General features: G+C 34.8%; 4 protein-coding genes across 10 annotated transcripts; 3 read left to right on the forward strand and 1 right to left on the reverse strand.

Annotated features, from left to right (window-relative positions):
- Window positions 1-1,846: 1,846 nt before the first annotated feature.
- On the forward strand, window positions 1,847-17,877 carry LOC140749935 (prolyl 4-hydroxylase subunit alpha-1-like). Of its 2 annotated transcripts, none has more exons than XM_073083192.1 (12): window positions 1,847-2,035; window positions 7,828-8,028; window positions 8,617-8,762; window positions 10,759-10,915; window positions 12,717-12,898; window positions 13,218-13,357; window positions 13,667-13,794; window positions 14,378-14,531; window positions 15,070-15,294; window positions 15,695-15,754; window positions 16,026-16,191; window positions 17,327-17,877. In XM_073083192.1, exons 2-12 carry the CDS (start codon window positions 7,841-7,843, stop codon window positions 17,443-17,445), a joined length of 1,665 nt encoding a protein of 554 aa, XP_072939293.1. In that variant the 5' UTR covers window positions 1,847-2,035; window positions 7,828-7,840; the 3' UTR covers window positions 17,446-17,877. The 2 variants fall into 2 exon arrangements, with proteins under 2 accessions (XP_072939293.1, XP_072939294.1); XM_073083193.1 differs by lacking the exon at window positions 1,847-2,035 and adding an exon at window positions 5,578-5,864.
- Window positions 17,878-24,906: 7,029 nt separating this feature from the next.
- Window positions 24,907-27,761, reverse strand: jdp (DnaJ domain-containing protein). 3 transcript variants are annotated; one of them, XM_073082660.1, is made up of 4 exons: window positions 27,562-27,761; window positions 26,962-27,095; window positions 26,533-26,634; window positions 24,907-26,246 (listed from the first exon to the last, which is right to left on the reverse strand). In XM_073082660.1, exons 2-4 carry the CDS (start codon window positions 27,046-27,048, stop codon window positions 25,923-25,925), a joined length of 513 nt encoding a protein of 170 aa, XP_072938761.1. In that variant the 5' UTR covers window positions 27,049-27,095; window positions 27,562-27,761; the 3' UTR covers window positions 24,907-25,922. The 3 variants fall into 3 exon arrangements, with proteins under 3 accessions (XP_072938761.1, XP_072938760.1, XP_072938759.1); XM_073082659.1 differs by having other exon boundaries at window positions 26,962-27,173; XM_073082658.1 differs by lacking the exon at window positions 27,562-27,761 and having other exon boundaries at window positions 26,962-27,534.
- A 3,251-nt stretch (window positions 27,762-31,012) lies between these two features.
- Window positions 31,013-60,475, forward strand: stumps (DBB domain-containing protein stumps). 4 transcript variants are annotated; one of them, XM_073083214.1, is made up of 15 exons: window positions 31,013-31,273; window positions 46,703-47,006; window positions 47,228-47,475; window positions 54,242-54,359; window positions 54,854-55,080; window positions 55,319-55,485; window positions 55,727-55,871; window positions 56,052-56,203; window positions 56,366-56,498; window positions 57,084-57,274; window positions 57,536-58,379; window positions 58,463-58,540; window positions 58,621-58,718; window positions 58,910-59,049; window positions 59,586-60,475. In XM_073083214.1, the coding sequence occupies exons 1-15, from the start codon at window positions 31,270-31,272 to the stop codon at window positions 59,779-59,781; spliced, it is 3,045 nt and encodes a 1,014-aa protein (XP_072939315.1). In that variant the 5' UTR covers window positions 31,013-31,269; the 3' UTR covers window positions 59,782-60,475. The 4 variants fall into 4 exon arrangements, with proteins under 4 accessions (XP_072939315.1, XP_072939313.1, XP_072939314.1 ...); XM_073083212.1 differs by lacking the exon at window positions 31,013-31,273 and adding an exon at window positions 44,450-44,598; XM_073083213.1 differs by lacking the exon at window positions 31,013-31,273 and adding an exon at window positions 46,448-46,597.
- On the forward strand, window positions 35,517-36,641 carry LOC140749593 (uncharacterized). The gene is made up of 2 exons (XM_073082699.1): window positions 35,517-36,415; window positions 36,531-36,641. The coding sequence occupies exons 1-2, from the start codon at window positions 35,534-35,536 to the stop codon at window positions 36,639-36,641; spliced, it is 993 nt and encodes a 330-aa protein (XP_072938800.1). The 5' UTR covers window positions 35,517-35,533.
- Window positions 60,476-61,421: the final 946 nt, after the last annotated feature.

A 61,421-nucleotide genomic window follows, 5' to 3' on the forward strand; every position in this document is an offset into this window, starting at 1 on the left:
TTATACATTACCCAACACTCGATGATCGCCCGCACAATCGGTGTAGGTATAATTAATTTTACTACAGAAACCGTTTAGCCCATTAATAAATCTAGTCTTTAGATTACTGAATTTCGAAATAATTAATTACCAAAAAATAGTGATTTAAAGTCATAGACAACAGTATAATTCAGTCTAAAGTTTTTTTTTATATATGTGGTGAATTGTGATGCTTGCCAAAATACTCTGTGGAGTCTTGTTACCTTCAGTTAGGGCTCGAACACAAAACTGCGATGCGACGCGATGCGAATTCGCAACGCAGAAAATTGCGATGCGAATTGCTGCGATGCGATATCGTGCGGCGTAGCGTCTCTCAGAGTGACCAACAACAACAACCACTGTGCGATGCGAATCAATTCGCAAGTTCTTGCGATGCGTCGAGGGAGATCGCAGATTTTTGCGATGCGACGTCGCATCGCAGTTTTGTGTACGAACCCTTAGGAGTAAATAGGTATTCTGTCCCCAGCCTACCATAAGTATCACAGTCTAGGAATCGTCATTATTTCCGAAATAAACCGATTGTAAAATTGATTCGAATCGAAATCGATTCACAAAAAAGCACTATGCGAGAAGAATAAATTTTCTAAGAATCGATCGTTTTTTCGATTTGGATTTTGAGTTTGTATTACCAATACAACTACAAACCAAACGATAAAAACAAAAGAGCTGTTATACTAAACGATTAACTATAGTTCTTAACGAAAAGTTGTTTTAGTAATAAATTACTAAAATTAAGATATTTAATTAATTATTAAAGAAAAATAGAAATTAACAAAAGTTATTTTTTTTTTACCTACAATTGAGGAACGGCGAAAAAAATTGAGTCCATCTAGCGAAATTTTGAGTAATTAAGTGAAAACTTACATTTTTTTTAGTGCAAAGATTCTATAAAAATTGAAGATAATTTTAAGGTTGTTATCGGAACCCAAAAAAAACGAATTCGATTTTCTAGAATGAAATATCGATTCATTGAATCGCCATCCCTACCACAGATACAGGAATATAGGTGTTCTGTTACCACAAAACAGCTATACTCCTAACTCCTATTTACCATTACTACATTCTGGCAATAAATAATTTTCATTTCATTTTCATTTTTCATTTCCTAACGGAGTCTGTGAGTGTGACAGGCACCATAGATATTAGACAGGCACTCCAGGCACTCGTCTAGGGATGTTCATGTAAAAAAATATCGATATTTTTTTCGATATAATATATCGTAATGTTATATCGATACTTTGCATCATATCGAATAAATATATCGATATTTTAAAAATATAGTAATTATTTGTATTTAACTATAATATTAAATAGGGATCAGGTTAATTATGAGTAAAAACAGTTTAGAGAGATGAAACATATCAACTTTATTTATAAATCATACGAAAAAGAATCCAATTAAAGATTTATAAATCCCAGTACTTTTTCTCTTAACCTTGCAAAACAAAATTTTATTTACCCTTTTGGCTTGCAATCTGCTTGTCTGCTGTGTAAGAACCTGTTCGGCTTTTGAGAAAAGTCGTTCAGATGGAACTGAGCTAGCCACCATAGTTAAATATATTTAAATGTCACATTGACAATGTGGACAATGACAAAGTTCCAGATTTAAAGGAATAATTAAGTAGATATAAAGAATAAAAATGGAATGTACTACGATATTTGATATATCGGATGAAATATATCGATATTACATTCGATACTAGATGATTCGATTATATCGGATTGAAGCGATATATCGATTTTATCGCCCACTACTACTCCAGTCCAGTTCCACAGACTCATAGAGTATTATAATATACATGTTACACAGACTGCTGGATGTGTTTGTGTTTATATGCAGTTTTTTGGTTTACATTTAAATGTTCAAATTATTCATAGCGATCGTATAACTATGAATGGAAAAAAATAATGTACTTTTCAAAATATTGGTTATTGGTGTAACTTTTTAAATCTAATTCTCTTTGTATAGATAGAAGGAAACAAATTAGATCTAAAGGTAAGTTCATTTCCTATTGTGCATTCTGAAACTATAATACTAATAGAATCCTAACGTAAACAAAATGTTCATGCTCTTGATTCTTTTGATAAATTATATAAATATATTTACTATTGTATAGATAGCCTAAATTGTTTGAAAGAACTGGTAGTAGTCACCGACGCCGAATAAAAAATTAAAACGCAAGTAAATATTTTCCTCGATATTCCTGTGATATTTTTAAATTAAAAACATGAATGCTAAAATTCTTACTAATAAATTAGCAATGTTTTACTAATCAAATCGACATACCACCGCTACTTTATGACTATTACGATAATAATTAAATAATAATTACTTATAAATCGGAGTGCCCAGAGCATATCGGGATATGACACGAGTGTGAATATTTAATGTATTAAATATAACACAAGATACCTTCAGAGTGCATATTATACAGAGTTAAATGTGCGTGAATGACGAAATCCGATAGTCTAAGGCTTAGCGAAAAATGCTTAAAGGAGTTATAAAGTTGATTTTGATGAAAAGAAAAGAATGGGAGGTTATTAAGAATATCTATTTCTCAAGACAGGAATCGAATGAGATTATTTTGAAAATAACACCACACTCGCCATATTATTTTGTCAGAGCAGTCTCGCTTATAAGGACCGAATTGTGGGATAAATGACAAATTGAAGAAAAAAGTTCAAGAAAATATATTTTATTCAGAATCTCATACACCCATGACTAGTTTGCTTTTATAGTATATGAATTGATTTTTATATGTAGCTGAATCATTATAGTTTCAGCTTTTGCCATCCACATGCTGGAAAAAATTACTGTCTGTAATTAAATTGTACCTATAAGATCCACCTTTAAGATCCACATAGGACAAGCCCAAAATGCCTATCAGATTATTCCTAATGTTTTTTTTTATAATATGGGAGATTATGCCGCCCATGGACATCTGAAATCAACCCCAGATAGGCTTGGATATTCCTACCTGAAGTCAGCCACAGATGCGCTGCTACTGTACTGTACGCCTCGAAAAAGTATGTCTCCTTTACCGCACCCTTTAAACCAGAACACAACAGTGCTTAACACTGCTGTTATGAGGCAGAAACAATGCGGTGGTGGTGCGGCCGGAGTCGAACCACAAAGGGTTCTACCACCTTCAATATAGGTAATGTAGGGAAATGAAGGGCAGACTACTAGCCTATCTTAAACTACTTTATGGGGATTTGTGTGAAATTCAAGTTAGTCCCATCAGGGTTGCAATTATTATCTCTGACCATCCTCAAGTTGGACTCTAATCCTATCTGAGTTTATCAGATGACCCTGGATGGCAGTGGCCGCATTCCATATTCCAACATGTATTATGTAAGTTTATACTTGTTGTACATATAATGCTCTGTGCAATTATATTTCCATGATAAATATGCATAGAAGTCCCATATTATAATGGACTGTAAATTGATACTCTTAGCCTAACACACCATGCTGCTTTTTTTCAAAAATTAAAAGAATGAAATTAGCAATTTTTGCACGGCCAGATTTTTATCACACTAATATTGTTTTTTTTTTACATGAATTCTTTTTGCAACATAATGGAGGTATATTAAATAATGACTACAAGTAAAATATATAGAACATATTTTTGTCATTCTGAAATCATTGTTGTCAATCCTTTACTGCCCTAAGTATGATACTCCTCTCTTACGTATTATATTCATTATCATAAGAATGCTCATAAATTAATTTTCAATGCTCTCAATAGTACTACTGTACTGTAGTAGTTAATGTTGGTTACTAATAATTTAAAAATGTTTTTTACAGGGTAAAAATAAGTATTTTTTCTTAAAACACTGTTCGTGTTATGCACTACATTGTCTAATGGGAAAGATTTTTAAGGATTTCATAATCTCTAAAGTTGTATTTTTTTTAATGAATAATCATTTTTTTTACGAGGGGGAAGCCTTCAAAAGGTACCCCCGTTTGTCGCCTCTTACGACAGGCAGGTGATAGCCCTATTCTGGTCCCAAAACCTATTAACTAGACACCCCCTAACCTCATCTCACATTTGATTTCTCAAAATGCGTATTTTTAGTGTACATACTTTACTCTGGAGTGTGTTATGTGTCGAAATCTACCCTCTTCCTACTGAATGAGAATTGATGAGCTTCAATTCCTGACGTATTGTCGCCATCCTAGGGTTGTAAAAATTAACGCAGTCAGCACCCATTCCTAATGGGCGCTCAAGTCTCTTAAAAGTTTGGGAAGTTAACAGAGGGAAGAAGAGAGAGTGAAGGATCGAACTATTGCTAACCTTACTAAATATAATTGATATTTTTCTGTATATTATAGGCATATTAAATATAATACGCCCTTATTATTGTCCAAGAATATTCGAAGTGTGTTACGATATTGTAAAATCCTTATCGCCCATATTGTATCCAAAATAATATAATAATTATAGAGCAAACTCGCCTCTGACTTGAATTTTATCTATACCAGGGCTTACGTGCTTCATGTCTCCTGCTGATAGCGTATTCAAGCTGTTGACTTGAGAAATTCATACTCCGTTTTTAGGGTCCCGTACCCAAAAGGTACAAACGGAATCCTATTACTAAGGGTACGTAACCATACTACATGACCTGATGGGTAGAAAGTTCAAATTTCCACAATGCACTGCAAAAAAGTTTGTAGTATGGACCTCTCCATATGCGATTTCGACTTGCAGTTCACCAATTTTATTCACCGAAACCAATACCACTGTTAGTGCCCTGAATATTTTATAGCGATTCAAAAGATACAAGCTTTTAAATGCAAGACGCGCGGAAGAATGCCGAGCGACCTAGACTTACTAATGTAATCCTTTCTGTATGGAACCGTAAAAACTAAATGAGATCGCTGGTTTTCCTCTAGTTCTTCCGTTAATTCGCTCGTCTACAACAGTCTATGACGTGGCACGGGATGAGCAGGACACGTTGGCAGATTATGGATGATATGCCATTATTTTTCTAAGTTCTGCAAACAATAAGAGATACCTTATAATATATAAGTTTAACAATAACTTATTATACTTTAACATTTGTTAATAAACAATACACATTAGTAAAACAATGAAGTTATATTATTACATAATATACTATTGTACCGTAGATTGTATTCCGGTACTCAAACTCAACATAGTTTATGTTAAAGCATTTCGAACAAAGCCCTCAGTCTCGTCTATTCTTTATATTGTTTGATTTGTTTTGTGCCCATTCTTTGCATCTTTAATGTAAATGATATCATCCTTATTTTGTTACATCTGCCTAACGAACACTACGTTTATTGAAACGACATGAATAAATCTCGCACAACATATTAGTGGAACATCCTTTCATTATTGCTATCCGAACGAGTCACGTTCGGTTAAAGTTGACGACATTTCACGATCTTGTGGAGTAACCGCAGCGCGTAGAGTTAGCAAAGTGGGTCAACGAAGTATGTCTGGATGAATCTCGAAACAAGTAATCGAAAGCTTTGGTCAATGGATTGTTATTTATTAAAAAGGCCGACGTCACCGCGTACGGTTGATAAGGTCGCCGGTCTGTCGCTAGCTTCCGAGCGAGGTTTTTATTTGTTCGTTGACCCGATCGGATGCTGCGCTGGCGCACATACTCATTACGCTATGTGACCGCTGAACAGAGGCACTCAGATTTGATCTCATATAAATTCGCGTCAACTGAAACGTTACCACATTATAGTTGTCTCTTCCTAAGTTATAGTGACTGATTGAATGTGTCATAATTACTTGTTTGTGAAAAAGATTAGATGTACGATTAGTTAGTTTAGTTGTTTTTGGGTATGTATGGATAACGGTTTATTTTTTTCTTATACAGTTATTTCTAAATGAAGTAATAAGTTAAAATTAATGTACATTTAATAAGTTGTATAACAACAAAATTATTTTGAATTAATTTTCCTGATTTGAGTGTTTAACGTGATAAATGGTCCATACTATCGATTTTCTAGTACCTACTTAATTATTTTATATATCCATAACTCACATTTCTGAATGCCATTAACTTTAAAAAATACATTAAAATGTTAATATCACGTTCTATGTGAAATATTATGACATTATATCATTAGGGTTAGCATATACTACTGTATTAATTATTTTACGAACTTTTTTATCCGTTTTGCATGTAGATAAAGTGAATCGTGATGTTATTAATATCTGTGTCGTGAGTAATAATATGTGGAAGTTTTGCTTATCCAGTACTTATCTTTTTTTATAATACTAGTGCAGTAAGTCATAGGGTAACGCTTATCACATGTAAGTTAACATAATAAAAAATATATTCTGATTATACGTTATTGGACGCACTTATATTAATTTAATATATTAGAATTAGGACTAGGTAGGTAATTTAATAAGTCATGTTTGAAAGTATCGGATGTATGATTATTTGTTTTATTTTGTTTAAACTTACATTTCAATATACCTAGTAGAAAATATATGTAGTCATAGTCTTTTAAAGTGTCACATCCGGAGATAACATGAGTTAAAATTCATCACAGTGCACATTGATAGGTATATATGTACTTACTCACCTATAGTGTATTTGTTGCATTCCGTAAAATTCGTATGCATTGGAAGGTGGTAGGATCCTCTGTGGTTCGGCTGTAGCTTCATCCGCTAAATCCATTCACGCATTTTATATCGATTAAGCTTAAATGAAGTCCAACAAAGATTTATAATGGAGTTTGACGTTGATTACAAATTTTGAATTCACGTTAAAAAACACACAACAATGAATGAGTAATCTTAACGAATATAATACCCAAACAAAGAAATGTTACAGTTTTTCCATATTTTTTTAATACAATTTGACGGTTATGATGGATATACTTAACAAAATAAATATAGCTTTATATAGCTATTCTTCAGTCTTTTTCAGTCTAGCCACCTAGCTAAATCTAAGTTAATTAGGCTGCGTAAAAATTTACGTTCAACACCTGGACACCAGTGCATTTGTTCTTTTTCAAGTAGTCCAATTGTTTCGTCCATACACCAGTCACAAAAAAAACTTGGACACTACAAGACATGACCACAGATTTTCTGAGTCAAAATATCATATTCATCTTTGAAAAACTGAGGACATTGAGGATTGTTCAAAACTATTTTATGACGAGGATTGTTCAAAAATATTTCATTATTACCTTATTATTAAATTGTAGGGATCTCTAATAATTATATTTGGTTGTAGTTCTATAAAACATAGTTTTAAAGTTATTTAAAAAAGAAGACGGAAATTGACCAAATATTACAGCAAAACCAATAAGAAGTCTATGGTCTTAAATGAAAACGAACAAACTTGTATGGAACTCTTCATGCAAGTTGTGCGCTATTACAGCAGTTTTTATTATTCCCTTTTAAATTTTTAAACAATGTCAAAGGAAAAAAGATAGACAGAAACTGGCTTCAAAACTCATCTTATTTCTTAAATTTATAGTATTCAAAGATCGGTTCGATTATAGTGGCTCTATTTAAAGGTCCAGAGTTAGGTATAACTACTGCCGTTTAAATGAAATTGTAAAAGTCAACGAAGCTTCAAACTCAATAAAGAAGACTCCTGATTATTGTGGACTGTGATTTATTAATTTTCGATGGGTAGTTCTTAGCATTTAACAAAATATAATCTGCATACTACTTTATTACGCGAACAATTAAAATTATTGGTGTAAAATACTAAGTAGTCTATACGTTTTGTAGAAAGCGTTTATAAGAATATTTATTCAAAGCTCTATTTTTTTTTTAGGATACCTGTCAGAATGTGGTCTCATACAAACGCTCTATACATTAGCTGTCTAATAATCTCTGAACTATGGCTGTGTTCCCGGGCAGAGCTCTTTACGGCCATATCAGACGTGGAACCCCTCTTGGAAACACATAAGAGGATTATTGACGACTTACACTATTATATTGACAAGGAAGAAACCCGGTTGCAAGTGCTCAAGAAGTAAGTATTCTTCTTAAATTGTAAATTAATTTATAGATTTTAATATATAGTAAAAAAAAAGTATAATTATGGATTTATGGTGATTTAAAATATAATTAATCATTTCGTTAGTGGATGGGACTCAATCCAACCAATCTCAGTTTTAAAAAAGGCCTAGGTCTAGCTACTAGTGGAAAATATTATATTGTGTTTTAAACCCTATAGATGCGCAAAGGTACATAGACACTCGAATCTAAAACAGAGAGCTTCTATAAATATATGGACAGGTATAATAACTACAATACCATGTAACATCTACATGAATAATCTTTACACCACGGAAAACTGTAAAATAAATAGGAATAGAGACATCATTTTCAAGGTTTTAAAAAACCCTTCGTAGTTCGACTCTACACTCTAGAGCCGTCGTCTCCTTCCCTATTTCTAGATTTTAACAGCATTGTTAAGCTCTAGTTTAAACGGTTTGGAAAGGGACAGTTATATGAGACGTTTTAACATGTCCTACGGAGTAGCAGTGCAGTAAAGTGAACTGCATGCTCGTTTACAACATTTTTGTTATGAAAATTAAATACCTTCATATTATTTTAGGCATCTGGATATGTACAAAGGAGAACATGTTAAAGCCTTAGAAGATATCCCAAACTACTTGGGAAATCCAATAAATGCTTTCACCCTTATCAAGAGACTGACCACCGATTTAGATTACATAGAAGACAGTATCAAAAAAGGCACCGGTAAGTATCATGAACATATTATTACAAAGGAACTGTAAGGAATGCGAATTGAGTAGCACTCACAAAAAACTTGCGTCATTTTGGACAAAATCAAACATGGTATTTGTGTCAACAAGCAATGTTATACGTGTATTGGATTTTAAAGAGGTTTAGTCGTTAGCCTCAGAGTAATAGTTACAATGGAGTGCACCCATGTCGCTAACATATTTTAGGAAAATAACTAATTTTCATGTGAAAAGTAATATACTACTAGTAGTTTTCTTAGCACATTTTACCACATTAGGATATTTGACTAAGTAACTAATGAAATTATCAATCAAACTGTTGTTAGCTTAAAAGTATTTTATAAGCCAATTAGTCCTACAAATTATTTTAAAGTATTTATGATCTTTTTAATAAACCAATAATAAAATAATTAAATTTCCGTGTTGGTTCGTTCCAAGCTTTTAAAATTAGATCTTCTTAGACTGGGGGTCTCATTCAACATTTCTTTGAATTTGAGCTTTGACCACCATTGGTCTACTACGCTACCTATTTTAAACCGGAATGACATAAGAGAAGAGCAAGTCAAATAAATGCATGTAAAATCCAATGCGTCAAAACGTCGAGGACTGATCAGATCTTGCGGCTTTCGTAATTGAGTCTAAATAACTTGAATAAATATTTGTAATGCTTACCCGAATGATGATGTGCTAATTGACAGAAATCATTGTTATGTATTTTTGAGTTGGTGTTAATAACAATTTGGAGAGCCGACCTTGAAATACCACGGTACCGTGCTACGGAGTGATGAATGAAGGTAGCTTTTATGAACAAAAAACGATTAAAACAATCGGAGCGTGAACGCGCCGATGTTTATTTTGTTATCGATCACTGTATAAGTTGTGGTGATTACATTAACAAAGTGTAAAGACAAAACATATTAAGATATAAGATAAGACAATCTCAAAAACAGATTACTTTTTTATATTCAAAGACGAACTGTGCCCCGGGACATTTTTTTTATATGTACCTACCTACCGTATATTATAGTTTCATATACATTTACTAAAGCTATTATTTTGACATTAAAAAGGGACAGTTCAATTTAATTTATTAGTATAATACACAGTAAACAGATTAAAACCTGTTTTTTTTTAAAGTTAATAACCTGATCTACACTATATTATTCAATAAACCGTAACAACTATGTAGATTTGTTAAATTTTGTATCACGTAGGCCATTGGAATTCTACTACTACTAACAGTCTACAAATAAGTAGATAAATAGAAAGTATATTCCATAAAAAATAAATGTAGGAAAACCGAAAAGTACACCTATTCAATCAATTTGTAACACTTCGAACAGTTAGAAAATTATGGAAATTATTATGTTGATTAGCATTAAGATTTCCGAAATTGTGCAAATGTAATTTTAATTACTTCTCAGTCTTTCTAATATATACAAAATCTGTTACTGTCATGTGGCAGTAATTACACTACACAAACAGTGTATTAGAAGAAAAGCAGTGGACTAGTAGTAAACGACCTTGCACCAATGTTAATTGTCATTTCAACCATGCATAGCCATAAACAAAGCCGGTGGTTTTAGGCACTAATCCCCTCCCCCCTTCCTCCTTCCCACATCACGTGCCAGCTCATACGAATCATTGGAAAAAAAAAGGTTTTCTTATATCATATAAAGGTCGTGGAACCCTTTGCGGTCCGACTCCGGCGGCATCACCGCCACACCAATTTTTACGTCATAACAGCAGTGTTGAAGGCTGCTGCGTTCTCTAATGAAGGGTGTGGTAAGAGAGACATACTTTTCCGAGGCGTTCCAGATCAGTCCGCAGGGGTAGGCGACGCATCTGTGGCCGATACAGTAAAGTAGCCAAAATACAGTAGGCAGTTTCTATAAGATAGAAAAATGAACGACAAAAATCTTGATCAAATTGGTATGATGATACTTAATTGCGTAATTTAAAATATCTAAGAACGGATATACTCTTTGCAGAATATATAAAAAACATAACAATGACACACGAGGGCGTGAAGTATCCCACCCTTGAGGACCTGACCGGCGCTGCGCAAGCTCTGACCCGACTGCAAGATACCTACCATCTTGAGGTCAGCGAACTCGCTGAGGGAAAATTGAATGGCGTCGTATACAGGTAAATGTACAAAATTTTAAACAAAAACTTTGTTACTCATAACATATCTAAGGCTTAAATGTCCTATAATTGTAATTCCTACAGGGTAATATTGGAAATCGCTCAACGATATCAAGAGTATGTATGATTGGTTATAGACTCTAAGTTAGAACAATTTTTGTTTGTACCTGATAGATGGGCTCTTGATGAGATCCGATTTGCATTTGTGGCAGAAAAACGACTCGCCGGGCTCACTTATCTATACTTCTATACTTAATCTACACTAATATTATAAAGAGGAAAACTTTGTATGTTTGTTTGGTTGTAATGAGTAGGCTCAAAAACTACTGGACCGATTTTAAAAATTCTTTCACCATTCGAAAGCTACATTATCTACGAGTAACATAGGCTATATTTTATATGAAATATATTTGATAAATAGATTTTGCGGTGGTACAAAGTTTGCCTGGTCAGCTAGTTTATTTTAAATGAAACAAAAAATATCAGGAATATTCATAAGTAGAGAATATCTAGTAAAAATCTGATCCGAACCTAATCGTTTGCGCAATATCTTCGACTATTCTAATAGTAATTCATGGGGGAGGTACCTACATAATATATTGTCCGTGATATAAAGTGAAAAATTTTCAGCACATATCAACTAAAGGATAGATAACTTGATAAGTTGGAGACGTAATCTGTAAAGAATTGGTACTATACAAGCGCCATAATTTTTAATGTAGGTATATTGATTACCTTAATTTTGATTTTCTATCTGATCTGAAAGGAAACTGATACAAAACACATATTGTTATACATGTATATAGCGTTATATCAGTCTAATATTAAAAATGTAATTTAAAAGTTCTAATACTATGATAGAATGTGTATGTAATAATGTAATATGTAATAATTGCATCTTTACAGCGCTGATAAATCAAGTGTGCATCAGTAAGTTTTGCAGCGATTTACGCTTTCTTGAGTGACATTTTATGTTTACTATAAGCACCATCAACTTTAATAAATTATTTACTAGAACTGATAGTTTAGTTTGAATTTGTGCCTTTAATATTGGTGATCTGGAATCAAGTACCGGGCACGTACGTCTGATTTTTCAAAGTCATGTGCCATTAGATAATATATATCACTTGCTTTAACGGTGAAGGAAAATATTGTAAGAAATCCTACTAAAATCACAAATATTTATTTATTTTAATAAGTTTTTGTACACAAGGTATAAAGGATTGCTTATTCCACAATGGAATTTCTTCCAGCAACTCCAGCAACAGCAGCAACAAATGTGCGAGAAGCCTAGCAATCAACTCTTAGCCAGCGGTGTAGAATATAGATTAATATTTCATATGATTTAAAACCACATATTATTCCATATTTTATTGTATTTTCAGTACAACTGATGATGCCGTTTCAAGACTCATTTTCTTTTTTCAAAGGGTTGCACTTTCTTGCTGGCACAACACTTTCAAGCAACTCTTACGCATTAATCATTATAAAAGTATTTTCCTACAGAATTCAATATCTGTAGATATAAATGGGGCGTTAAGAAGTGTTATTTAAATAAAAAATATTGTTTATAAACAAGATTGATATTTGCATTAAATAAATTTCAAACCAAACAAATTGCCAATTTGCACGACAGATGGGTCATAATGAAATCAAAATATATCATAAATATATTCGGTATTTGGTAAAAACATTTTTCGCTTGTGGGGGTCAGAATTGTGTGTTTAGTGTGCAATGTTTGCCGCTTCGGGTATTTTCTTGCAAGTGTTTACCAAGTAATTTATATTGAAAATATTTACAGCACGCCAATGAGTGCGAGCGACTGCTACGAGCTCGGCCGCACCCTCTACAACGAGAAGGACTACACGAACGCCCTCTCGTGGATGATGGAAGCGCTCCGCAAGTACAAGGAGGAGAATGACCCCAACCCATTCAGTGAAGCCGATATCCTAGAGTATATTAGCTTCGCTCATTATTTGTTAGGTGAGGGTAAATTAATGTTTGAGGACATAGTAAGCAATGATTCTATTTTTCCTATCATAGACGTAATAACTAAATTAATTACATAACTTTTCTATTAAAAAAAAACAAATAGGATTTGTATTATCATCGCAAATGTACTCAAGTGAGTTTGGCTTTCTAATTAAAAATATATTTTATTGCTTTAATATTGTTTATTATATTATTCATTCTTAATTGGTATAACGGGTGATTCATAATCTTCTCTGTTAATAAATTTCTAAATACTTATTGTCATAATGTTAAAAAAATCTTTATTATATTTAAATTTATATCGCTACAGGTGACTCTAGGACTGCTATGGAATGGACCAAGAAGCTTCTAGAGGTAGACCCGAAACATCCACGTGCTGGGGGGAATATTCCCCACTATGAAAAAGCCATCGCCGAAGAAGATCACACATTGAAAAGGAGAAGACGTGGGGTAAGTGTATGTGCCTATGTAAATATAATCAGGATATTGTTGGAGCAATGATACGGTAAGTTCCGTATAGAAAACTACTGGACCGTAAATAACACTAGATGGCGGATCGTTGGTCAAGTAATTTGTAAAATGTAAAAAACGTATTTTTTTAAGTGAAATACTTTGAGGTTGGCAACCTTTGAGCGAGTCGCCTTGTATGGGCGGTTATGAAGCTTGACTTGAAGTGTTGCCAGGTTTAGGTTTTTATTTCTTCGTTCGTACTTTTTTTGGAACTTTTCATTCAAAAATGTAAAATTAATTATGCTGTAGGAGACTGGGGAAGAGGAAGAACCGAAGCGAACTAAGGTGGATACAAATACTCTACCTGAACAGGAGAGGATTGCCTACGAGACTCTGTGCCGTGGCGAGATGGACATTCCATCTGAAATCGCTATGAGGTACCACACATCACTGCACATCTTTAACTTCAAAACCATTTTGTAATTTTATTGATAACTGCACATAATCGTGGAGTTTTGGGGATAAAAATAATATTTTAAAATATTTTAGTTACTTTTAAGGTTAACTTGTACAAACAGTCAAACAAAAATTTAAAATCACATTTTGTTAATTAAAATAATAATAAAATAAAATAAAAATAAATAATAAATTAAAAAATATTTATAACTAGCTGACCCGACAAACGCTGTGTTGCCGTATAAATAAAAAAAACTTCTCCCGTTTTTCCAACATTTCCCTTCACTGCTCTGCTCCCTTTGATTGTAGCGTGATGAAAAGTATACTATAACCAGCTCAGGAGTATGAAAAATAATTGTACTAAGTTTCGTTAAAACGCGTCGAGTAGTTTTTGTTTCTATAACGATTATACAGATAGACAGACAGACATTTTACTGATTGCATTTTTGGCATTGGTATCGATTCCTAATCACCCCCTGATAGTTATTTTGGAAATATATTTCATGTACAGAATTGACCTCTCTACAGATTTATTATAAGTATAGATAACTGATATGGTTACAGGTTAAAATGCCGATACTTGACTGAAAATCACCCGTTCCTGAAGATAGCGCCTATTAAAATGGAGCAAATGTATATAAAACCAGACATCATAATTTTCCACGAAGTGATGTATGATGACGAGATCGAGCATATTAAAGAACTTTCGAAACCAAGGGTTAGTATTCAGCTTATGCTAATATTTGCTAAAACTGTAATGTCTTTATAGCTTTTCTTGTATATTTGATTAATGGTAAAATTTTAGTAGTTTTATATTAAAACACACCAAATATCCAACAAAATTTTTCAAGTGTGCATAGATGATGATAACAGAAACTGATTCTTATGAAAAATGTTGAAAGTTGTTATGACACATTACACTAGTATTATTTAACTAACGGAAAGTATCACTTATAAGGATCAGATTCGTGGAAGTCATTATAAATAAAGGCTTATTTTTAAGAAAATATAGATTTTATACAATCATATGTTTAGTAATGCAATGACGTCACAAAAATAATAATGATGGCTAGTGTCACTGCGTGTAAATTTAAAATTACAACTAATGTGTTGTTTTTAAGCCCGCTCCACATTCTCGCGTGAAAACCACATTCTCGTTTCACTAAATTCTCACGAGAATGTGGAACGGGCTTTTGGGACACTTTTTGTTTATGTATAATTGTAATACTTACAACGCCGTAAATATCTTATTGCAGTTCCGTCGCGCAACGGTCCACGACCCGAAGACCGGCAACCTGGTAGCCGCGCAGTACCGCATCAGCAAGTCGGCCTGGCTGCGCGACGAGGAGTCCCCCGTAGTGGCGCGCGTGTCGCGCCGCGTGCGGGACTTCACCGGCCTCAGCCTCGAGTCGGCGGAGGAACTGCAGGTCGTCAACTACGGCATCGGTGGCCACTACGAGCCGCACTACGACTTCGCGAGGGTATGATTAGCTGCTTTTATTTCTTTGTCGAAATGGTGGGAAATGAGTTGACTCCGCGGAAAATCTACAGATCGCCGAATACAACATCGGTAGTAAATACATTATAATATAGTATTAAGACTTAATTTACTTACCCGACAAGGAGTCCTCGATAATAGCGCGTGTGTCCATCGCATGGAGTACTTCACCAACTTCAGCCTTGTCTCTGCAGAAAAACTACATTTATGGCATTCGCGAGAGTATCCTGTATTTTATCAGCTTCTTTCTTCATAGAAATAGACAGCAAACAAGTCAATTTAATTGAGGTGCTCGTTTCACCGACATGCTAATATTGTGGCCTCTGTATATAATATCAAAAAATATGTATTATTTTTTAAACAAATACTTGATATAATTACAGAAAAAAGAACACGCATTTGGCAGATTCAACGGGAATCGAATAGCGACGGTGTTGTTTTATGTGAGTAACTTCATTTCACCTCACCTCTGATTTTTCAATCATTTGCGTATTAGATATTAGAAGCTTGCTTAAACGGTAAAGACAAATTTCGTGAGCAAACCTGCATACCTGAGAAATATAAAAAAAAAAATTCAAGGGTAGGTAATTCTACCAATACGTACTTGGCCAGCGCGATGGACTATGGCCTAATCCTTCTCACTCTGAGAGGAGATCCGTACTGAGCAGTGGGACAGTAATGGGTTGATGACGATGATGATACGTAACTGTCCAGATGTCGGAGGTGGCGCAGGGCGGCGCCACGGTGTTCACGGAGCTGGGGCTGAGCCTGTTCCCGGTGCACCGCGCGGCCGCCTTCTGGCTCAACCTGCACCCCTCCGGCGAGGGGGACTTCGCCACGCGCCACGCCGCCTGCCCCGTGCTGCGCGGCTCCAAGTGGGGTGCGTACCGCCCCTGCGCTGACGTACACCCTACACTATTACATCACATTACTGCAAGGGTGACACCTATTTCTGCCTAATAATAGCAGTGTTAGGCGCTGCTGTGTTCCGTTTGAAGGGTGTGGTAAGGGAGACATACTTTTTAGAGGCGTTCCAGCTTAGTCCTCAGGGGTAGCAGCGCATCTGTGGCCGACCTCAGGTAGGAATATCTATTCCTATCTGGGGTTGATTACAGATGTCCATGGGCGGCAGTAACCACTTACCATCAGGTGGACTGCATGCTCGTCTGCTACTCCTATATTATAAAAAAAAAAAAACATTTTGAACATATTCAACATCTTAAAACATTTGCAGTTTGATTCCGGTGGCACAACCACCACACCTATTTCTGACTTATAATAGCAGTGTTAAGCGCTGATGTTTTTAATGATGTAGAAGAAGTAAACTAGTATTCTACTAGCTGTCGTCCATGGACATCTGCAATCAACCTCAGACAAGATCAGTTTTCTACTTAAGGTCGGCCACAGACGCGCCGCTACCTCTGAAGAATAAGCTGGAATGACACGGAAAAGTATCCTTTACCACACTCTCCCACACTGATAGCAGTAGTTTGGCCACGTCCACTCGGACGGACAGTCGCACACAGACTGACTTACAACCGGCAGTTACCGTGTGACAGTATTGACGTATGCGCCTACGATAAATACCCATCTAACCACATAGAGTACCCCATTCCACACTTCAATAAAGTACCACGGAATACCACCACTTCAGTACACTACTATACTATTCCACATAATTCCAACCATATCGAACGCCATTCCACATCATCGTTTAATCACCACAGCCACGCAAAAAATCACAAAAAAATATCTCAGATCATTATGTAATCAATTAGGATTAATTATATTTATATCACGGCGTGCGTAAATGGACGTTTTACGCACGCTTCGCGTGCGCAAAACCCCCATTTCCGACCCCGTAATATAAAATTTTATACAACACGCGGACGAAAAATGTTTTTCTGACTCGTGTGATTGCAGTCCTCGCCTGCGGCTCGGCCTGCAAACTCACACTTGTCAGAAAAAAATTTTTCGTCCTCGTATCGTAATGTACTATTTTATATCGTTTTCAGTGTCAAATAAATGGATCCATCAAGGCGGTCAGGAGCTGATCAAACCTTGCGACTTGGAGTACCAGCAGGAAGGCTTAATACGCCAAATTCCGAAACCAGTGCCCAAGAGCTTTAGATAGAACAGGTTTAAAATGCTCTTCGCAGCCTTAGCGCGGGAAGCATTACCTACAGAAGATCAAAATTAATTAACGTGTGAATCAAATTAAACAATGGACTTGAAATCTTTTAAATCGTACAAACAAAACTGACGGACAGATAAATTGCGGAAAGTTAAGGATGTCTTTCAGAATAATGGACGAGATGAGTGGTAAAATTAGATGATACATATTCTAAAGCTGTAGTGTGTAGGTTGGACATGGACATTTAGGAATCTAAATTTTGTAAAAAAAAAGACTGGTATTATCTGGTAAGTACTTCAATGCACTTTATATGGCCGTTAGTTTCTTATTATATAAATAATATCATTATGTAAAAGTTTCACAGGAACTATAACATGTGCATACATTTCTTTTTTAATTCTACGCCCAGTAAATAGTATATAAAAAAATAGTATATAAATAGGTAATATGAAATTGTATTCCTGTAATACAATGTATTTCTTGTGAAAATTATCTTACCATAAATATAAGTAATTAAACTACTAATGATTAACCAAGCATATCTATTAATGCACAGATAAATTTGCCAAATAACATGATTAGCTTAGATAGTTATTATTGATATGTTTATTTATACGACACGTGTTCTGCCTAAAAGTAAGATTTAGCAAATTTATTTATCGCTAAATAGAGGCTGCAGCATCACGACTAATATTTTGACTATTCAAAGCTAAATATAAAAGCTTAAAAATGATGGAAGTTATGTGTCGTGTAGCCAATTAGAATGCATTTAAATTAGGTTTATGATAGCAAGAAAAATACATGACACGTTATCACCGTAATTTCTTGTAGTTCAAGTTAATTGTGCATTTACTACTTATTTTTGTGATAATAAAAATACGTACAAATATAATTGTATAATTTGTCTTTTTATAATGGCTTACAGCCACAAACTATTTTTAATATTATAACGTACAAATAATACATATTGATCTGATATAGTGCTCCATATCAGCTTTATTATGTCTTTTCGAATACGTAAAATAAGATTTTAACCATCGTTCAAATGTTTTATTATTAATATAATTATATTGTTTTTAAATGAAGATTTTATATTGTATGAAATATTTAACAAGCCATAAGAGTTGTTCCTTTGGTCTCAATAAATATGTAATATAATATCTATGTGATGTTTTTGTACATTTCAAATTGTCAATACTTAATTATTTGAAAACTTAACAAATACAGTGGACCCACGATAATCTGATAAAACTTTTGCAAGCCTATGTCAAAGTCACGACCGAATTTGTCGACCTATAGAATAATGCTACTTATAATTCAAAACTTTGAAAAGAAGTAATCCAGTAAATTGAAAAATAAAAGAGAAATAAATCTTTAAATCCATACTGTAATATATATTGTATGACTTTGAATGGAATGAAATTATAACCGGATTTATTTAAGATTTATGGTCATTGAAGTAATGCGTATCGTATATAAAATATCTGGCTTGTCAGGTTACACGAGACGCCGGGGAAAACGGATCTTAAAAGTCTAAAGTATAAGGGTGTCCGCTAGAACTGCCGCGTGTACACGCTCATGTGTGTTTTGATAATAGTATTAGCAGTACCAGGGCGCTCGCACGCGGCGGGTTTCGGGCGTCCAGAGCGCACATACGGGTCAGTTCTGGCAGACGCTCTAAGTCATATATAAAACATAAAACAATTGGTTTAAATAATGTCTTCGTTCGGAGAGAGGAGAGCAATATAAGACAACAAAAACGTTACATATAGAATTATCGGTATACTGTACATAACATTCCTGTTGTTTATACATTACCCCAACGCTCGATGATCGCCCATACAATCTCGCTACCGTCGCTGTAGATAGTTTGACCACTTCAGAACAAACAAAGTAAGTACATGCATGGTGTAACTTAGCATTGCACACTACTGTGTTTGCTTTGAAACACTCAAATTTCTTCAGTTTTCTGTCTTCTGTTTATGTGACTTCATGTTTTCGTAGCTTTAGCACCAGTTCTTCATCACACAGCCCTTATTATTTATAGCGTACTTTGTAGGTACAGAGCACCCCTAAAATCTTAAAAGCAAGGTCTAGCAGAAAGGAAATTACGAAAACTCTGTTATTCGCTAACCACCAAGTATGGTCGAAACGCGACCCTTATTGCAACACAATTTATTCCTACTAAAGATATGATATTTTCGTAGTACCTACCCTCAAACTATTGGTAGCCTCGTTGAATATAATATTAATAACAGTTTCCATGTTCCAGTTTCCAGGTCGTATTTTCATTGTTATGTTCATAACGCTTCGTTAATTATTTTATTTCCCACCTTTTTTAGCTGTACATTTATAATAAAGTTTATATAAGCTGACATTAATTTTAATTAAAAAATTGGTGGATTTAAATAGTACATTACAATACGAGGACGAAAAATTTTTTTCTGACAAGTGTGAGTTTGCAGGCCGAGCCGCAGGCGAGGACTGCAATCACACGAGTCAGAAAAACATTTTTCGTCCGCGTGTTGTATAAAATTTTATATTACGGGGTCGGAAATGGGGGTTTTGCGCACGCGAAGCGTGCGTAAAACGTCAATTTACGCACGCCGTGATATAAAATAAATTTATTAAATTCAAAATAAATGTTCGACAAACAATAATGTTAAATTCCCTTCTGTCTAAATAATTTTACGAAATGACCGTCAAAGAATTTAAAATATCTGCTTTCCGGAGCCGTTATATTATTATAATCTGTGACTTACCTTGATACAACCTCAGGTGTTGAGTTGCAGCAATGGCGGATAATGGCTCTTTGTTGAAAGGTTAATCATATGGCCACCGGTATCGAATGGCAACAATGAACTCTAGATTCAGGGAAATTCCCTATACCACAAACCTGACCAACGTATTCCAAGTAATGATGAATTTAATACAATGTACACACTACATTTATGTTAAGTTTTATTTAAACTTTTTTTTAAGTAACGACGTTAAAAATTGAAGTTCTTTTTCCAAATTTAAATACGACTATGACTTGTGAGAACAATATTTTGATGATACAATTAACTGGTTAAACATGTTTTGAGTTAAAATGTTTTTTTACACCACCATTAACCAATATTGAAAGTATGAGCATTGATCACTAATAAATAATATTTCCTCTAAAAATTTACTAAATAATTAATCCTCTTACTCTAGTTAACAATACGTATATAAAGAATTGAGCTCGTTGCGTTATTTAAGTTAAAAGTTTTACTACTACACTTTGGGCAATTAACTGATGTATTAAAAATCTTTTAAAATTGTTGCAGTATATACCTAAATTTATCGAAAAAAATAGATAGCATAATATAAAAATATCAGATCTCACTAAAGAAATTTAGAGAATTTAAGTCAATAGAATTAAATATGGTTAACAATAGTCCTTTTGTAGTTATATTGGCTACCTACCATAAAAAGACGTCTTTTTAATTAATGATTATACCAAGTAATTAATATTCCTTAATTGACTATTAATTCACTTATCTCACTTTCACATCAGTCAAGAGTTGGCAACAAACTGATGGTCGGCTCGGTGTCGCCGGCTAACGATGTAATGAAACCGGAGCTGGGATGTAAACATCCATTGCGAGGAATCCTCCAAGCCAACGCCGGCTTCGCGTATTGACCATATCACCATAACGACTACACATTAAAATACGACATGACCACCATGGCGGATCTTCCCTTGGCCAGCATTGACTTGCTAGATCTAATTCATTACATAAATAAGATTATATAAAATTAACATTTTAGGTGCTAAGTCCTAACTGTTATTGATATACAAATAACGTTTTATGGCATAGTGCTTATATGCTACGACATTGGTTAGGCACTAGTACATAGATTTACCTCCACCTATTTATTTGTAGGGTGTTTTAATTAGACCCTGTAGTTTTGGAACCAGAATAGGGCTACGGTATCCCCTGCCTGTCGTAAGAGGCGACTAAAAGGGGGCTTCCGGGGTTGCGGGCGGCAAGAGTGGGAGCTCGAACCACCCGGCCAGCGGCCCCAGGAAGGACGGCGATATGGGTGGTCGGCGTGGTCGCATACCGTCGTACGCACCAGACGGTGTGGCGAGCGGCAAGCTCACCTGGGCGGACCCCGACGGGGCAACGCGCTAAGAGGACTCCGGTTGCGTTCCTTTGGAGATCCCGAAGCCCTCTACGCAGCGCCGAGGGTTTTAGTGCGGTAAGAATCCCACATAACTCTGTCCGCTCCCACGGCACCGGGTACCTATCAAAGGTTTCCCCCTCGAAAACAAAAAAAGGGTGTTGTAATTAACTCCAGTCCTCTTCAAGTGTACGAAGAAGATCTACCGTCTCCAGGAGGAGGACAAAGGGGATAAGTAATTACTAGAGAATATTACATTAACAATGGATAATGTATTTTAAAGACCTTTTCATCAAATTTATGAAATTTAGGAAGATTTATGCATAGAAACACTTTTACATATAAAGGAACTAAGCATTAATATTTCAACAGAATGTCCGTCAATTGTTTTTCCAGTAAATAATGTTAAGAATTGTTAAACGAAAACGCATCCATGGAATGTAGGTATCCGCTTAAATATTTCTTTGTTCACGGGTATTTGTTTACAAAATCGAATATTTCCTTTGAATGATGCTACTAAAGAAAGTGCGACATTTTTGGCTCGAGTGCCATTATTTGTTTATACGATTGTGTCGTGCCACTCGCGTCTACATAAACAGGGAATATTTCCAGTACATGGTGTGAAAATATAGGTAAGTAGAAAGGCACCTCCTTTACAATCGAAAGTCTTGGAATTTATACATTTACGAAATAACATAAATAAAACTTAAATCGAACACACGTCATTACGATGAGATACGGCTGACAAGAAAGTCTACTCCGTGACTTTACATAGGTATGTGTACCTGCAATCCATTCTAATTTCAAGAGCAAGGACGACTTATATGTCACAAACATACGTATGAGTTTAATGAGTTCTCTTTAGTTTACTTAGTATAAAGGGCATATATTTAATGAGAAAAATAATAACTATTTCATTTTGTGATACTGATAATGTACTTTAATAATTAATTAACTTTGATATAGCGCTGGCCCAGGGGAACGCTGTGGGAAGTGATATTTCTAGGCACTAAGTGGCAAAAGGCACTAAATTGTGTTATGCCATTAAGTATTGAATTTGCTGCCCTTTGAAAATAGGCCATCGAAAATCCGAAATTTTCTTATATAGTAGAGTGCTTGGGGAGTTTGACCTCGAACTCCAATTACTGTCAATGTATTAATGTGAGACCTTCTGCATTATGTTTTATACATAAATTACTAAAAAGTTTACCAATTTTTTTTGTTGCTTTTTTCTTTTTCTTAATTTGACACTAATTTCAAGAAATTGTCAATTTTTCCATTTTAAATCAAAATATTTTTATAAAATATTCATAATTTAAGTAAAATACATTTTAGAAAACATCTTTCATAGATACCAGATAGTCAAAAAGGGCCGTAAAAGCAAGGAGCAGGTAGAAAAAAGGTGAAGGGGAAGGGCAGCGGCAGCTGCTCGGTACGGTTAGTCGATTGAAAAACGTGTTTCGGTATTGTTGTGTTCTTTCTGCTGTGCATATTTTTCAATTTAATAATTATTTTGTCAAGACGTTTCGATACATTTTTGTTAAATAAAAACATTACAATATCAAAAAAAATATTGCTTTGTAAAGTATTTGTTTAAAAACAAAAGATCTCTGCGTTTCAGTAGGTAATTCATCACCATGAAATGTTGTACAGAATTTTTTTTCATCAAAAAGCTTAGAAAATACATTACCGAAATGTAAAGAGCATATTCTTTTCGTACACGCTTTCACTGGTTGCGATACAACGTCTGCTTTTTTCAATAGAGGCAAAAACAAGTTCGCTAAAAATTTCGAAAAATGCAAGAATTTACATGGCGCTGCTGAAGTATTTAAAAATATTGATGCAGATCCTGACAGAATTTTTGAAGCTGGCGTTGCATGTATTTTGGAATTATACAGTGCTCCCAAAAAAGTTAAAGATTTGAATATATTGAGGTTTAATTCTTTTCTAAAGGGCACAGCCAAAAAAACGGGTGTTCAATTGGCATCTCTACCACCCACGTCTGATGCAGCGTTTGAACATTTGAAAAGAGTATATTTACAAGTGCAGATATGGTTAGGTAATAATATTTCTGTTGAAAATTGGGGTTGGAGGTACGTTTCTGATAAACTTGAACCAATACTGATGAAACAATCGCCAGCTCCAGATAATTTACTTTTGTAATTGTAAAAAAGGATGTGGTTATGCTTGCGGATGTCGACAAAGTGGCTTATACTGCACTTCAGCGTGTTCACAGTGCAATGGTGATAGTTGTTTTAATGCATCTCCTGTCTTAAAAATAAGTGAAGTAGAAGAAAGTGACGAAAACGGAATAATTGAAGTTTAATCATTTTTAAGCATGTATGAGAGGCGAACTAAATAAATGTTTTTTATAAACTTTTTTTTGTTACACTTATTGTTTCATACTATTACTTTTTAATATTATATGATAGAAATGTATTTATAACACGATTTTGACACTACATTACTTAGTTAAGCTCGTAATGTCTTATATTATATGCCTTAATTTATTTATTTTATTATTAAATAAAAAGCAACGATTTTTAATTGGTAAACATTTTAATATACCTTATCAACAATACAATCCAACAGGTCTCATAATAATTCGTTGACAGTAATTGGATTCCGAGCTTTTTCAATTCTAGATGCTTAAGGCAAGAGTGCCTTAAGCATCTAGAATTGAAAAAGCCTTTTCCAATTATTTCAGAAGAGGATATATTATTATTAGTAGAGACTAATAATAATATATCCTCTTCTGAAATAATTGGAAAAGGAGACCTTGCGAAGCTTGTCACAGACTCATCTAAGTTGATTTTTAATTTGGTAATTAATCATTTATCATGTGACTTGCATATGACCGAAATGAATTACAATATTATCTGAATTGAAATAATCTACAAAAGATCGCTGAAATACATTCTATCTACCCTAATCATAAGGGCTCTAGGGTCGGCGTTGTTTTGATATATGCAGAAAGGCCCAAGTTGGTTTAATTGACGAGGGTCACTGTATTTCATATTTTATTGGTTTCTATTTCTATCAGAATGATACAGTGATACAGTCTGTAGTGTTTTGTACTTTTAGCCATATCTTACAAAACTTCCAGATGTATGGCAAAGGTTTTCTAACGTGATTATACTTAGTAATTTCACATGTCACAGTCGAATTTCATAACTAAGATATCTTAGCTTTATTATTCACACAACAATATCAAAACTTTGTACCCTAAGTAGAAGTAATACAGTATATTATTCATTAACCAATTTAGGAAATACAGATGTTTTATAAACTTCCAAATAAAAAACACAATGATACACACAATAAACTTTATTGTTCTAAGACATTGATACATCAAAAATTATCATTTGGTATGGTTCTATTAAAGATTCCATTTGCATAAAATATTATAAGTACGTATTTCACTACTTTAAATACCAATAACATTAAAATTTATATAATTAAACATCTGAAATAGAGTAAAATACTGATTAAAACATTTAACACATAGATATTCAAGTCTAATTATATCTAACAATTAGGGAAAACTTGGGGAAAACACCACAACAGTAATTGTATAGGAAAGATGCAATTAGTTAGAAGTGAAAATAAATGCAATAGAAAATACCAAAGATAAAATCAAAATAATTCCCATTCCTTCTCTCAGCTATACCCTGTATGTTTCTCACAACTTCAATTATTCGCAATCCTCATCAGTAGTGGGTTAAGAATATTAAGAAATATGATTAAGTATAATTAAGTAAAGATACATAGTAAAATAGGGTCAAAAATACAATTCATCAAAATATAATAGAGATTCTTATAGATTCTTACATATTGTTCTAAAGCGGAAATGTTATAATCAGACTCACAAGTTGTATCAGGAATGTGCAGAGCTTAAAGCTAAGGGCGTAGGCTACGCGAGTGTTAAACACTAACATTTATTTCTAAATTGGGGATTCTAACATCGAGATATGATGAAACATTCAAACATTAAACACATAAAACACTGAGATTTAAGATTCCGAGTAACATTCTTTCTGAGCTGACCTGATGAATATTGTGCCTTTAATATTTTTAATTTAACATCAAAATTCCACTTACTCTACTTATTTATTAACATCGATAAAACACTGATAATATAAATATGCTGAGGTAATTTAAAAATATATTATACACAAATTAAATTTGTGACCAAAACTTAAGTACAATAAATTAACAAAGTGTAAAATATTAAAAAAAAATCATAAGAGATTAGGGCACAAGTAATCTCTTAATGTAAAATAACAAAATAAGTATAACAATCATAATGGTTGTGTAACTCGAGTTTAGATCTCATAGTTACGGAATTTGGAGATGACCTCGGAGGGTGGCTCCTGGTTGCCAGCACCCCAGCGTCCCCACAGAGCAGCTCCACCCTCGGAGGCACGCCGAGCAGCAGCATTGCTAGGGCCCAGGCTGGAAGGGCCCGAGGAGCGACCTCCTTCTTCCTCCAGCATGCGGTCCTTAGTGTTGGGCTTGGACCAGTGCATAGACTGCTGGACGTGATCCTTCATGCCGAGCCACTGCTTGTACCCCATGGAGATGCCACTCTGCCTCCACTTGTCATAGAGAGCTCTCTTAGCTGGATCACAGAGAGTCTCCTTTGCTTCCTAATGCAAGAAAAGTATACATAAGAAAAATATTATATAAGTTTCATATTTATAAAAAACATGAATCATGAATAATTACAATTAGGCTCCGTTGATTGTGTTGGTTCATTAATATTAACAAGTTATCTATCAATTTATATTTAATCATTGCAAAACCTTGAATATAAATAAAACCTATATTGTTATTAAACTTTATGTTTAATAACAATATAGGTTTTATTAAACTTTATGTTTAATTTATTAAACTTTATGTTTAATAACAATAGTCAGATAAATTTAAAGTCACCTTCAGTTTTTGAAATTTTGCTTCAGCATCCTTATCACCATCATTCTTATCAGGATGGTGTTGAAGAGCAAGGATCTTATATTCGGCAATGATCTGCTCAGCCTGTAAAGAAACAAAAAAGCTTTAAAAGTCGTAAGAAAAATCGCGTCACTAGTATTTCGTTAACAACGCTCAAAACTAATCAAATGGGAATCCCGCAAGTTAATGAGTGAGCACAGTGAGTCAATCCAATTTAAAAATCAATTTTCCCCCGTAGGTACCTAGCACACTTGTAGTTCTTTTGCTTGTCCACTAACACTAGGATAGTATGTAGGTCACCGCTCAGCCCCGACACAAAATAAGGTCAATGAGCAAATCAGCGCAATCAATAAATTTTACAAAGTTTAAATTTCGCTTATCTAATGTTTGATAATAAACAATAACACTCACGGTAGAGGACTCGTCACAGCCCAGCAATCCGTAGTAATCTTCGTCAGGGTTTCTTTGATAATTCAGGATCTCATCTACCCCGGTCATTTTCACGACCCTCCCTCACAATTTCCCAGTAGATACTGCTGCGGATGCTGAATAAAACAGTACTTTACTATGTAGTGGTAGATCTCTTGCCTTTGTGTGAACAGCCTTCCTTTCACGTTCATGGGCTGTAGAAACTTGACACTCTTATAGCAAGGGCAGAAGATCGAAAACCGCGTACATAGCTTTTTGCAAACTTGCTCTAATTCTAAAAGCAAAAGCTACCTGCCACGATGTGTACACTTGTACACTGTAGTGTGTACAGTTCTGTACTACTACACTCGTCTAATCGCCACGACTACACACGCTCAATAACAATAAAAAGTGAACACATTCACAACTCACAACAACAACATTCATTTAATTTAAATCCAATCTTCATAGAGTTTACAACACATCAGAGGAACAGCTGAATGCACACTACGCTACAAACTACTACAGTTACAATCCCTGACAGTGGTTATTGATAATTCACACAAGCAAACGTCAAAATGTATTTTGTAAAGCTCTACTTACCTCTACTATTGTGCAAACAATTACAGACGTAATTGTACCTTCCTATATTTTTGAGTACATTGCGGATTTTGTTCTGTCAGTAGTTGCATTTCATTTGTCTATAAATCAATGTACACAAAATTTTGTTTTCCACTTATCTACGAGTTCACACAGTGTTAGGGAATACAGTGAATACACTAACACAGATGAATGAATGAATTCATGCGCAGATGCGGTTGGTTATGGTTACTACTCTAAAAATCAATATGTTCAGTGTTGTCAGTACTGCCTTTAAAATACTTTACTTAAAGACAAGTATAAAATGTCCAACATCTTATTTAAAGAACGATTTGTAGGCAAAGCTATCATGTTAAAACGTCTTGTAATGGGGATTTATTAAGGGACAAACCAAGGCCACAATGATTTGAGCTTGGTGTATATGTTGATTATATATTACAATTTTGTTATTTTAATTTACGATAATTACGATTTTGTTATTAAAATTTTGGTATTGGTACTTCGTACGCTTCTGTGACCGTGTTATGTAGCTGATTAGTCAATATTGTACCAGAAAATATAGGAAACACGTAAGTAAAAGTCGCTAAGAGTCGCTAAAAATATAATCTTCTAAATCACTGGTGTGATTTCCATGAGGCAATCGAAAAATACGTAACAAAACTGTATAAAACATACATTTTATCGGATAAAAGATATATTTTTAACCGGTCCGGGATACAGTTAATGTAATAATATGGTTCAATATAGACTAAATCAATTATTCACACACTAAGGGTAAAAATATTAAGAATCTAATAATTTAAAAAATTGAAACTAATTTTCATAAAAGTAAATATACATAAAAGTCGTAGTAGAAAATAAAAATGTAGAGTTAGCAACATTCTGTAGATATTACCATGTCCATAACGTGTAACGTCCATAGTAGGAATTTGGGAATTACATTTAACGGCGACCGGGGTATTCCACTATTTCATTATGATGACTATATTTTAAGTTCATATTTCACCTCATTTTATTAACAAAATAAATCGTATTATTATAACACAGCATATTTTTTTAAACTAGGTATATAAGTATTGAGGTATGAGGTATGACTAATATTGACAACCAGTTTCCTTTCGCGGTTTCGCTAATTCTACGTGAATACAATTTAATTTAAACTTAAATATTTTACATGTACCTAGGTATAGAGTTTAAGTCTCTGTGAAATTGTTACATTTGTTTAAAATCCAATAGAATAATAAAATAAAAATGTTTTTTTTAGGTTTTTCATAAGTAATGGAAAAACATTATAAATATTAACATTATTTTTATAAGTAGACAATTTTATTGAAGTACTAGTAACCCGCCCGCGCTTCGCACGGGTCGAATAGATGTCTCTAATGTGTATTTCCTTTTTTCGTAGTGAATTATCAGCTTTTTGAAGGTGGGGCGGGAGTTACCATCAGGTGGACTACATGCTCGTCTGTTACTCCTATATTATAAAAAGCTATCTGTTAGCCTGTTAAGTCAAGTTTGTAGATGACATAAATCAACAACAACGATCGTCACACCTAACTTAACTCACTCGTAGCTCTTATTTAAAAACTTTTATTCTGTAATATCTTCAAAGAGATTTCATACTTAATTACTATTATAATAATGGTTTTTATAACTTAAACAGTCCTGGCATTGAGTCCTGGAGTATCTAGTACGGAGCCTAAGTGCGTAGAACTCGGTCATTAAGGTTAGTCTTTAGGGCAATTTGTGTATAGGGTTGTGTTTGGAATGATAATTGTTAAACAGATCCTATAGAACATTTTATTGGCTCTTACAAGACTTACACCCAGGTTACATGGATAGTCAGTATCAGTACGTACTTCGAGCGACCTTATTTATTAATCGAAAATATACACTGAAGCTTAAATTAAAATAGTACTGTACAAGAAAAGAGTCTTAGTTCAAAAATCTTTAGAACTCAGAATTAAGCATAATTTGAGGTAAATTTTAAAGTAATGTGACTTTTTTTAAAGTAAGTAATGTATTTTTTTAGTGTTCCGTCCTAAAGGTTTAAAACGGAACCCATCACTGAGGCTCCGCTGTCTGTCCGTCTATCACCTCTGGAACCGTAATAGTTACACAGGTGAAATTTTCACAGAATACCCATGTAGGTATAAAAGTAGCCGCTTTAACAACAAATAGGTACTAAACATAAAGGGTCTTCAAAATAAATTAGTGTCGCGTTTTTCCCTTTTCAAATTTTTATAATGCATATACTTCTATAGTTGCTACGATAACAAATAATAAAAATACCTAAATAAAAAATCGGTTATAGGTACATGTTTACATAGGGGGCAATCGTACGTTAAGTATATTTTATTTAATCATTCAGTTCACATGCCTACCTTCAATAATAATCTGTTAAATAAGCATATAACAAAGGTTTCTCGTGTAGAATTTATTTAACGTTACACTCAATATAAACGGGCCACAAAAACAAGACGACCTACGCACATTGAATAAGAATGTATTAACTTAAGATAATAAATGCTCTCGTAATGGTAATGTTATATTGTTTTCGTTCAAGTCAATACCTACTGAACCAAACCAGTTAATTAACTTCGGTAATAGAATTGGTGTCTACCTTTGTATTGCTGAAGTACTTAATTATATTTCAAGAATAATATTATTTGGATCATTTATGTACGTCAAATACGTTGAAATGTTTAATAAGTTAATTAGATTGATAGTATTATATAGTTAAGAAATCTAATTATAAGTATAATTTATCTTTCATACTGAAAAATCCCTGCGCAGTGAAAGTTTTGATCCGTCAGCAATCCATGATTTTATATGCCTTATTTTAGATTTATTTTCTTAGTATAGGTAATCAACTTACCGTATTGTATACCTACTTAGTATATGTATCTGTATCTTTATTTTAAATATTACCTGAAGGTAATTAATAAAATAAAGAAATTAAAGACGCCATTATGTGCGTAAACAACCTACCTACTTACTAAAACTATATTTGAGTTCTTCAAAAATCACAGTTACACTCAGATGGAGTCGCGACAGAAAACTTCAGCATGAATTTGGTGTTTATGTAGGCATATAAACAATTATCCATCCGAGCAATCTTGCGAAACATTACTCGAATTGGAGTTATCGAAGATATGTTTGTAGAGAAAGCTTAACGTCGCTGGTTGGTTGTAATAAAAGATACCTAAAACTTATTTTTTTATATTTTATATGCATGTGATTATTTTTATTCTACCTTTTTCATATTAGATTGATATAACGAGTACCTTGGACTAAAAACATGGGAACTAACATAAAAATCACAAAGCCGCGGAAACTTGAACACTCGATATAAACATCAAGGCTGACGACATTGCATATTCCATGCATGCTCTAGACATTGGCGTCTCAACTCCCAACGCGCTTTTGCATCAAAAATAGCTACTGAAGACGCGCTAAACGCAAGTTTACGGAGCTCACCGGCCACATCGGCTGTGTGCTCGCCTCTGGAAATTAATAATGTAGATGGCTACCTTACGCGTGATTTTTCCGCGCCCATGTTGTAACTTACTCGCTCATTTGTAATTCGACGTTTATTGTGGTGCCGTTGTTATGGTTCGCTATCGGGGACATCGGCGATCGCTGTCAACGAACTAGCCGTTCAAAGATCCACCATCTTTGGCAGCGGAAGTAGCGGCGGATGTCCCGGCAATGGGTGAGTGGAGTGGCATATGAATGCTTAACAACAATGCTCGGAGCCTCGTTCCCACATTTTCTATTCGTCCCGTGTCCTACCGAAAGTTTGTTCAACCTTTAATTTTTTGTCAAGATTTTTATTTTATTTATGTAGATACACGTTTCGACGACGATCTAACGCAGGTACCATTACTTCTGTAGCTGAATTTGAAGCCCAAATATTATTCAGACTCATCGCTTTTTTTTATCAAATACTATGTTAATTATCGTTATAATTTTCAGCACACTCGTTCATTACATTAAAAATCGTGTCAAATTAGCAGTGATTTTATTTGCATTTGTGGGCAAAGTAGAGTTAAACCGTTAACAGCATAACGATAGGAGGTAGGCACCTAAAGCTGGAGATACCTATCTGTTCATTAATTATTTACATATATTATTTGGACTGATTGCAAATAAGCTATAAAATACAATTATCATTCAAGCACTGCATTTATAATTTACATAGACTTTATCAGATTGTACATTATGGGTACCTGAATAATGTAGTAATTATCTGATTAACTTCCATTGAAGTCTTGAACAAACAAACAAACATCTGCAAGAATTTAAGAAAAAATATTTGTAAGGGTTTTAAATCGGACGGTTTTGAATTTCATATGAGATTTTATTGGATATGTTTACGTCAGGTAAACACGCAAGGTTAAATGTAGGTACAATGTTCATGGACTACACATTTTATATAAACAAATTCTTAGCTACATGTGCTGCCAATAAACAAACTTCCCGATATAAGACGAATGACAGCAGTTTCATTTGTTTTCTTACTTTTCACCTTTTTGTGATTCGGAACTCTACAATGTTATTTGAATTTTCCAATCAATCTAATTGTTTAATTCTTTCTATTTCTGAACTTTGTTGCCAAAAGAAAAACGAAAACTTATTTATGCTGTAGGTAGACGGATAATGTTTTTCAGAGTGAATGAAAATAATTAAAAGGTTTTTTAAGACAGTACGTAAGTATATACTTCTTTGTTTGTCCTATTATCTTAAGGGACTATCTATTGTATCACATTAACCCAGTGTGTATGTATGAGTGACATTGAACAGAAGGAGGTACTGTTAGGTGTGCGTGCCAAACGCTGTACCGGCCCCGTTCCGTTAAACAATGCATCAATTAGAACTTTATTATTCTTTGTTTACTGTTTGCTTAATTAAGAACAGAATCATCCAACTTGGCAATCAGTCTGTTATTCTTGACCGTAACCTGTTTGAATTGTAAATTTGAAGTGTTGACGAGTGATTTTACTTCTATAATAATTTGTACTGTACTTCTATAATAATTTGGGCTGCTAACTCCGGGAGTCCAAAGTTCATATCATGTTCAGGTAGTTCGAAAATTTTGAAGTTATATGCCTCTTAGAAATTCATTATCACATGTTTTAACGGTTAAGGAAAACATCGTAAGGAAACTTACGTGAATACTGAGATCTTTAAAAAATAATTTCTAAACTGTATGTGAAGTCTATTAATCCGCACTTAACCAGCGTGGTGGTTTATGGCTTAACCCTTTTCACTCTGAGAGGAGCCTGCGCCCGGCAGTGGGACAGTTTGAAGTATGTATCATAATAATTTACTTGCGCACATGACAAGTCCTAAGTTAGTCCTCCAAATATTATTTATTTATAAGTTTTTAATACCTTTGCCGTGAAATAAATCCACAGACCTGTATTGTGAATAAATCGCTGTTTTGTTTCGTCGCGTTTTGATAATCTGAGATCAGATTCAATCAATAAAATTACAGAATATTTACAAAATCACCGTTTCACAAATTTTATTTGCAAAATATTTTCTTTTTCTCGTAATTTCGTTTTCTGGGAATGAATGTTTCATTTATATTCATTACAGTCCCATTCAGTCCTCTCCAAAACTGTATGCGTCATTACTCAATGCGAAGTAACCGGCTTTAGCTGGAAAATCAATATGAATCTATTACAAAATAGAACAAATATATCACATACTAAGTAAGTATATTCTTATAAAAATCACATGGATGTCATGGGCCGTTGTACTGTGTTGTCAAGTCTACATTGATTAAAATAATTTAATGTGTTTTATCGTGTTTTAAGCCCTAAAAAGGTCTTCATTCATTTTAACAACCAGTGAGTCATCCACACAGTTGTGGGTAGAATCAGGACGTGCTCGGTTCTAGTGAAAAATAAAATTGTAAAAATATTAATAACAAAGCAACCTGTCAAAACGTAGCTAAGGACGCCTTTGGACGCCACTTGTTACCAAGCAACAATGTTTCTTGGAAACCAATAGCAGAGATTCTTGTCTGTTAACTAGCCAATCAACAAAGTATAAAATACATCTTGAAAACCAATAGCTACACTTCTCCGTCATCCTGCCAATCAGTTGTAATATTATGTAATCGTTACTAAGCAACTTTGTTGTTGAAGTTTTGTCCGATAAATAATTTATTTTAGTTATAAATATGATTTAATTTAGTATGAATTAATTTAAAAGGTGCTATTTTACATATATTTATTGTATTTTGTATATTATAATTAAGTCTTTTTTATATGCAAAATATTTCTATTTCGTCTTCGTCAGACGCAAACACCTGTAGCCAATATAATAACTCACAATGTGGAAACTTATTGAAATGTCAGTTATGTTCTCAGCCACGCTACTTCAAAGGTAATCGGGGCTTAAGGATACATTTTGGGAAAGCTCATAAAAATGTCGAACACGTCGAATCCACAGAAATCACACAGACTGAAGCTTCCAGTGATTTCGTTAAAACTCTCGGGCGCCTCAAAGGTTCAATACCAGTCGTTAAGCGCATTCCTAGAGGTTCACGGGTCACTGTTGCAACCACCCTTAATACAATAATAAAAGATGTAGTAAATAAAAACGACTTACAAAGCTGGGAACATTTATTGACATTTCCATATGTTGTTTTACATGCAAAAAAGGATAGTCGCAGTTCACTCACACAAATAATAAAAACTAATTGCACCAGTTTAATAAAATACAATGACATCGTAATTAAATCCAAAACTTCCCACAAGAACAGTAATATTTTTAAAAAAGTTGAACAAAAAGTAACTGATGGAGATTTAAAAGGAGCTGCTACTATCCTTTTTTCTAATGATGTTATTGCTCCCGATTCCCCTGCTACTCTTTCGGCCCTTTTGGAAAAACATCCACCAGCTTCAATTCACGGCTCCCCTGAATTTCTTAATATTGAAGATGATCCACTACAAATTACACCAAAACAGGTATTAGCTGCTGTAATGTGTTTCAAAAATGGTTCCGCAGGTGGCCTTGATGGCTTAACACCACAACATCTAAAAGATTTGTAGGCGGTCATGTTGGAGATGCAGGTCAGTTACTGTTAAATAGTATAACGCAGCTAATAAACATAATGTTAGCTGGTAAGGTTACCTCCGATGTAACCCACATTCTTTATGGCGCAAATATATGTGCATTAAAAAAAAAGGACGGTGGTATCAGACCAATAGCTGTGGGTTGCACCTTGCGTCGCCTGGCTTCCAAAATATGCTGCAATGTTATTAAACCTGATATATCTGAAAAGTTATCCCCTGTCCAGTTAGGTTTTGGAAGCCAGGGTGGATGTGAGGCTGCAGTCCACGCAGCTATAACTTTATTAATGAAAGAGAGAGGAGACGTGTTTTTGAAGTTGGATATAAAAAACGCTTTTAATTCGGTTGACAGGATCACCTTGCTGGATCAAGTAAAACAAGTTACTCCATCTATTTATCCTTTTCTTTGGCAGTGTTATGGTACTCCATCAAAGTTAGTATACAAACATCATTTATTAAATTCATCTGTAGGTTGCCAGCAAGGTGATCCACTTGGTCCAGCAATTTTCAGTTTGGCTATTCATCCCATTGTATCAAATTTAAATTCAAAATTTAACGTGTGGTATTTGGATGACGGCTCTCTAGGAGGTGACACAGAAACAGTTTTTACAGATTTTCAGGAAATTATGGATAAATTTAGCAATATTGGTCTTGAAGTAAATTTTTCAAAATGTGAACTTTTTGTATCAAATTCCAAAAATGTAAATGAAAAAAATAGTATTATTGAACGATTTAAAACTTTGGCTCCTAATATCAAAATTTCAGATAAACATTCTTTACACCTCCTGGGCTCACCGATATTCCCAGAATCAATTCCATCTTTTATCGAAAACAATATTCATAATTTTAATAAAACTTCAGATCGTTTACTTAAAATTAATTCACACATGGCTCTTTTCATTATTCGATTTTGTTTATTTGTCCCTAAATTTACATATCTTTTGAGAAGTACACCCCTTTGGAAATTTAATGAACTTTGTTTAAAATTGGATGACATCATCATGAAAACTCTTTCGTCTGTTCTAAATTGTCATATGAATGAACGCGCTTGGACCCAGGCTTCATTACCCGTTAGGCATGGAGGCTTGGGTATACGTAAAATTTCGAGTGTTGCGCTACCAGCATTTTTATCTTCAGTCCATAAAACACAAAATTTAATTTCGGATATATTGTCTAAAATTTTTGAGGAACCTCAGATTACTTTTATGGATGAAGCTAAAGATGCTTGGTTACAGGCTGGACCAAATCTAAAATTTCCGGTACATTTAAATTTACAAAAATTTTGGGACGAACCCCTCTGCATACTTGTGCGACATCAGCTTCTTGATTCTGCACATGATATTGCAGAGAGGGCTCGTCTCCTTGCAGTAGCAGAGCGGGAGTCGGGGTTTTGGCTACAGGCATATCCTTCGGGAAATATAGGTACACTTTTAGACAATCTAACTCTATCAGTTTGTACTCGTTTGCGTCTGGGTGTAAAGACAGTTGAGCACCATCGCTGTCATTGCGGTGCAGACGTCGATGTATTTGGACACCATGGACTTTCTTGTCAACGCAGTGCTGGTCGCTTATCGCGCCACGCCACCATCAATGACGTCATTCGTCGGGCTTTTGTCACCGTCAATGTGCCGGCTTGTTTAGAGCCGAATGGTCTCGCACGTGACGATGGCAAGCGGCCTGACGGTATGACGTTAATACCGTGGAAGGGGGGAAGGATGTTGGTGTGGGACGCTACGTGTGTCGACACACTGGCTCCTTCTCACCTCCAGGCATCATCATCTGGCGCGGGGGCGGCGGCTACTGCTGCTGAAAACGCCAAGCGTCATAAATATGTTAGTTTGTGTAATAACTACATATTTGTGGCGTTTGGTGTTGAAACTTTAGGTCCATGGGGCCCGGATGCTTGGCAGTTGTATAAACAACTGTCAACACGATTGGTCGACGTCTCTGGAGATCCAGGAGCTGGCACGCATTTCGCTCAACGAATTGCTATAGCAATTCAAAGAGGAAATGCCAGCATCTTGGGTACCTTGCCCAAGGACAGCGATGGTGATCATTTTTTATGGTAGTTTTTATGTTTTTATATTTTTGTATTTCGTTTTTGTATATATGTACATTTTGTAAATAAGTTTCTATTAGTATATAATTTGTTTTTTTTTTTTTGTTTAATTAGTATTTAATTTTATTGTTTCAAATATTGTATATAACCTTATTATTATCCAATAAAAGTACTATTTGTCACGATAAAATCACTAACAAATTTAATTATTGGATTGGTTGTATACAAAAAAGTTGGTGATAGTCGTTTTACAGGTGATAAAATCAGTATTTCTACTTTCTAGCGTGATGTAGTTCTTGTGTTCTGATGAAAGGACCTATGTACATACCTATATGGAGTCCGGCTGAGGATTCACTGAGCTGAGGTTTTGCTATTTCTACCTTATATAAAAAATCTATTATTTATTTATTCCATTTTCTTGGAATACCTTAAACTGTCACAATAGGTGAGCTTAATGCGTAATGCATGCATACATTCTCTGCCTTTATTGCATGCAGTTGACCTGACTGTGGCTCAGTGTATACTGTACTTATAAATAACCACAAAATGACTATCATTATAATAACGATGTAAGATAAAATTGAAAAGTGGATTACATGAAGTCAGAATTGTTAAATTTCATAATAGGTATATTTTTCGTTTTAAAACTCACCCTTTATAGGTCCAACTCTACATAGAGTTTGTGTTTTGTTATTGTCTTCAGTTCCGGCTCTCTAACTCGATGATGCAAAGCATATGTAAAGACTGCATAATCATCTGGTATATCTCTAATAAGCAGGAAGCCGATGAGCTTCGAATTTAGGACAATGATTAAGGCTATTGTAATCCAACAACTTGCTTTTCAGTTTAATGTAAACGGAAAAGAAGGTTTGATATCGCTAATTGTAGGCTAATGCAGCCACCATTTTGACTCGGAGCCAGATATCGACGCTACTTTAGGAGTCAGATCACATCTATGTAAATGGATCCGCCATTACATGAGTGGGTATAAAAATCCTTACGAGATATTTTAAAACCCCTTTTTACTATTGGAGCGTGATAAAAATATGTTATCATTTGGATTATTAAATAAGCTTAGTTTTCTTTTTTGCCGATTTGATGTAGATTGGTTGCAGATTATGCACATCAGTAGCTAATCATAAATAGTATGACCGCTATATACGTGAAGTCATTGTCCCTATAGTCTCGGGACCAGAAAAGAGCATCTTCTGTCTGTCGTAAGAGGAGAGTAAAAGGGGGCTTCCAGAGTTATGGGTGGTGAATGTAGAAGTTCAGAGCGTCCAGCCCGCGACATCAGGAAGGAAGATGATATGTGTAGAAGCGTATTAACGAAAAAATCTATAGGTGTGGCAGGTAATTTAAAAATATATAAATACTATAAAATATTAGGGAAATAAAAATGAAATATGTCGCATACCTATGTTTTTTTAATAACATAGTAGGTACCTAAGTCACGTCGCAACTGGAAATAAACTAGTTCTGATGTTATGTTTATGAAATATAAATGTACGTAACTCAATAAAATATTTTCGTCAATCTGCCCGCTTAACTTGAAAAATGAATAACTTAACGGAAATATTTCTATAAGAAATTAATTTTCTTCAAAAGTTGAAGCGGAAAATTTTTGCTCTTGATTACTTTCTTCTTCTTAAAGTATTTAAAAGTTATGTGTAGGTACTTACTTTAACGTTTTTACTGCTGTGCCTTTTTATGTCAAGAATATTCACATTTATCTACTTATAATATAAACTGGTAAGCTATCATGTACTCGTAGAAGGATATATAAAAAATATTTAAGGTTTAAGACCTACCTCTAAACCGACGCGAATTTAAGTTTTTTAACAATATACTTACGTATACTTTAGCTTTAGCATACTTTTGCTTCAGCTAAAGTAGCTAACGAGCTTGTATGTAGTCTTTGTGTCGTAATCAGGCCCAGATAAGAGAGTTGGCCACAGATGCGTTGCTACCGTGAGTTGGAATGCTTCGTCTTTGTTACATTTCCAAAATATTCCATCGAAAAAAGTAACCAATTAATGTAACTAAATATTACACTACTTACATCTTACACCTTTATTCTTACACAACCCTAATTGTTTAATTGGTAGATACAAGATACACATCTTTCTTGGTGATAAATCCGCATGTAATTATTTTGTTTTGTTATGCGACCAAAGTGTTTTATTATACTGTACAATATTGTCATTACAATTAAGCTTAAGTAGCTAATCTCGAAGCCTAGGCGGAGACATCGCGGATGTGTAAGTAGCGAGCCGTGTACAGTGAATTAATTCGACACAAACGGAAGTAGCCAATTGTATCTAAGCCACGGCGGACTACGCGCTGGACATAATGCCCATCTTTACAAGTTGACCCATAATCAACATATTGAATGTACGCGCTTTGTGCACTGCATACAGATACTTGATTTGATTTGTTGGCTCTCTATTTACATCACTGTAATTTTTTTGGGCTTGAAAACTAAATATTTATCTACCTAGTAAGTAAATAAGCCTTTAGATAGATAGGGTGACGTTGTATCAGTCTAGAATAGCTCCACTCCTACTATTCCCGTGGATGTCCTAAGTGTGATTAGCTAAGGTGATTAGGTAGAACATTTGTTCTTAGAGCTAACGCTAGGTAACTGCTACGTAAAGCCTTTTCAGTTACGTTCTACTTCTAGAACTCTTCTTGACATTACCAAGGGGAGTATGTTTAATTAATTAGGTTTGAATACAGTGACATAAAAATTCTTAAGCTATCTACGAGACCTAGCTATAGATACATAATAGGTATATAGGTAGGTAGCTACATAGGGTAGTATTATATTATGTATATACGTACCTATGTAATATCACAAATGAATGCGTAGTATACTATAGTAAGTACATTGGTGCTTTAGTCTGTATGTAATAACTGCAATATTTCATACACTATTCTGGAAATATGACTCGGAAATGAACTCTGTTTAATGTAAATTGTTTGGAGTGTTTCGTATTGGCACAGAAACAATGGATCTGCAAATTACGAACCTGTGTCCTAAATACGTCATCTTCTACACTTAATATAAAAATATCTTGAAACCCACGTGCGCTAAAAAGTCTTGTAATATTTTTGATAGCCTCATACTATTAATCATCTCTCCGCATTTACATACAAGCATCGATTACTAGACGCTAGGGATGAGTAGATATTTAGGATATGAAAGAAGTATCTGATCATTTTTGGTGTTGTGTCACGTAAAAAAGTGAAGAGATCTAGATTTTCCTGTTAAATGATTTCCAGTGGTACTTATTTATGACTATCAATGCTTCGGAAAGTATATTTTTTACAATTCACCTGATGGTAAATGCTCACCGCCATCCATGGGCATCTGAAACCAGCTACATATAGACCTAGCTGAAGCTGGTAGCAAAGAATCTGTGGCGTACCTTAGATAAGATATTTAACTACTTCTCATATTTTGAGGTCATGAATTGGATGCTTCAAATATTATTTTATAGGTAGGTAATAAGTAAAATTTTATAGAATGGCTAACAGAGCCGCTGCTGAATAGGTAGCCAATATTAGTATGATATGACGAGGCCATAATTTTATTTTATTATTAAATTGAGTATGTAAGTAGATAGGTACATATTTTAATAAAAGTAGATAAGTTACGATTTTCCACAGTTTTAGCCTTTTAGGTAGAATTTGGGCTTTTCAAATAGTGGAGATTAATCGAATCGAATTTAGTAATCATTCTCCATATAAACAATCATTTATAACAGACCCAAGATAGAACGCACCCAAATTATTTATTGCCGAGCAAATAAAATAAAATCTACTAAGTTATGTGTTGAAATCGTCTCAAAATTAAATCTTGCAATATTTTGATAGAGTTGACAAATAGTCTTCTCACATTTACATGCATTGAGTGGCCGAGATTGCTATGAGTAATGAGAGATTATCATTTATGTAAAGCGCATTCTAAACACTGCATCCACCTTCAGATATGTACAGTATGTAGTCACTGTGTAAAATAAACTCTGTGAGCATTCCATAAATACGCAGCGGGTTTTGAACTCCAAACATGCGAATTTTTATTTATAAATCAGTTGCGTTCAAATTAATCTCACTAGTACAAACACTTCTAACCAAATTGAAATATTAACGCTATTTATCGAAATGTATTACATGTTCTTATGTAAGAAGGTACATTCCTACTACAAATTTTAGATGACCACGTCATCTGTATACCTATTATATCGACCTATAATAGATTTTATTTGCAAATGTCAAAAATATGGGTTCTTAATTTATGTGAAAGCACCTACTTATATTTATTTAATCATTATTAATAGTAGTGCCTAGGTAGGTAGGTATTTAACACAAAGTACCTACAGAGGAATGTAATTATAATCTACGTAGTCTTAGGAACGCGTCAGATTATAGAAGAAGTCGGTTAACAAATGGCATAAGTAATTATCTAATCTGCTCTAATTACTTAGTTTTTTGTTCATACAAACAAATTTATCAACTTTGAGAACTGACGACAAATGCTTGTTACGTAGATTTTACCCACAAGAATTAATCAAGATCGAACTAATTAATTATTTGCTCCATGTCGTATTGTAATGCTATCTTGTATGTATTGAAGGAAATATGTAGGTAGGACGTATCTATGTTTCATTACTTTGCTCCATTTTGGTCCTTTGTCGATCTTTGGAAGGACAATGGATTTACAAGGGTTTTTTTTATTATTATCTTAATTCAAAGGATCCACAAGTTTGTTTTATTTACATTTTGTTCTATTTTCCTGCGGTGACGGTATTATTCTCTATATCGGGTTGATAATCATAGCGTTATTTGATACGGTACTACGGCTCAAATTTTCCCAATTAGTCGAAGTACCTTATTCATTTTGCTGTCTTGCAAATCTCGACCCATAACTACATAGAACCTTAAGTATAGTCCGCGTAAAACTGCTAGTCCGCTCTGAATATAGAAATGAATCGCGTCGCCATAGCAAATTGTATGACTACACTTGCTCGCAACTTCAGAGCGGACTAGCATTTTGGTGCGAACTATATTGCAAATCTACTAAATATTACTGGGCATGCATGAGTAAAAGCAAAATTCTGAAATTCCTGCTCGATATAATCGTGAACAATGAAGAACACAACTCTGTATAGAAGCACAGAGTTAGCTTTGTTTTAAAGCGTGTAAGTAAACACTGTCGGGACAACATCTGGTGTATTTTTTTACTCCCACTCCCAAATCAGGGCATTTCTAAACCGTCCGATAAGTTGCAGTGTGTTTACTGCTAAATTCTGCAGTATTCATATTACCAATTCATATCACTTGAATATTTAAATGCACCTAACTTTAATTAAATACGAGTAGTCCTAAGGTAATGGAGGAACAGGTCGCTATATAGGTACAGGTACATAATTATGTAGCAGTATAAAAAAGATTAAACTCTTTGTGATTTGACCACTCTAAAACCACTATTTTTATAGTAGCATTGTTTGAATGTGTTGGTAGTTTGGAGTATGGTAATGCAAGTTTACTTAGATATATGGAACACTTTGTCTCTGTAGTCTCGGGAATAGAATAGGGCTAAGGTATCCCCTGCCTGTCGTAACAGGCGACTAAAAGGGGGCTTCCGGGGTTGCAGGCGGCAAGAGTGGGAGCTCGAACCGTCCAGCAAGCAACTCCGGGAAGGACGACGGTATGTGTGGTCGCATACCGTCGTAAACACCAGGTAGTGTGGGAGGAGCCAAAAGTGCTCCCCCAGGGCAGAGCCCGATCGGGCCATCGCGCTTGGAGGACTCCGGTTGTGTTCCCTCGGAACTCGGAGATGCCGGAGTTCTCCAACAAGCGTTGAGGACGGCCACGGACGGTAAAAATCCCACATAACCCGGCGTCGCTCCCACGTCGTCGGGTACCTTTTGAAGGTTTCCTCCTCGTAAACAAAAAAAAAGGTATTTGGAACACTTAAATACCTACTCAGAAGGCCAGTACAATTGGAACTTGGCTAAACATCCACAGGTTGTAGGGACTTGTAATGTTCAGTTATTTTACGTTGAACCTGTTACTGGAACGTTAGTTAATTACATTCCTAACATAACTACTTAATAATTATTATAAAAAAAACCGACAGCTTAAAGTTATAGCTTATGCTACAAATTCAACGACATGTAATAGGTACTATGTTAAAATCAGTCATGTGTCATGACAGTTAGGCTGGAGGGTACTTGCCAAAGAATGAGATATAGGTACCTACATGCGTCTGAAAACCTTCCGCAGTCGTTTAAAAATACAGAGAAAAATTGTTGTTATGCAAAAATAATCGTGCCTCTACTACCGTGTTATAAAACCTTGAAGACTGAAGGCGCGTCACGACCTAATGAAGGGAAGCATGCCATCTGGTTGTTACAGTGAGAAGGAAACGTCCATGTGCAATAACCAATTAGTTATTCTAGGGTACGAGTTACTTAACCAAACAGTATTGGAGTATAAATAAAACTTTAAAATAAAAATACTTACTTATATAAAAGATTTAGGGTTAATATTAATCATAGCTATAGATTTAGAAGCGAAGCGGATCCCAATTATTTATTAATTCATGAAACACAGATATTTTTTTAATATACCTACACACATAGGTTACTGTAAATCAAAAGACTTTAATAAAATAATGTTTCAGTATTTTTAAATTATTATATTTCTGTGTCATATTGAATTACAAAATATGCCATTATAAAATTTTGTGCTGCCATTATAAAAATTTTAGGAAAAATATAATACATAGACGGTATTGAGAATTCTCATCTTCTGTCTTGGTTCTTGTTATAAAGGGATAGTAACGCATCTGTGGCTGACCCCAGTTAGAATTTTTATCCTATCCGGAGTTTAATATAGATGTCCATGCACGGCCCAGCTCGCTATAGACATATATTTTTTTTCTTTTTAGCAGCAAGATACACAAGCAAACCGCTACCTAGAATCTGTCACCCCATAGGGTAAAACAGTACCAGCGTCGAATATGAATGAATTGTACATCAACAATGTGAGCGTTTATTTACAAACAGTAACGGTTGCTACCAAAACGGACGCAGCACACGCCGCAGCACTCAAATTAAACCGGGGCACAGACTCCCCTGTTCATAAACGTATGTATACGTGATTTCTAAGCTTCGGGACGTTTCCGGCCCGCGCGTGCTACGACCCGAGAGCCAGATGCTCAAAAGATAGTCTGCTTTTGTGACATTAAACAAAATAAAATAGGCACTTGTCTAACAAATTACTTCAAAATATTGGAGAGTTAAAAAGTCTTGTTATTTAATCTATTTAATTATGTTTATAGTTCTGTTCCAGTGCACGTGTAGTCTCCATATGTATAAGTTACTCTATGATGCGTAGCGTACACTACATACCTTGAACTTACTCTTCATCGCTTACTATTTACTATTTCATTCAGATTTAATTTAATCACATAGGCATCTAAAGAAAATAAAACTCTTCGTAATAAAACTCCAGTGGCTGTTGCGCTTCGAAATCGTATCAGGAAATCAATAAAAAGTCTCTAATTCTAATAATAACATTTTAGTTATGTGATGAGTACGTACAGTCAGTGAGGCGTAGTGAAAAATACTACGAAGCGCCGAGTAATGAAGCGTACCTGAAAGTGCGTGAGCTTTCCTCACACCGCTCTCCGGTGCCAGAAAGCTTCCCTTCCTTGTGAAAGGCGCGCACGTGTGCGCTGTTTCCACCTGCGCCCGCGCCGCCCGAGATACGCCGCGCAGAGTCCACCGCGCTTTCGGCGGGATGTGTTGTGTTTAGCGTATCGCGTATCGCATCGCTCATCTACAATGGGACCCCAATTCGACTTTTGTCTACGTGCTACTAGTGAGTGATTTTTTACTGATTTTATCTATTTGGTGTTTTTTTTTTGTTTTCAATATTGATTAGGGATAAGTCAATATCGTGATGCTTATCAGGATACCACGTTTTATCTTTTCCAAAATATTCAAGCAGTTTATATCGAAAGCTAATGCAAAAAGCTGTAATTTATTTTCTATGTATATTGCACGTTTCTATATAGCTACTTCACTTATCTATGCGTCTACACATGTAGCATAATAATTATAGGATGCACTTGTTATGAATATACTTATTTTTTATAATCTATGTACGTATTGGTATATTTGTATCTTTGATAACTTATATTAATTAACTAAACAAAAAATGTTTTACTGACGAAAATATGAATAATGGGTTCCTAGATATATTTGCATAATTATTAATTATTTGTAAATATGCAACTGTTATCATCTTTTTATACTTAGTAAGTACCTACATATTATGTAATGTTCATTGTTTATATATCACTAATGTATTCCGTTATAATATATGCTCATAAAATTATACCACGAAAAATTACTCACTATCTGAAACTGAAGCGCCGGCGTCTGAATCTTTACAATGTTATTTTTCGTCAAACACATTTTCTTGTTTTCCAAGAATTCAGACTGATTCACAGAGCACACATGAAAGTCACCTGAGAAGATTGTATTTGTATCACAATTATAATAATATACTCTCCTTATTTAAAAATAACTCTGAGTAAAAATATATACTTATAATAAAGTAGGGTTGATATTTTAGCGACATTACATTATACTGTTTTATAAAAATAAAGAGAAAAATTGTATAGATAAAACCAATATGTTAACTACAATTATACTGGGTTCACTTTCTCAACTTGTTTAATATGATGTTAATAAGTTACAATTAAAAGCATCTTAAATTAAATTATTAATCAATGTATAATGAACGAATAACCACATCACTACATCTGCCTCTATAGTATAGTAAAGCTTGATACACAAATAAATCAAATCAGTGTCAGGCACTTGTCAAGCACAACTAAATTTAGATACGTTAATGGTGTAGATGTTTGTCCAGCATTGTTGCTTAGTTTTTGTGCGCCACATGTCCGAAGGGACTGTCCTTTCATCCCGCCCTCCAAGTGTTGGAACATAATACGGCACACATGCGGGCACAAAAACCATTCATAAGTATCTTAAGTTCGTTAAGTCTCCCTAAACAGTTCCACTATAGTCACTGTCAGCTAACAGGGCCAATAAAATATTTTTAAGTATTCAATACTAACTTCATTTATTTCTTATAATTGTATAATTAGGTATATTATAATGTTAATAATGTAACATGTCTCTTAAATATATTATCATACATTTGTTTACCCAGAGCATTTGGATCGTTATATGATCTAGTTTAATAAATTAATTAAATTATTATTATTACCCATTTACACGATCAAGCACCATAATTTTGAATATATTTCAAAAATCAAACTTGATTCCGTATATTTTTCTTTCAAGATGAAACTGAAAAATATATTTTTATGTAATTGAAAAATATTAAACAAAAGATCTGACGATTGACAAATTTAATTTGTTTTATTACATATAGTGTTACTTCAAGAATTATGCATAGTTGAATCGTATCCTTTTGCATATTTTATTCTTCTGTGGTCACGTGTAGCGTGTACAAACTTAAGTGGGCCAAATAAATAATACTAATATACAAAAGATATAACTATATTAGCCTAAGCTGAGTAGGTGTTCGTAACAATAAATAGATTATCAGCCACTGCCCCATATGAGAACGGCGGCTTAAGTATGGCGGAGTCGGGACGAAGATTGCTTTCAATTCGCATTTTCCGGCTCATAAAAGTAGGTTGCTCTACTCGGCCCGCAGTGGACGTAATGGAGAGCCGTTAGTTCATTGGCGTTATTGAATAATTCTCGCGTGGCAGTCGCACGCCACTGACCACTCCAGGACGCCGCTCTACGGAGGTCCTGTCCCCTCGCAATGATCCTTGGTACATTAGATCACTCTTATCCTGTTCATTGCAGATAAGAGATCCCTGCAATCAAGTAATAAGCGCGAATTTAAGCATAAGGTACAATTATGATCTTTGTTTCAGATAACCCATCCTACTTCGCGTTTCCGGACAAAGATGTCCCTGATAGCGCTGGTTCCATTGCTTCGGGAACCGAGCAGTACTCCCGCTCGGCTCCAGCCAGGACGTGGACAGATGGCGTCCGACCGCTCACATCCCCTCGGCGCAGGGAACCCGAGAGTCCCAGAAGAAAAGAATTTAGAGCACTATTGCGATCACTATCCGCTAAGGAACCCGAACAAGCTGAAAGATTCCTGAAAGGTGAACCAAGACCTGGAGATTGTGCTCCAGGCGACATGAGGCACACATTTACTGCTCCTAGAATAAAGTAAGTTGATCTTACAATACAATACAATATTATTTTATGTCACAGGTTTAAAAATCCTGTAATTGCTAGATTACGCTAAAATAGTTGGTGGTTACAAACGTAATTTTATTCATAAGCAAATTAAGTTTTTTTCTTACCATAATGACCATACAAAAAATGTAATCGGTGCCCACTTCCTCCCAAGGAACGTTTTATGCTTTAATAAGCCAATTATTGCACAGGAAGGGCAAGATTAGCGCAACAGTGGTGACCCCAGAGGGACCTAAAGAGCGAGAAGAAGTGTTCTACACAATTCCGCTTCAAGGCAGGAGACGTCACTCAGTAGGAGGATATTTGGCGACCGGAGCCGCGGGGACCGGGGAAGTCACGACCGTGCCCAGTGAAGTACCAAAGATGCCACCACCAAGGTTCAACCAAGTAGATGACGAATCAGTGAAACGGAGACGGCCCAGAAATTTTTCCTTTAAAGGTGAGTTTCCTTTTAAGGTACTTCTATTTCACTTCAAAATATTATTTGCAGTTAATACATATTTTTTGTTGCTCTAAGTTAAAGCTGAAATATGTATTTCATATATCTACTTGTCGTCTAAAATGTTATCGTCTTGAGTTCGACATAAGCGCCATACGACTAACTAAAAACAATATAGAGATAAATTTGCTCCAGTCCATTTCACATCTCGAAGGAAGTTTAGGTAGTCATTCGATCTATTATTAAATAATTGTTCCATTATGTCCTCGTATGGAAATGGACAATTTGATATATGGCCGTAAACAATCCGGCGAAGACGTGGGGCTGATATCGGGAGAGTTGGAGAGCATTGCACCCGACCTCACGGCCCTTTCTGATAACGTGATAGCGTAATGCATTGTCCGAAATGTTTAATAGGAAAGCAGTTCTAGTAAAGGAGCGGCATTTTTATTTACGTTATAGCGGTACGCGTCTATGAAGTCATACAAAGAGAACGCATTATTTACTTTCTTATCGTTTGTGATTTTTATTGCCTTTACATTAATTATGACTATTACGATACAATTTTTTATTGCAGTTTAATTACTACGATCACAATATTTTTTGTTATCTCAGTAGAACTTTTAAGGGAAGGTTGAATTGTACGATAACTTTTATTACATGTGATGTATCTATGATTTTCATATTTATAAGCAATTGGCGAGATTAAACATTGCAGCACAAAAAGTGGGATACGTGCATACATTTACATAATTCATTGTCCTGTCACACCTTTATCAATAGGGTCAGTTTGTTGATCTTCAGGGACCATAGTGTTGTCATTTAGGCTTATCGCGAAACGCGAAAGGAATATAATCAGAACGTGTCCAGTATTTACGCGTCGTATTTGGCGATCGATAACGCCAGGGGAATATTTACACACGAGCCCAAATATGTTTGAGGAGATTAGGCGTCGATGATGGGCGATGGAGTTGCGATACTTGCGATTATGGTACTTCGCGTCGTGTTTTAGTATGCGAAGTGCGTGCGCGTGCGCCGCCTGACGCCAGCGCAGCGCCCGGCGGCAGTGGCGGCGCGGCGTCGCAGCGCATCGTCGAACGGACACTTCGCGCCCTGCTCGCTCTAACCGCGCTTCTCGAGCCTCAGTTTGCTCTTTGCTCATTCCGCGCGCATTCTAGTGCTCTGCAATTCAGTGCAATGTCGGACCTTTAAGCCGGTACCGTCCAGTGCTATTTTTCGTTCGGTTACGTTTAAAAACGCCTCCATGGGAATAATGGCTGATACGAGTGAGTGTTTATTTTATCCATTAAAATTATTTGATTTAATTATGAATTAATAACTTAACATTTCGTCGGCATGTTAAATACTTAATTGTTGATTAAATTAAGAAAATTAGTCAAAACGCTTTTGATATAAACTTAAGTAGACGCTGAAGTATAATAAATAATTTAGAGATAAAAGCTTTCATGACACAGTGACCATAAACTTAAAAATATAAGTACTACGTCATAAATTTAAGATTACATTTTAAATTAATAAATATTGAAACAATGGTTAATTAAATTAAGTCATTGGAAATATTTATTGTTTTATGACCATAAAAGTTTGTTTTATTTTCAGACATTATTGTTATGTTAAATCGCTGATTTTAAATGTCAAATAATCTTATTCTTACCAAAATCAATGTCAAAGGGACTGCGTACATTAAGACAATAGCAGACTATTTTTTCTGTTGTTAGGGGACAGCGCACACCAAACTGGACCTTATTGTTAATCAGTATAAAGACGTACCTTATCGACTCCAACGCTTTAATGTTGTGTACCCATTACTTATGCAGGGTGGCAAGACTGACAGAATAAACATGGTGTACTTTACATGCATCGGAGTGACTCCCGTAATGTGTTCGCAGTGGGAATGTAAATGTGTGACGCCTATTTTGTTCTCGGTGTGCTAAACGAACAAGGATCGCTCCCATGCATTGTGCCTATTTAAATAATTCTTTGTTGTTCGTATAACGCAGTTTATGGCATCCGCAGATTGTCTTATCTTAAAAAAGATATACATCTGAGGGAGGTGGAGTTCGTGTGAAAAATATTTGCATAGTTCTCCAATGTTGCTAATACTGAATACCATAGTAACTCTTATTATTTCTAGTTAAATAATTATATGGGGAATTTAGATTTTGTAAAGCACAAGTGTACTTTATTGAATTTATAACTATCAAAACAAAAGAACTCTTTCGGCACGTTTGGATAAACTGATCAGTATTTTTATGTAGGTACTTACTTATAAGTGCCAATATTAATTTTGCAATGTTATTTTACAAGGTAGAGAAACTTTGAGCGCATTGCCTTCTCTTTATTTTAATTACTGTTTTCCTATAACCGACATTAATAATTTAAATGAACCTACATTTGGACGTAGAGTATATAGAAGTTAAAAAACTTTGTTAATTTATATTAAAGTCTTGATAAAATTCACCGATTTTGCGGAGAATACTTTTCACTTTATTACAGTAAAGGGGTTATGAGATAGGCCGGACATTTGATCATTCTAATGAAAGGGCGGGCTAATGAGGAAATTCCTCGTCCAAAGGGCTTGTAAAACAATTTGGATTAATTAACAACTTGCAAACATAAGTTATGTTGGTAACTTTTATATGTATTTAGGACTTTAGGTACGTGTGGTTTACATCATTGTTTTTGAATATGAATATGAAATTACAAACATTGATATGATAAGTTTCTAAATAGTTAGCGATATTTTTAAATATCAAGAACTTCGTATATTATATACCTACGTGAATTCAAATCATTGACTATGTTTATAACTTTATATTTTTATCACAACGCAAGGCGTTTCATAGTTGCTTTTTAAATTGCATAACTGCTTATCACAAATATAAGTCCGTTTACCTGCATTACAAACAGAGTGATAAAAATAATACCTATCTTATTATTGAAGAGGATAGTAAAAAAATTAAAAACAAAATGTCAAAAATCTTGACACACATACAAATTAGAAGTCCACGCGTAAACAAGTGATTTACCGAAGTACCGGTCCAATTTATTTCGCACAACTGACAAATTAGGTAACGTACACTGTGACTAATATTAAAATATGGAAAAACTGTGTTAATTGCCCACGATGCCAGAACCGGCGCGGGATTTATGATTAAGTACCGCGAGCAGACAGAGGGCGAAAAAGAAGAATATGTTTATTTTGATAACGTGAATCATGCCTGCAGGGTGCCAGTAGCGCCGTCGCATGGCTCATATGATTTCTAACTATAAATGGGACAAATTTAGTTTTTTTCTTTTTTGTAATATTGATGTAGGAAATCACCGCGCAGATCGCCTCATGGCTATTAACTGTAGGACAGGGGTACTAACTGAAGTTTATCTATGGAGATATATGTATATCCCTGAGGATTAAGTTGGTCCGCTTATATGAATACCCGACAGACTTCAACGATAAAAAAATAATAAAACACGCCCTTATCTAATTACAATACAAAGTGTTACGTTAATTAGAAACTTTTTTGTAACAAAACAAAAATGGGACTGTCCAAACAAAATCGTAAAATATGGTAACTGTTGCAAAGTATAACAGACGCTTTATTATTAAAGTAAGTCGTTTACCTAATCGTTCCATTAAGTCATACTTGAGCTTATATGCGAAATGTGCGCGTATCATGGCTCGCAAATATTATTTCAATGTATCACATCCTGTTTTAATTACACATGTATCGACGTTGATTAATTGCTTAAACAATAACGGCTTGAAAGCAAACTCATAGACTTTTATTTCTGTACAGCGAATCGTCCGATTTCGGTACCTTTATTTAATTGTAGTAGAATCCATGTGGAGTGAAGGCACGCACGTGAAGGCATGCATTTCTTATTCAAGCAAAATAATAGCAGTGTTAAACTTTGCTGTATTATGAATTGAAGGGTGTGGTACGGGAGGTATATCTCCGAGGCGCTCTAGCGTAGTCCTTAAAGGTAGCAACGTATGTGTGGGCGATCTCAGGTAGGAATTTAATCTAATTTAAGCCCTTATAATTATATTCATAGCAGCCCAAGTTCATAATTTAGCTGAAACTTTCCTCTTTGAATGTCTACTAATTACATTATTCCTTAACTACCTACTTTTGTTTACGATTATCTATGGGGAAACAGTTTCCCGGAAACTTGTAATCGACAGCGAAAAGTAAATATTGATCCGGATTGTTTACCCTTGATTGGGAATGAACTGAATACGCAACGCTTGGTTAAGATAAGATTATAATGAGCCCAGCTGTCTAGAGTCTAGACGTCTGCAAAATATAAAGGGAATCTATCAACAAAGAGTGTAAAATGTTGAGTATAAGATGACCTATTTCATGCGGTCCCAGGCGTAAACAAACCGTCGGCCTAATATTATTTCCTTCGCTAGTAACACTAGATCAAACAACCACCTGACAAACTGGAAACTGTTATAGGAACCTACGATATTTCACTCGGCACTTCAAAGACTGCGGCCATTCAACTGAAAACTGAAGCGGTGAACGAGTAACCACCTTGTGGCCTAAATAATTAGGTTTAGGTGATCGAGTATGGGCATTGAGTACCTCCGAGCTATTTCTGAAATGTTTTACGTAACATCCGACCAAAAGGCTTCCATCTTTCCTATTACGACACAAGTGATCGAACTGAAACGTAGCGTACTCACGAATGTATGCATTGCAATATTTATTATTGTAATTGCTTCCCCACTTAACGTCCTTACATTAAGATTATTGTTAATGGATTTAATTTCAAATAACGCTCAAAACTTATCTCTGATGGTCTCCATGTATATATAGGTACTTAAGAAGTTTCTTGGAATTACATATATTTTTAAATTATCGTGCTTTACTGAGAATTATATACACTTAAAATAAAGGTGGGAGTTAAATATTATTATAAACTTGGTTTCCAAACGAGCATTCTGTTTACCTGATAGTAAGTCGTCAACACCGCCCTTTAACATCTATATTCTATCTATCTGGAATCTGGATCTACCTGAAATCGATCACAGATGCCTCATCACTTCTGAGAACTGATTTTATCTGATGTGTAATTATTTATGAATACATAATCCATTACTTTATTTAGTTTCGCCTTTTACAACGATTTCTTAGAGTTCCGAAAGCTCTACTTAACTCGTCGGCGTTCTATCATAATTTCTATTAATGTGACCGCATCGGCTTAGTTCTCGCCGCATCTAATCGGCTATAGTTATTCCGGGCGACGCTGATAGACGTTTGTCTATTTAGGAAACGGATATTACATTTAGTCGGGTCTTCATTTGGCGGCAGAGGTGGGTAAGTATAAATCCGTATGAGTTTCCGGTGCGCGCGGTGCATAGCATATTTTGTAAGCAGGCCCCGTGTATGCGCTGCGCTGTATGCAATAAAAAATTTAACAACCACCGTATGTTTTGAGTCACGTGCACGAGTGTAATATTAGGGAAGGAAGAAATGTGTTTTGAGGGCTCCGACTTATTTATTCTGTTTGAACATGGAGTGTAGCCTACATAATTTGCATAAGCAACTCATTAAAACAGGCAAGATGGTTACGACGCCACATATAAGCAGCTTACGTCGTCGTTTTTATCTAATTGTGAAGGCAATCTGTTTGTCTGTAATTGTATTAATTGATTTCAAGTGCCATTAAGAGGTAGAGGGTAATGGTAAGACAAGAGCTTGCAGGTCAAATTACAGCAGCTGCTGCATCTCGCTCTGCACAGATGTCGTATCTCGTGGCAACCAATAATTAGTTTTTTTGTATCATATCCTTGCACACCGTCTGCCGGATATTTAAGCGCATATTCCAGTTCACCTCTCCCTGCCAATTCTATTTTAAAAAGTTTTAGATCAACAAGAGCACTTCCTTTTAGGGGTGTATTAAATAAATAAATATAGATAGGTAGGTAGGTATGTAGTATTTCTTCAAACATTTGCTTTGTAGTAGATAATTAATTGTAAAATAGTTTAGTAGCTTCTAAGTTTGTAAGTTATAGCGTAACTTACAAAAAAAACTAACCTTTTTGTAACAAGATTAATTATAACATTGCTTTATAAACAACGCTACAGGCAGTTAGTACCTACCTATTACAGGATAGCCGCCATAAATAGTTAGGTCATAAAGTTTATGATCACAAGATCCATGAACTTCGGTCCAGCCAATGACCCCCATGTGATATGAAGTGAACGACATCGTTCATACTTTGATTATCCCTTGACAACACTTCCTTTCAGTGTAAGGTATCGTATGCTCCTGCCGGCGGCTGGGCGCTTGACAGAGCATCAATCACACTTGTTATCTCGATTTATATCTGAAAGACTTCCTTATTAGATAACTGTATATCACAATAATGTTCACAAGGAATACTTGAGACAATAGAACTGCCATTGGGTAGGCAATATCAAATAACTATAAGTAAATAGGCAATTCGTCACAGGACACTAGCGATTTGGTTGAATGCTTTTAGATGTTTTATTTTCGAAGTTTATCTAGTACGAGGTTGAGTTTTCAGACAAATACTTAGACGAATTTCGTTTTTGTAATGCCATATAACCATATCTCTGACTAAAATAAGATACTGGTGATATGAATTTAAAATATTTGTTATTGAGAATATTGGAAATAATATACTTAAGCAGCTTACGTGTAAGAAGCTTTACTCCTCAAGGCATACTAATTTCTGTAAACTTTATCAAATACCTAATCTTTGTTACAGAGATGGAAGACATAGCGATAGTTTGGAGCTCGGGTTCTCCTGAGAGCGCCTTGTGGTCCGACTACCTCGTGGCGAGTTTCGACAAAATTATGTCACAAAGAGCAAGGCACCACTACAGGTAACCTTATAATACTATATTAGGTAATTTGAGGGACAGATACTACTATTGGACAAGAAATATAATTAACTTGGCGAATAGAGTCATCAAATTAATCCCCTCTTAATGGGTAATACTTACTTATCGAATTTGATCAGACTATAAGATCTACCAATATCATTTTTGTAATAAAGGGAATTAATTTAGGGAATAGTCACTGAATTGATTCTCGTTTAATGGGCAATACTTATTTATCTTTGATCAGATTATAAGATGTAGTTATAAGTTTATTTGATGAGTACCAATTTTGTATAAAATAAATATAATACTCCTGGTAACGCCAGGCAGTAGTGTAAATAAAAGGGATAAACGAAGGTTCTAAACATAACCAAAACAATTTTGTTTGAAATTTAACTCATCTACTTTTTCAAATTTCTAATTCGTACAATTAAATTATTTTGGATGAGTATTAATAACTTTTGACTTTATATATTCATAACTTATATGATTTCTAGGGTAACGCCAGTCACAGCAGAGGAGCTGGTATCTCCGGACGCACAAGAAAAAATAGACAAGCTTTCGAAAGCTCAACTGCAAATCGTGATTCTTTGTCCAAACCTCGCCTCGAAACTGTCGGATTTGAAGAGAGACATTAGTTTCGATACTTTGGTCAGAGTTGACAAGGTTTTGGTCATGTTGCTGGGCGTCGAGAAAAACCACGTTATTGCTAATAACTGTGACGGTTAGTATATTTTTAGAACTATTTACAGTTCTCCTAATTAATTATTTTGTAAATACTAAAAAAATGCGCATAAGACAAACTTGATCCGAATTCGATATTTGTATATACGAGTAAATAGGCAAATATTGACACACGGACAATAAACCAACGAATAGACATAATGACAAAAAGAACATTGGAACAAGATAACTTATACGATCTCTTGGGTGGAAGCATAACAATTTGTAACTTATTTCAGATTACCCTGAGGTAGACCAGTGGCAGATGATGTCGGTGCGTGAGAAGGATACTTCCTTCGTGGACACTTTCCTCACTGCAGCCGTCGGTATTTTGCGAACCAAAGATTGTAAGGACACAGCTACCGATAGAACTAGTTTTTCTATCGTCCCGAAAAAAGTCAAAATTGTAAGTAATTATGTAAATTACATTACCAACTTAGAAATTAATCAAAGACATAAACAATAACTAAAGATTTAACTAAAATTTTTGTACAATTTTGATGATTTGATCAATTCTGATGACGATGATACGTAAGTCTTTTGGAGTGATCTATTAATTTCTTGGAAAAGCAATAAACGTGTCATACAAACAATGTTATATTATAAGAAAAACAATGGACTGTCGTATTTATTATCGTTGTTTACAGGGTCAGAGTCGAGTGATAGCGCTTCTGAACGACCCCATTAGGGAGGAAGACAGTATAAAGATAATGGTGGACAAAAAAGGAGAGGTCATACAGATACCGACTTTCAAGAAAAGAAACCCTTACACACTACAGTTTGATATACCCGGTGAGTAAATAACTAGTTAGTTGAATTAGTTAAATTAGTAATATTATTGTAACTATTCAATAAACTAAAGTTTTACTTTAACGAATGATAATAATCGAATTTTACTTTCAAGAAGGTATGTGGCTATTCAATCGAATTTTACTTCAAGTATTTTGATTTTATTTGCAATGTCTTTTACAGAGTCATGTTTGGAAGTGTCCATGCTTGTTTGGGTACGAGTGAGCAAGAATGGCCAGTCTTTAGGCAGACGACAAATAAAATGTGAGAGCCGATTGCGAGAACTCGATCAGTTGCTGCGAGCTTCTGATCACCCTTTGGAGTTTATGTGCCAGGTACTAATAAATATTTAAATGTACTACCCGTAAAATGAGAATATTCTTTCCACTGTCACTATTCGTTCCACATTAGGATCAACCTAATCTGGTTGAATAAAAATATGCTTAAAATTCATTAAAGAAAAATAAACATTAAATGGAAATTAAAATCTATTTCAGACCTTGGGTTTCAAAACAACAAACAAGGACCAATTAGACAGTTGGATGCTGAACGCATTCCAGAAGAATATCCCACCGCATTTCAACTTATTGTCATCGTCGGAACACTTCAACCCTAAAGCAGATGTATCTAGTAAGTAATCTCTATTCAGTTAATTGTTTAATGTTCAAGTTAAGTTATAAAATACCGGAGAAAAATGTACGGGTGTGTGGCAGATGTTGACCGACCGGTTACAATAGTACCTACCGTAATATGCGTGACTGTGGTGTAGCGCTACAGGCATTATGAATGACGAAAAAAGGCGGTATTTAATTATTATTTTGGACTTTATTATTGTTGGTTGTTTTACCGAGCTAAACATACCTAAGACTCGTGTCCAATTTTTCGAAACTTTGAAATTTTTTCGTAACAAGATAGATAGATTGTAGTGGAAACAAGCTTAGGTACTCTAATCATCGTATGAAGACGACTGATTTAGTCTAGACATATATATTTTTAGAGCTCCAAAAATTACGTGAATATTTTCAGTAAACGTATTCTATTGTATTCTCAATGTTTTATCAATTGCGTAGCGAATTACGGGGACTTGATATTCCCGCACTTTGGGCAGTGCTATTCAAACGACAATTTGACTGTTATGCGTTTATTTACTTAGTCGTAGGTGGCGAGGAATATCCGACGCTTTCGTCCGCTAAACGTTAATTGACTTTATCCTAGGTGGCGAGGAGTACCCTACGCTCCTGCACTGGGCCGCGCGGTTCGGGCTGGAGCGCGTGTGCTGGCAGCTGCTGGAGTGCCCGGGCGGCGGCGCGGCCGTCGCGCTGCGCAACGCGCGCCAGCGCACGCCCGCCGACCTCGCGCGCGACCACAAACACTACCGCCTCGCGGACATGCTCGCTGATCACATGGTGAGATTTTAATCGACTTCAAAAATAGTTAAAGCCAGTAAGGTACAATTTGGTAGGATTTGACTTTGAAAAGAAACGAGATTTTTCCATTAAAGCCTTTAAGACTCCAGCTTTTACTGAGTCGCAAAACGAGGTTTAGAAACTGATTTGCGATAGGGAGCTGATATGTAACATAGTTATGTTAAAAATGAAAAAGTTTAGAAGTACATTTTGGATTCAATGGAAATTAAGTTCTCATTAACATATTAATTCTCGTTACAGAAAATAAACGAATTCTCAAACATGTACTATTACTTGAAGAATATGTCTGATAACGATAAAGAAGAAAATCAAGACGAAGGCAAGCAGCATGCGGAATTAAGAATAGTTGAAAGTTCCGATACAGTTGACTCTCCGACCCGCAAGGACGCAGACGAAGAAGCAACCACCGATCCATTCAGTGAAGTGTGCACGCAGAACTTGGAAGAAAACTTTGTTAATCCTGGTGATAATGGACGAAAGCAACGACCAAATCTGAAGTTACCTCAAGCTAAGGAGCAGTTCTACCAAAACGACTTCGCTGTTCACGATAACACAGCGGACAGAATTCAACAAGCCATAGAACATGATTACTTGGTTCAGCCTTCCAACATTAAAGTTGAAAGTCCGAAATTTAGACCTAATAATCTATACGCAAACAGTTCCCGCCTACTGCCACATCAATCCGACATATTCCTGTATTCACCGACCGAGGAATCTAAAATGTTTAGTATTGACACTCCCACCAGCGACATAAGCCAAATAAATTTAAATACCAAAGACATAATACGTAATAGTGGTAGCCTTAAGTCAGGAAAAGAAAACTTTCCTCTTACCGGCCAGGAGGAGTTAGCAGAAATAATTAATGATTTTAAAAATAATGTTTTCACGATATCCGAAGTTGAGAAACTCGTGATGGAATGGAAAAACAGAAATGAGACTCAGCAATCTCTTAAAGAAAAACAGGAACAACTGAATAAAATGCGAGAAGAATATGACAAAATTCAACAAAAAATTAAAGATCACTTGAAGAGGCCGACGCCGTTCGAGCGAGTAAAGAAAATTTTCTCTAAGAGCAAGAATAAACGTGAGTCCTAAAGCTTAGTAATTGGTGTATATACTTGTATCTATGGGAGATAGAACTGAAATTAAAAGTTTGTAATGTTTCAGATCACGAAAACAACTCAGCGACAGGAACAATAGAAAAACGAAATGGGAATACCCGACCAAACAGCAGCCTAAGTGACAGTAAGCAACTTTTGATGTAAAAAAGTGTGAGATTGTAATGAATTTGCGACATATAGCTTACAAAAACATTTATAAAACAGGTTCCTCGTCGTCAGGCCGACTGAGCACCGTAAGCGGCGGCAGCGTGGGAGAAACCAATAGCGTACAATCAGAGTGTGACGATAAGGCGAAGTCAATTGTAAGTTGCCTACCCCAATTAATTTTAATGTACTTTTTGTAAGGTTCAAAACCCATTTAGCAGCACCGGATTTAGGTTTAAAAGGTGTGGTTCTTGAAATATCACTTTTTTACCTCCTATAGCATAATACACTGAATCGAATATTGTGTAAGATAGAAAGATAAAGATTACTCACTTATTTCATGTTTCAGATATCTTCGAGCACCTTAACGATGAACTCGGCATGTGACGGTGACAATAGATTGGATGACTACCTGATCCCGCCGCCTCCGAGACCTCTCAACGGATGTCCCCAGTTCACTACATTTGGACATCCTAAACATGATAACAGGTATAACATAATAAAAAATGTGTAAATTAGTGAAATGTTCGCCTACTTAAATAGTAGTAATCGGTAATTATTTACAAATCGTAATATAAACATCGGAATTCCTTGGATATATCTGTTGGACAAGATTCATTACAAAATAGTTTAATGTACTTACATAAATTGTTGTAGTTAATGCAGATATGTTGATGTAATATAATTTGCATACATTTCTCCTACCGTTCGAACACCATAAGACATAATTATAGTTTAAAAACTAAACTAAAAACCACGCTAAAATCGCACAAGGAAAACCTTAATCCTGATTCCTGACGATCCTGATAAGGAGAATGGGATAAAATTATTAAAATCGTGTATTGTCATCGGTTCTTGATAATTGATCAAAATTTTAAATGAATTGGACCGTTCAAAGTGGGTAGAAATCGAATTAAAAGATTCCGTCACATACATACACATACATACAACCCAAGCTAATAAAAGCGTGGTAAAAAGTCCATGCCATTCGTATGAAACAAATGTTTTACAAAGTTGACTTACAGTTCCAGAAGCCACCACATGGCGACGATAGTCGAGCGCGAGGCGTCCGCGTCCCGCGAGCGGTTGGACGGCGACGCTCATGACGCACACGACACGCACCTACGCATGCACTTCGGCCGCGAGCGCTCCCACGCGCTCGGACACGCCTCTGATCGTGACGGACACATGTACATGAACATCTCCGCTTCACACACGTAGGTTGCACAAGCTGCACAAACCTACGTCTCGTAAACGACATTAAAAATGAATTTACCGATGAATAATCCACAGATGTTAAATATAATGAGAGAGTTCGAAACATTTCGCAAGTATCGAATGCGGACAATAAGTTAATGTCGTCTTAACATCATGTTATGTTATCAGAATCGCCTTTTAGGCTAAAACAGAAAAAGAATTGTTTTAAATCGTATATGATTTATTTTGGGGATTTATATATTCCTAATTATAAAAATATGTCAACATATTGATATGATTTTGTTAAATTTTAGCTTGATTTAACACTGACCACGAGTTTGTGTGTATAATATAATTTGATGCATTTATGTAATGGTCGGTTAGTCTCTTGCTAGCATTCACGAATACAAAGACTGAAAGAGATACATGACACCATCTCGATGTACATTTTGTATATAAGTTAGTATAAGGATTTATAAGGCCATATTTTTATTTATTATTACAAACATTTAGATTTAGACATGGTACAAAATTGTTTAATTTGAATTTAGCCACAGAATTAATTGTAAGGATCGTAATTATTCAAATATATGGAAGTCTTGGAAGTGAAACTCAAATGTAGCCAAGATTTTTATTAGTACTTTTGTATTAACTTTCCCAAATGCATTTATATCACATTATAATATTTACTTGAAAATAAACTATAAACCAAAAACTACGTTTTGTTTTACTGTTCATCCTGAAGTATAAAAACATCAACTACTATTTGAAATATTGATTTATATGTTCTACATCTATTAGTAATTACATGATAATAATAATAAAATAAAATATTGCATGGAAAAAATATTAATACACTCGAGTTAATATCAGAAAGTACAAAATTACAAAAATTGCTACGACATGCGAATTGCAGCAATATCGATTCATTTTGTTTTATTTATCCTGAAGAATATAGTTAGTACACTATCGTATAAAAAAAAAAAAATTTTGCTAACCTTACAAGGAATATTTTTAAAATAATAATGTGCGTGCAGTAACAACTTCGCCTTTTAGTCCATTATCATTACATTACATTATGATTACATTTGATAAATCTTTAGAACTCGAGTTAACATTCAAATAAAAACGGAAGGAAATAATTGCAATATCGACTTATTGGCACTAAAATCTACAAACGATTAATTTGATTACTATAACATTGGTAATTTGTGTTTTATTCGCAACTTTATATATAGTTTATTATATTCACTCTATTATTTAATATACCCACAGAATATAACTGTACTAATAGGGCAACTACAAAATAAATATTACAATGTTTCATAATAGCATAAGTAATAAATAATACAACTAAATTTAATACTTTCGTTGCATTGGTATCGATTACGTTACAAATAATTAAAAAACATATAATATAAAACACGTATAAAATTGATTATAAATAAGTAGACGACTTTATAAAGGTTTTTAGTCGTATAAATGATTACAAGTAAAACTTGTGAACATGTGATAAAAACAACTTAATAATATCGTTATTTTATCATAAACATCTTAATTCCAATGTTACTTGAATCTTTATATCGGTGTACTAGATTGACAGCTCCATGTGTATACCTGTTGTAACATCAGTAGTAATACTAGTAATGTATCTGTTACAGTCA

Source organism: Epargyreus clarus, unplaced genomic scaffold (assembly GCF_041222505.1).
Source record: "Epargyreus clarus isolate Ecla_fem2 unplaced genomic scaffold, WU_Ecla_fem_2.2 ptg000018l, whole genome shotgun sequence".
Classification (NCBI taxonomy): Eukaryota; Metazoa; Arthropoda; class Insecta; order Lepidoptera; family Hesperiidae; genus Epargyreus; species Epargyreus clarus.

Coding starts and splice junctions, on each gene's coding strand:
- LOC140749935 (XM_073083192.1), top strand. CDS start 7,841: ATGTGGTCTCATACAAACGCTCTATACATTAGCTGTCTAATAATCTCT. Junction 8,029..8,616: donor CGGTTGCAAGTGCTCAAGAA/GTAAGTATTCTT, acceptor ATATTATTTTAG/GCATCTGGATATGTACAAAG. Junction 16,192..17,326: donor GCTGCGCGGCTCCAAGTGGG/GTGCGTACCGCC, acceptor TATCGTTTTCAG/TGTCAAATAAATGGATCCAT.
- jdp (XM_073082660.1), bottom strand. CDS start 27,048: ATGACCGGGGTAGATGAGATCCTGAATTATCAAAGAAACCCTGACGAA. Junction 26,635..26,961: donor GCTGTGACGAGTCCTCTACC/GTGAGTGTTATT, acceptor GTTTCTTTACAG/GCTGAGCAGATCATTGCCGA. Junction 26,247..26,532: donor CAAAATTTCAAAAACTGAAG/GTGACTTTAAAT, acceptor TTCTTGCATTAG/GAAGCAAAGGAGACTCTCTG.
- LOC140749593 (XM_073082699.1), top strand. CDS start 35,534: ATGGCTCTTTTCATTATTCGATTTTGTTTATTTGTCCCTAAATTTACA. Junction 36,416..36,530: donor TGGCTCCTTCTCACCTCCAG/GCATCATCATCT, acceptor TTGAAACTTTAG/GTCCATGGGGCCCGGATGCT.
- stumps (XM_073083212.1), top strand. CDS start 44,562: ATGGGACCCCAATTCGACTTTTGTCTACGTGCTACTA. Junction 55,081..55,318: donor TATTGCTAATAACTGTGACG/GTTAGTATATTT, acceptor AACTTATTTCAG/ATTACCCTGAGGTAGACCAG. Junction 58,541..58,620: donor AAACAGCAGCCTAAGTGACA/GTAAGCAACTTT, acceptor TTTATAAAACAG/GTTCCTCGTCGTCAGGCCGA.